Source organism: Oryctolagus cuniculus, chromosome 5 (genome assembly GCF_964237555.1).
Source record: "Oryctolagus cuniculus chromosome 5, mOryCun1.1, whole genome shotgun sequence".
Taxonomy (NCBI): domain Eukaryota; kingdom Metazoa; phylum Chordata; class Mammalia; order Lagomorpha; family Leporidae; genus Oryctolagus; species Oryctolagus cuniculus.
In genome coordinates, this window is record NC_091436.1 from 30,868,643 (window position 1) to 30,940,731 (window position 72,089).

Genomic DNA, 72,089 nt, shown 5'->3' on the forward strand with positions numbered 1-72,089 from the left:
GTTTCTCATATATTTATGTGATTACTCAGGAAAACAAATTGACAGATGCACTTCTAATCACTTTTTTTCTTGACTTACACTTGGCTTACAGAGTTGAATGATCCCAGACAAGTGAGTATGTTTCAATATAGAGTCTCAAATAACTTCAATATTTGAGAGATGAAAAATGTACAATTTCTATGGTAAGACCAAAATATCAAAGGTATTTGTGTTCTTGCACTGGCTCCTATATTATCTAACTGTCCATTCCTGAATATTTGCATTTGAGATAACATAATATTTACTGGGTATTTACTGTGAGCCCCAAGGCACGGTTCTAAGTTCTTCACATGCATGAACTCATTTATTTCTCACAACAACCCCTCGAGTTGGGCGCCTTTATTATTCCCACTGTACAGAAAGAGGAACCAAGGCTCAGAAAGATGGAATGGCTTATGCAGAAATATGTATTGTTGGCATCACCGTGATTTGCCAGGGGGACTTACAGGAGGTGATATATAGTCAAGGTCATGGCTGCTTATTACAGTGAAGGGATAGAAATCCACCCGAGGAAATGCAAAAGATGCATCAGGCAAAGTTTAGGGGAAACTAGCCACTTGATTTGCAGAGTCCTCTCCCAGTGCAGTCACATAGGATGCACTTAACTGCTCCAGGTGACTGCCAGGGAAGCTCGTTAGAGACTTGGAATGTAGAGTGTTTACTAGGGGCTGCTCAAGTAGGAGCCTCTGTCCAGCATGGATCAACATCCCAGACTCAGAAGGAAAGCATGTGTTGACCACAGATCACCTACATTCACGAATAAGGCACAGGGAGCCACTGTGATCAGTTCTGGAAGTGGAGGGAGGGAGCCCTTCTGAAACCTAAGTGCCCGGATGCCGGGTCAGACCTGATGTGTCAGCTCTTGCTTGCACATAGGTCTGTGATGCTGAGGAGCTGAGCTTTTCTCCCAGGTTGATTCTGGAGGCCGAACACAGAACAGCTGTGGTGTGTGGCCTACCTACTAGCTTTGTCCAGCAGACAACCCAAGAGTTTGGGATCCATGGCATCTGTATAATTTGGAGACATCAGTGTGGGAGTTGCTGGCCTATTGTGACATTGAAAGCCATGGGATTAGCTAAGTTCTCAGGGAAAAAGGATGTAGACTGAGAATAAAAGAGGTCAGAGACTGCAATTTGGGTCACTCCAACAAACAGGTGTTGGAAACAAGTCAAAGTCAAGTGCATAAGGACGAACCTCAATAGATAAAGAGGAGAGGGAAGCAGAGGTCATAAAGTATCACCCTTTTGAGGAATTTTACCATCAATGGAGGAAGAAAAATGAGACAGCCAGAGAGGAAAGGAGAGGTCAGAGGGTTGTGGTGCTCCTGTGTGTGTCCTCTGGGGGAGAGCACAGGACGGATGTGTGCTGATGGGACTGACCCAACAAGAGGGGAGTCAGCCGTGCCCCAGGTGAAGGGGACCCTGGTGTCCTTGAGTAGGTGGAAGGGTGCAGCACTCAGTGCCTGTGCTGGCTGCAGCTGGCTCATGGACTGTTCAAGCAGAGAAAAGGCAAATAACTTGGGCACAGCTGCAGGTGGGTGGGCGGCGCTGTGTGGAATTTCTCGTCTGGTTATTGCAGCTTTCTTAGTGAAAGGAGCAGCAGTGTGTTCAGCTGTGGGGGAAGGGGGACGAGGGGATGGAGGATTCAAGAGAGGCGAAGAGTTATCCAGAAAGGCAGGAGAGAGAGCTGAGAAGGGAACCGGGGTGGAACTGCCTGGGCTACCGTGGGCCTACAAAAACCTCAGGCTGTGGCTGCCATGAATTTAAGAGAAGACCCATGACTGGAGTTGGGGGCATTTTCTGGCTGAGTGCAGCTGCAGGGTTGCAGGGGCAGAGGGACACAGAGCTGGGTTTAACCAGGATTGGATTTTTCCTGGCAAGTGTGGGGAGGAGGAGAAAGTGGCATAGGAATTGAGGGTTGGTGCAAGGGAGTTTACCTGGAGAAAAGAGGCCAAAGCTTTTTTTTTTTTCTTGGAGGATGGTGTAGCAGACAGCTTGAAATTGGAATCTCTCAAAAATGCTTTCCCATCAATGTTTGTGTCAAAATCTGCCACACAGATGATCACATTACAGGTGGAGAGTAATCTGTGGTTTATGGCCTATTGCTTTACAAATGTATTTTTCTTTATTTGAACAGCAGAAAGATTAGGGGACACACACACACACACACACACACACACAGAGAGAGAGAGAGAGAGAGAGAATGAAGCTCTTCCGTCTCTTGGTTCACTCCCCAAATGCCAGCAGCAACAGCCAGGAGCTGAAGCCAGGAGCCTGAAACTCAGTCCCGTTCTCCCACAGGGGTGGCAGGGATCCAAGTACTTGAGCTGCCACTTCTGCCTCTCAGGGTGCGCCTTAGCAGGATGTCGGCTTGGAAGCAGCGTGGGAATCTGAACCCAGGCACTGTGATCTGGGACGCCAGCGTCGGAGTGGCATCTTAACACCTGTCCCAGACCATCACTTTGAATGCCTCTGACTGGCCTTCGTGCTGCTTGCTGCGTCGCCTTGGTTTTAGAGAGGAAGAGTGAGTGTCATTTGCTACCAATTTAGCTGATGTGTCAGACCACTGTGCATGTGGCCCTGAACAGGAATAATTATTCTCTCGTATGACCTTTGCCCTTTATCGTCAGCAAGCCATTCATATAGCAAGCCAACTAATCCTTTATGGGAAAAAAGGTTTGAAAGGTTCTTAGCTGTTCCCACCCAGGTGTGAACCCAGTTCCTCCCTCACCAGCCCTGCACCTGCCAGAGAGCTTCGAGCAGCTTTTCTGCTTCTTACTCAGCCCAGGGCCTCTTTTCAAGCACACACTTCTGGCGGCTTCGTTCTTCCTTTAGGGCGGTGGTGACTCAGCTGCCTTTCCCATCTTCACTGTCCCACGAGGTCCAGGTCCCCTGTGCCCTCCCCCAGCTTCCTCCCTTTCAAGTCATCTCTGGAGAGAAGTCCTCAGGCCCTTCTAATTTTACGGGATTTGCTGCTGATCACAAATACATAAGACAAATAACACATGGAGCACAGTTAACTCACATTGGCAGAGTACAGACCTCCTAGAATTTCAACAAAGCTTATATAACCATTGTTTCACTTATGGCTTGAGCTTCTGCCTATGACTGGGAATGGAAACCATTGCCTTTAACTAATTCCCAAGACCAAATGCACCAGAAACAACAGGATAGTTGCCCAAGTCTCCACGGTACTTAGAGCCGTGCTCTGAGTCCAGCTCTGAGGCTCAACAAACCACATCTGGGCATTGCTGCTCACTTCAATCATCCTAGCTCATTTTTTTAAACAGATTTTTTTTTTTTATTTATTCACAAAGCAGACACACACACACACACGGCCAGAGGTAGAGACTGTACACACACACACACACACACACACACACACACACGGCCAGAGGTAGAGACCATGAGAAAGATCGCCATCTGCTGGTTTTCCCCCCTGACTCACTCCCCAAACAGGCCAGGTAGAAATCAGGGGCCTGGAAATCTATCTGCATCTCCCACGTGGGTGGCAGGGACCCAGCTACTTAGGCCCTCACTCACTGTCTCCTCGGTTGCGTATTAGCAGGAAGCTGGATTGAGGAGTGGAGCTGGGACTTGAATCCCGGCACTCCTGTGTGAGATACAGATGGCCCAAGTAGAGTCTTGTTTGATCACTGTGCGAAGCACCTTCCCCCACAGTGCATTTTCTGAAAGGGCCTTTGGTCAAGTTTCTTCACTTGACTGTACCCAAATATCTTCCTATTTAGACTGGGGAGAATAGCAGATGATTTTTAGGCAAGTGGAAACTGGAAATACAAACATTAGTTTCCTTTTCCTTTCTTTTCCCCAGAGCACACAAAAAGTCACTCGGTAATGGCCATCCTAAAACCACAAGTTTCAGAGAATTTTACTGTTTCCAAACAAAGAGAGTCTGGGAACTCAGTAGAAAAAAAAAAAAAAAAGCAAAGGAGAAAGCAGATGTTTCCCACTAGTGAAAACACCATGAACCAGTCTTACACTCATGCCAGGAACTTATTTGAGGCACCATCTACACCAAAGGCAGTACCCATGCTCTCCATCTCTTCTCTTCATACCCAGGGAGTCCTTGCACTTGGTTGTTGAAACCACAGGATTCTGATTCCAACGCTGTCCTTAGACAAGCGTGGGAAATTGGGACAAGGCCCCCAGGCTTGCCTGGCCTATTTCTTATCTAGAAACAATGGTAATGGGTGGATAGCCTTCCTCATGGGAATATTCTGTCCTATCACATGTAGCTCCAAATCATGCTCAGAGATGAGTTAAATAAATGTCTCGGATCATTTAATATCTACTCAGCAAAATGTCCATAATCCCCACCCTCTTGCAATAAAAAAAGTTATGACTAATTAGCATGAGGATTGTTACCAAAGGGGAAAGGGAAACCAACCTGGAGAAAGAACACCCAAGTCCTTAAAGAACCCAACAGAGTCAGCTCTCGATGGGCTCCAAGGGGCTGGGGAGCAGACAGGACTTAGAACTGGCCTTGGAATTTTTGACTTCACTCAGAGAACAAGAGAGGCCAAGGACCACCCAGCAGACTCATAGCATGACAAAAGCCCTAAACAGCACCCTGGCCTCAGAATCAGCCCTTAAGGCACTCGAATCTGGCTAAAAAGCCCATGAAAGTATCTCAGGCAAGGAAAGCCAAGACACTGTAGCAAAAAAAGGCCTACATGAAGATCTCTGAGAGTGAGATTCCAATGGAAAGAAGGGGCCATCAAAGAAGGAGGTACCTTTCTCTGAAGAGAGGAGAGAACGTCCACTTTGATTATGGCCCTATCTAAATAATGTTGGAGTTTATGGACTCAAAAGGCTTCCATAGCCTTGGCAGCTCATGACAAGAGCCTCTGGCGATCACTGACATCATAAATAAGAGTGTTAATTGTTAAATCAACAACAGGAGTCACTGTGTACTTACTCCTCATGTTGGACCTCTGTCCTTAATGAGATGTACTACGAGAATTAATGGTAAAACTAGTCTTCAAACAGTACTCTATACTTTGTGTGTCTGTGTCTGTATGGGTGCAAACTGTTGAAATCTTTACTTAATATAGAGTTGATCTTCTGTATATAAAGATTATTAAAAATGAATCTGAATGAAGAATGGGATGGGAGAGGGAGTAGGAGGTGGGACGGGAGTGGGGGTGGGAGGGCGGGTATGGGGGGAAGAACTGCCATATTCTAAAAGCTGTACTTATGAAACTTATATTTATTAAATAAAAGCTTTTAAGAAAAAAGAGAAAGGCCAGGGAAAGAGTTTTAAGGACAGTATAGGAGCAGGCCTGAGATTCTGGCAGCAGTATGGATTCACACAGGAGCAGGAAGAAAGGAGTCTTCTTTACTTCCCTAGATCAGAGCTAGTGGTGGCTTGGACTAGGGTTTTGGCAAGAAGGGGACAGTATGGAGGAGAAAGTGGTAAGCAACACATTTCAAGGGTACCTGCTGGTGGATTGTAGGATAATGGAAGGGAGTTCTTAAGCTGAACTTTCGGAATTTTGCTTCCAACAAAACTCTGACTTTTTTGTGTTGTTTTCTGTAAGGTACTTGACTTTTGGTTAGTCATCTAGGTAGATGTCAACATCCAGATTGAGCTGGGAAATTCCCTTATGTTGATGCATTAGACTTGGATTAACTGGGGAGAGAGAAATTCTGAATCCTGGGAAGCTGATAGTGGGGCAGGTGCTTGGCAATGTTGCCTCGTGTATCATCAGAGTGCCTGGCCGAGTCCCAGCTCTTCCACTTCCAATCCAGCTTCCTGCTAACACACACCCTTCTTGTTCCTATAGTTGGAAAGAAAGAAAGGCATGAAGTATGCGAGGGAATAACAAAAGGAGAAAAAGAAAGCAGAATGGAGGACAGGAAGGAGACAATAGATGATGTTCAAGTTCTAGAGTATCCACGTACAAGACCCAGATGGAGTTCCAGCCTCCTAACTTCAGCCTGGCTCAGTCCCAGATGTTGTGGGCATTGGGATTTGGGGAAGTTGATGGGGGATATCCCTATGCTTCTCTGCCTTTCAAATATAAATGAAAATAAGTAAGTACACACATTCAATTAATTTTTGAAAACCCAAGAAATTCCTTCTAACAACCTCAAATCTGTCATAGGCCTGTATGAAAGATTTGTTTTATACTCAGATTTTTTCAATACTCAGTTTGGGAACAAAATATGCCCCCTTTTTGGAAGAAATCACAGGCGTGGCAGGAAGGAGAGATGTAGCTTTGGGGTTTGGGAATTAATCCATGAAACGGGATAACTTCGATTCTTGGTCATCTGGAGCCCCAACTGCACAGCTATGCACTTTTCAGTATCTCTCAGCAAGTCCGAGCTGACATCTGTGAGCTCACTGAGGACGTCAGTGCACCACAAGATGGCAGCATGATGTTATAAAGCAAAGCTGATCCACTTCCCCGGAGTCCAGACAGAAGCAGAAGGAGGGGAGGAAGCAACAAAAGAAGAAGGAAAAGAAAAAAAGTGGGCTGGAGATAGAAGGAAATGAAAAAAAGAAAACAAAAGAAACAAGAAAAAAAATTCACATTCAGCTAGATTCTAACTAAAGAGAAGAACCAAGCCACTGAGTAGGAAATTTCCGAGAGAGGAAACCAGTGCTGAAACCGCACGTATTCACAACCTCGAAGTGTGAGTAGAAGACAGACATTTGACCTTCTTATAAAAGCAGTTGTCTCTTTGGGAAACTCTGAGAATGAATTTACATTTGCAGCATTTTCTCGTCCTTGAAGTCAGTCTCCCATTAGCATAATGCTCACCTTGTACTCAAAACTTGTTTCACTCAATATCCTCCCAAGAGGTCCCTCACATTGTTTCCATGTCTGCTAGTGCGAGGAAGTAAAGAGAAATAATTGAAGAAGATGAGAAATGAGGCAGACACACCTTGACAGGCATGTGTTCAAGTAACGGCAATGAGCAAATTGCCTCCTGTGCCCACTCCCAGAGGTCCCAGTGCTGGGGCTTCCTCCAGGGCTGGCCTGTGATGTCCCCTGAGCACTCCCTCTTCCTTGTCTGCTCGCCCTCTGCCCTGACTGCTGAGCGTGGTGCAGCAGAGAGCTCTGATGCTGTAGAGGTGTTAGCACTGGCATTGCTTCAGGCATCCTGGGACTTCAGAGCAGAGTTTTTCAGCCTTGGCATTAATGACATTCGAGGCCAGACAACTCTTTTTGGGGAGAGCAGGAGGCTGCACATTCTATTGTGGTGTATTTAGTAACATTTAGTAGCATCCCTGGCTCTATCTGCTCCATGCCAGTCTTACTCCTCCTCCCCCTCTCTGGATGTTATGACATCCAGAAATGTCTCCAGTCATTGTCAAATACCCTCCCAGGAGCAAACTTGTATCCGCTACCCCACCTTTGAGAACCACTGCTTTAGATAAAGCTCTAATTCCAGGAACATGGGAATCCTGAAAATTTTGTTTGTCTCACTGACTTATTCATGGGCAAAATTCTTAATGAATCACCAGAGAAATGTGTGTTCTTCAAATGTCCATTAGAGGGGCCGGCGCTGTGGCGCAGTGGGTTAACACCCTGGCCTGAAGTATCGACATTCCATGTGGGCGCTGGTTCTGGTCCTGGCTGCTCCTCTTCCTATCTAGCTATCTGCTATGGCCTGGGAAAACAGTAGAGGATGGCCCAAGTCCTTGGGCCCCTGCACCTGCACAGGAGACCAGGAGGAAGCTCCTGGCTCCTGGCTCCTGGCTTTGGATTGGTGCAGCTCCGGCGGTTGTGGCCAATTGGAAAGTGAACCATCGGATGGAAGATCTCTCTCTCTCTCTCTCTCTCTCTCTCTCTCTCTGCCTCTCCTCTCTGTATGTAACTCTTTCAAATAAATAAATAAATAAATCTTTAAAAAAAATGTCCATTAGAGACTTCCAAGCATTAAATCCAGGAATAAAATGCATTTACAATAGCCAGGAAAAAGTTCTTTATATAAGATCTACAAATACTTATGTTGAATGTTCTGTTGGACAAAAACCTACACTAGGCACTGTGCAGATTATAAAGCAGCAGAAAGACTTTTATAGAAATAAAAACAATTAGCATTCACTGAGTCCTTATTGTTGGACACATTTTCTAGCCACTGAAATGTCCATTTTCTATTCATCACATTTAACTTTATAATGTCTCTATGAAGAAATATTATTTGCATTGTTTAGAAGAAGAAACAGGCTGAAAATTCAATCCCAATATTACTTATTTATTTATATTTATTTGAAAGACAGGGAGTGAGACAGAAAGAGTGAGAGAGTAAGTGAGAGAGAGGGAGAGAGAGAGAGCACACTCTGTTGGTTCACTCCAACAGCTGGGGGTGGACCAGGCCAAAGCTGGGAGCCTGGAACTCAATCCAAGTCTCCCACATAGGTGTTGGGGACCCAACTGCTGCCTGACAGCGTGCATGTTATCAGGAAACTTGAGTCAGAAGCAGGGCTCGAACACAAGCTCTCCAATATGGAATGCAGCTTTCCCGAGTGATGGTGAACTGCTGCACCAAATGCCCACCCTTCAGTGTTGGATAACAGTATGTGTCAAAGACCAGGCGCAAAGCCCATTTTTCTGACACCAAGGATTGTGTGTGCTCTAGTATTGGGCCTTTGCTCACGAGGATCTTATAATCTTGTTGGGGGAACAATGCATGTACATAGGAAGCAAGTCTGATATCATAAGGCAATGGATGATCTAGGCCAGAAGCCATAAGATTTGTAAGATGCATTGCTTTCTGTCATCTAGGGTAGTCTGAGAGATTGTTAGATCATGATGGGTCTTGATCTCCATATGTTTTTAAATAATGGAGGATTAGAGACACGGGATAGGGCAGGTTCTATTGCATAAATGAGCAATTTTCTGAGGATCAGTGGGATTGCATAGGGTACCACCGATAGTGTAGTGTGACACATTTGTGTCTCTCTAAAACTCATATTTTGAATCCATGGCCCTTATGGAATGGTACTAGGAGCTGGGGCCCTCTGGAGATGATCAGGTCATGAGAGCAGAGTCGGTATGATGGAGTCCATGTCCTTGTGACATAGAGTAGAGAGCTCCACTCCCAATCCCCCACCCTAGCCATCCTCTGCCATGGCAGGAAATGGGGAGAAAACTGCCACCCATTGGTTGTGGACTTCCCAGCTTCCAGAACTGTGAGAAATAAATGTATTTATTTTTAAAATATTTTATTTATTTAAGAGAGAGAGAAATAGAAAGTGATGACAGAGAGGGAGACAGACAGGAAAGAGTTGCCATCACCTGGTTCACTCCTCAAATACTGCAATGGCTGGGACTTGGCCATGACAAATCTAGGAACCGGAACTCAGTCTAGGTTTTCCACATGGGGGACAGGAACCCTGCTACTTGGACCATCACCACCTGCCTCCCACAGGTGCATTAGCAGAAAGCCAGATTCGAGAATGTGAGAGGAGCTGAGACTCAAATCCAGGCACTCTGATGGGAGATGCGGTTGTCACCAGTGAGCCAAACGCAGGCACCCCTATGTCTCTTCCCTCAACTGAAGGCAAGGAGGGAGCTGCTGTCATTAATGTGTTCTGTGTTCTCCAGGTGACCAAAATCCACACTGTGCCCTCTTCTTTTGCCTCCCTCTTGCTAAATTTAATTATCTTTCGGGCCTCTATAAACAGTGGTATTTGCAGTCTTCAAGTTGCAAAGGAATGTCTTTAAATTAATCTGATAATACCAATTAAAAATCTGCTAGAAACATGAGTCAAGAGTCAATCCTGGCCGGTGCCATGGCTCACTAGGCTAATCTGCCTGCTGCGCCAGCACCCTGAGTTCTAGTTCCTGTTGGGGCACCGGATTCTGTCTTGGTTGCTTCTCTTCCTGTCCAGCTCTCTGCTGTGGCCCCGGAAAGGCAGTGGAGGATGGCCCAAGTGTTTGGGCCCTGCACCCGTGTGGGAGACCAGGAGGAAGCACAGGGTTCCTGGCTTCGGATCAGCCCAGCGCCAGCCATGGTGGCCATTTTGGGATGAACCAACGGAAGGAAGAACTTTCTCTCTGTCTCTCACTGTCTAACTCTGCCTGTCCAAAAAAAAAAAAAAAAAAAAAAAAGAGAGAGAGAGAGAGAGAGAGAGAGCCAATCCTGCACTCAGTGTTTCCTCCTGTATCTGAAGATGGTTACTCGAGTGGCCTTTGTTCCTGTCTTCTCTGCTGAAATCGTCCCTGAGGTGCTGAACTTTTCCCCTCGGTGGTGATGCACTTTCAGGCTCTCATCCCTGCTGCTCGAGGCTGGAGTGGAAGTTGATTTTCACTTCTTTGTACATTGTGAGCACCCCGGCACTTAGGCCATTTCCTTTCCTCAGTGCTGGTTTGTGATGTCTCAACACAATGACCAACATTCTCCATGTCCCAGGGACTGTTCTAGTGGTGTGGGCTCTCAGGCCTCTAAATTGGTGTGGGGAAGACTGAGAATAAGCAATGGGTATAACACCTAAGTAAACGATGTGCATTGGAAAAGGATGGGTGCTAAAAGCAAACAATGGAAAGGGGAAAGGGGCTGACAATAGGGTGCTGTGAACATGGGGCATTCAATGTGGGTCTCGGGGAGCAGGTGACATTGAAGCAAAGGCTTCAAAGAAATTGTTGTGGGAAAATACCTAGATGTAATGGGAATCTCTGAGTACCTGGCAAGCTGTGCTGGTATGGAACGTGGAGGCTTGCAGACCAAGCTAAGATGCTCAAAGCATACAGGCTCTCAGATCAACCTAGAAGACATAGTGAGAAGCCAGAGTAAAGAAATGAACTAACAGAATATACTTAAGGGAAGGTACAAGTAGATAGAAGGCCCACATTATATGAATCCTGGGTTAGATATTATTTCTCTCTCTGTCTCTCTCTCTCCCTTCTCCTTTCTCCCTGATGCTCTCTACCCCAGCCTTTCCTACTGATAGTGATGTTGTAAGGACCATACTTGAACTTAACACAAGTGCTTAGCAGTTGGAAAGTACCTGGGGCCAATGCACATCTGCTCTCTTAGAGAGACTCAGGGCCAGATACTCCAGGCCACAGATTAGCTCATATATAGCCTACTAAGCAGCTCTGAGCTTTTTCTGACTCTCCTGGGTAGAACAGAAGTTTAGTCAGAGTGGAGAGCTGTGGTGGAATGAGAAGGCCATGCCAAGATGGCCCCTGGCAATAGAAACTGCCTGGCAACAGGCTGTGATTGGATGGTTTTGGAAACCACATGACAATGGAGCCTGCCTGGCAACAGGCTGTGATTGGATGGCTTTGGAAACTGCCTGGCAACAGGGTATGATTGGTTAGGGTGTAGACCGCCCCTTGCCCGGATTGGCTGCCTTGGCTATATAAGCTGCTGAAGCAACTGAAATAAATGAGTCTGCAGGCTGCTTGCCTCAGGCCTGCTTTCACCCGAATCCTGGGGTCTGTGTGGTGACTCTGCGCCTCTTGCCCCCACTACGCTCTTCCTCTCAGAAGAAATCAACCTCAACAGAGAGCAGAACACAGCTCCCCAAGGAGTGGCCAATGGGAAATGACAGCTGTCAGCCTGGAGGCAGCATAATCTATACCCAAGCACTTTCTCCTTTCTCCCGTTCTGTGTAGACAGAACACTCTTGATTATTCCAAGATCTTACAGCCATATAGATCATTCATATCATGTATGTTGTCTCTCTTTAATGTGTCTCATACGGTACTTACTATATTGAACAGGGCTTAGGGGCTTCATCCACCCTGTTAAATATTCCCCAATAACATAGCAGACAAACGTTACAGAGGTGAAGAGGTGTGTGCCATGAGGCTGTTGAGGGAGCAGCCTGTGAGACCAAGGGCTAGGACAGAGGGAAAGGCATGTGGCTAGGGAGGAGGGAGGGGACGAGTGGGGATGAGGAGGAGAAGTGGGCACATGTGACGGGCCGTGTGCCTGTCAGAACAACGAGCTGCGTGTGACAACACAAGCTTGTCCTCCACTGAGTTACACACTCTCCATATTTTTCCATCCTCTAGGACTTACCCTTGGTTCACAAGGAGGAGGAACATCACCACAGTGCAGTGTCGTGCAAGCAAGGGGAAGAGAGAAAGGTTCAGAAAGAGGTCAAGGGCACCAGCGGCCGCAGAGATGACTTTGATGAACAGCAGGCCATGGGGGCCCACGAGAAGGCCGCAGAGGCAAAGGCCATTTGAGTTAGCAATGAGGGGGTCACGGGTGACCTTCAGGGGAGACGTTTCGATGAAGCTCTCAGGACGAAGACTGAGTGCTGCTGGGGGCAGAGGCAGTGTGTGGGGAGGAAGTGGATGCACTGCGTCCTTTGGCCCCAGTGAGTTTTCACAGTGCACAATGCCTCCTGGGAGCTGATAGGAGAAAGCCCCTCCCTGGGGAGCAGGGGCTCTGGCAAGGTGGCACTTCCCAGCACAGCCCCACAGGCACAGTTTCCATGCCTCAGGCTGCCGGGGAGCGAGGTTCCAGCAAAGTCTACCAGATTATTTGAAAGCCCTTCGAGGTTGCTCATTTGAGTGAATCCTTTAACTCATGATTTTTTTTTTTTTGTATGAGTAGAAGGAAAAATGAGACTCATAACTCTAATTGCTAATCAATAATTTCTGGGCTTTAAAAACTGTCACTCTGGTTTCAAAGGTTATCTGTATATCCATCCTCCTACCCACCCACCCATTCATTCTCCACCCTGCAGCCCTTCCTCTATTTTTCTTTTTGAGATGTAGTTATTTATTTAAAGTCAGAGTTACAGAGAGACAAAAGGAGAGACAGAGATCTTCCAACCACTGATTCATTTCCTAGATGGCTGCAATGGCTAGAGCTGGGCCAGGCTGAGCCAGGAGCTTCTTCCAGGTCTCCCAGGGGGGTGCAGAAGACCAAGCATTTGGGACACCTCCCACTGCTCTCCCAGGTGCATTAGCAGGGAGTTGGATGGACAGAGGAGCAGCTGGGGCTCAGACCGGCACCCACATGAGATGCCCAGGATTGTTGGCTGTGGCTTCAACTTCTCTGCCACAGCACCGGCCCCAAGATGTAATTTTTAAAGATGGAAATAATTGGGCTTATTTGAGAAAAGGAGAAACTGGAGATCAGAGATTAATGGGGTGGAGAATGTTATACTTGGTTCCAGTTCACCAGGGAGGGTGAAGAGGGGTATACAGGGGAGAGAGATGGGAGGTGCAGTCCAGGAGACACGTGGGCAAAGTCACCTTGGAGAGAAGGGAAAGTTGCCTGGCACTGAGATAGTGATCAAGAGACTAACTCTCTGCAACTCGGACTTTCAAATATGTGTGTGTGTGTGTGTGTGTGTGTGTGTAGGAGTTCTCTTCCCACTCCATGCTCATCTCTAGTTTCCTCACTGCTCTGGGTCTCTTGTTCACTCAGCACCAAGTTTTCCTCAAAGGCGACATCTGTACCAGCTTGCACCTGCCCTGTCACCCCACGGACACTGCTGTCCCCAAGCCTAGCCACTCCCAGTCAGCTCATAATGCCCTCACTTGCTTCTTCCATTTTTATATTCTAGTTGCCTATGTTCTTTCTTGGCTTCCTCAACAGACTAAGTTCATTGGGAGCAAGGTGGTTTCACGGTTGGCTTCTTCCCCAGCAGCTGGTACATTCTCAGCACCTGTCAGATGCCGCATGTGGACTGAACGACAGGATCAGTGCCCTGGTGAATGAACGCTTCCCATCAGTGACCTCTTTTACGTTTGACTCAGTTAACCATGTCCTCCTTTTGAAAAACCATTCTTCCATTAGTTACTCAGACATAGGCTTACTGGTTTTCATTCGAACCTTCTGCTAGTTCTTTTGTGGTTTCTTATCTTTCAGTGGTGCAGTTTCCTAGGGGTGTGTCTGTTCTTTTCTCAACACCAGCTGCTCTACCTGGGGGAGCTCTTGCCCAGCTTCACTCACAGCCTGCCCTTCTTCCCCAGCCCTGGCCTCTCTCTTGCTCTTCAGGCCAAATAAGCATCTCCACTGAACCATCACAGAGGGATTTGGAGTATGAAAACCCCTGAACTCGCAACTCCCGTCTCAGTGAATGCTATAGCTACCCATTGCGTTGTCCAAGGCTCAAACTATGGGAGTTTTCCTAGCTCTCTCCTTTCCCTTCGTCTGCCGCATTGAAACAGACACTCAATTCTGTAATCAGACTCCTGAGGTGGATCTGACAAATGACACAAAGGATCTGACAAATCCCTCTAGTTTTGTTGCTGTCTGGGTGTCATGAGCCAGATGTTAAGTTTGTTGGGGGCTGGACCATGAGTTCTGCTTTTCTTCTTCCTTCCACTCCCCGCCCCCAACACACACACACACATACACTCACACCTGTGTCTGAGCACTTTCATGGACTTGCCATCAGAATCAGGGTATAACAAAGACCAGGCTACAGGCTTTCTAACCGAATGTGAGACACAGCCATCAGCTGCCACCCTGAAGGAGAGAGAGAAGAGATTGAGGAGGCAGGCTCTTCTTCCAAACCTTCCTGCCTCCACCTGAGAAACTTCCCCTTTAAACTGTATCAGAGAGGCCAGCACTGTGGCGTAGTGGGTAAGGCCGCCACCTGCTATGCCGGCATCCATTTGGGCACTGGTTTGAGTCCCGGCTGCTCCACTTCCGATCCAGCTCTCTGTTATGGCCTGGGAAAGCAGTTGAAGATGGCTCAAGTCCTTGGGTGCCTGCACTCCTGTGGGAGACCTGGAGGAGGCTCCTGGCTCCTGGCTTCAGATCGGTACAGCTCCAGACATTGGGGCCAATTTGGGAGTGAACCAGGGGATGGAAGACCAATCTCTCTCTCTCTCTCTCTCTCTCTCTCTTTCTCTCTCTCTGCCTCTCCTTCTTTCTGTGTAACTCTGACTTTCAAGTAAATAAATAAATCTTAAAAAAAGATAAACTGCATCAGAAAATAAAATGGTAAAAATGAGCACTAAAAAAGCATTAAGAGATATTTTGATAGAGGCAAATACAACCACACATTTCACAATCACTTGCTAACTTCCCTGTCGCTGTTTCACTGTACTGTCTGGCAGATGTGACACCTTAGAACTGGTGCATGTTGTCTCTTTGCTAAATCATTTCAAACTGAATTCAGCAAGTTTTGAGCAAAATGAAGCACACACTGCCATGCAGGGCCTGGGAAAGCAGAGAGATGGTGGAGCTGGGACTTGCCCTGCGCAGCAGAATGATCATGGGCACAGGGATGATCTGATTTCTTTCTGTCATTCTTTGAAGAATTATTTTATTATTTATTTGAAAGAGAGAGAGAGAGAGAGAGAGAGAGAGAGAAAGTCTTCCATCTGCTGGTTTACTCCCCTAATGGCTGTAATGACCAGGGCAAAGCCAGGAACCAGGAGCTTCAACCGAGCCTCCCACACAAGTACAGGAGCCCATACACTTTGGCCATCTTCCACTGCCTTCCCAGGTGCATTAGCAGAGAGCTGGATCGCAAGTGGAGCAGCCGGGTTGCAAACTGGTGCCCCTAAGGGATGCCGGCACTGCAGGCGGTGGCTTAACCTGCTGCACCACAGTGCCGGTCCTGGTTCCTGGTTTCTTTTCATCCAGGTGGCTCGTGGGCCTTTAGTAGAGCATTGTCAGTGACAGCGTGATTTGCTCACGGTGATTTTGCTTTATGATGTCTGTCTTTTTCATCTGGGGCGTGAGCTGGGTGCATGTTTCCTTGACGTCACCGGCCTGGGGATGGCTTCTGATACCATTACCTAGTTTGGATTTTTATACTGAAAAGCAAAAGGGAACCATTCAAGGATTTTAACCAGTGGGATGACATCAGATTTAAGTATTAAAAATAATGATTAGCATTTATTAGTTCTTACTATGCTAGGAACATGTGAAATCCTTTATGCTGGTTGTAAACAATTTTGTTGAGTTTTTTCTCAAGCCAAACAAGCAGATTTACTTAGTTTACCACTTTCCCCAACCTCTTTAAGAGACGGATGCTGGAAGGAAGTGCAGGATGGACACATAAGCACCCGCCCCTGACCCCAGATGACCCGAAAGAAAGAAGAAGGGCAAAGTTGTGTTCACGAGGGAGGGAGAAAGCTTTGTTTTCAGAGCATGTTTGCAGGCTCTGAGCCTGGTGCCCATCCTCTTTCTCTCGCAGCTGCCTGGGCCTTTGGAACAGCCACCTTCCCTGGCTGGCCCCCGAGCCTTGGCTCTTATGTTTTCTGGCTCTGTAATTCTGGTGAATTTCTTCAGCATGTCAAACCAAATCAGAGAGAAGATTTTGCACCGCAGACGTATACCTGCTCCAGTTCTGCCATACGGCCCCCTCTGCTGGTTCTCAGGCACATTAAGCTGAGGAAAGAGGGGGCTGGCGTTGTGGTGCAGCAGGTTAAGATACCGCTTGCCATGTTCAAGTCCCTGCTGCTCCACTTCCGATCCAGCTTCTTCTAATGCTCTTGGGAAGGCAGCAGATGATGACCAGGTGCTTGGGTTCCTGCCACCCATGTGGGAGATCACCATGGGAGTTCCTGGCTCCTGGCTCTGGCCTGGCCCAGCCCTGGCTTTTGTGGCTATTGAGGAGTGACCAGTAGATGGAAGATCTCTCTCTCTCTCTCTCTCTCGGTCTCTCCCTCTCTTTTTCCTATGACTTTCCAACAAACAAATAAATATTTTTCAAAAATGTAGGAAGGAGTAAATATTGAGGTTGAGGATCTAGAAATTTTTTCTAACATCCTGGGCATGCATACAGTGACTCAAAGACAGCTGCTTCATTCTGTGACATTTCTGCTTTCCAAGAACATTTTGTCTTGATAATCCATAATTACCATTTTACCTGTCTTCATAACCCCTGAACAACTTTGCCAGGGGACAAAGTCATGTTCCTCCCTCTATCTGCAGCCCAGTGCCCTCATTTCCCAAAGGTTTGCTGGTCCCTTGAACTTAACCAACATTGTACTCTGTTCTTTTATTCCATGTTGTAAAGTTCTCCTTTCTGAGAAGGTTATTCTGAACACCCCAGGTCAGGTCCACCCACAGGGAAATGTAAGGGGAATTTGTAGCAGGTGAATATAAAGCATTAACTTCATCACCTGTAGAGGAGAAGGAAGGAAAATCCATCCCAGGCCACGTCCTCAGAGCCTGTGAGCAACAGGTGCATAGGAAATGATCTTTGCTCCAAAGAAACTAACCATCCGCATAAGTGCACAGGGTGGAAAGGCAAGCCAATAAAATGTTCCTAGGCACGTGGGGGTGGAGCAGACAGCCTGACTTGTGTTCTTGAGTACAGCATGCTTCAGAGACAGGCAATGTCATCATGAAGTGTTGCATCCATCAGACAAACTGCCATGCTTTGGTCCCTGGTCACAGACATTTATACGTGTTCAGATATTATTAAATTCAGGTTTTATGTGTGTGTGGTGGGGAAGAGCCAACTGCCTCTCTGTTTTGGTTAAAGCTCACTAATTGCAAGAGACAGCATTATGTAGCAGATAGAACAAGGGTTCTGGAATGTGACAGATCTGAGTTTGAATTCCAGATGTACTACTTACTAATGATGGCAACTGGAACAGGTACCTAATCTCCTTGAGCTTTGATTTCCTCTTCTAGACACTGAGAATAATGATGTACATCTCAGTGTGTTGAGTAAATACCTAAATGAGATTATATGGGCAAAATTCCTGAACTTTGGCAAACATCCAATCAATACTAGTTCTGTTCTCTTCCTCCTTTTTGTGTGGCTCCTAAAACTGTGCATGTGCTCCACTGTATTCTTTATCACTATTTTTGTAAATTTGTGTTTCTCTCCCTTGCTAGAGTCTTTATTTTTAAGGTTTATTTGTTTATCTGAAAGAGAGGAGAGAGAGAGAGAGGGTTAGAGAGAGGAGGGAAGGAAGGAAGGAAGGAAGGAAGGAAGGAAGGAAGGAAGGAAGGAAGGAAGGACAAAGAAGGAAAGAAAGCAAGCAAGCTTGCTTCCATCTGCTGGTTCATTCCCCAAATAGCCATAATGGCCAGAGCTGATCCAGGTTGAAGACAGGGGTCCAGATCTCTATCCAGGTCTCCCTTGTGCATGGCAGGGACACAAGTCCTTGGGCCATCTTCCATTGCTTTCCCAGGCAAGTTTCCCTATCTAGAGTCTCACAAAATTCATTTTAATTCATCTGTAATCTCAGACAAGTAAGAGAGCCACCCCTAGGGGAGGTGATCATGAATGTTAAATCTCTCAAGTGGATGAAGCTACTGTGGACCATGTGCAGTAGACAGTAAAGGAGCATCTCCTGCCAGCCCAGTGTCTTGCTCTCAGCTCGGGAATCTCTTTTACTTAACACTCTTTGAGTAAAGCAATGGCAACCAACTCTGGTTGACTTAAGCTATCAGGGACTTATGGGAAGGGCGCATTCATGATCTTACAGGAGACCTGTAGCTCCAACCCTGGGCAGCTCAAGCAAATGCAGCCACAGACGCCCCACCCTAGGCACCATCTTGAGACCCACAGCTCCAAATTTGTCCATGTTTGGCTTCATTATTCAAATTTCAGAATCATTGAGAAACCCCATCTTATATTAGGTTTTTTTTTAATGGGAAAAGCACCAAGGACAGACTACAGAGGGAAGCAGTTGGCTGGGACCCTTACAGGGCATGTATCCCCACCAGCTTCTGGCCAGGCATGAGAAGTTTACTGAAATTAAGCTATAAAGTCTGTGTCAGATATCATCTTTTATGGAATACCCTCCTACCTAGCCATGGGATGAAACTGGATCAAGGGAAGCCTCCATGGGGAGTGAGTCCTGAAGCTAGCAAAAATCAGTCCCTTCCTCCCTCTCTCTCGTTCTCTGCCTTCCACAGTTGTCTCTGTGTTGCCCATGGTGTGGCAACCATGGTGGAGATGCTAAGATAGATGGAACAGGATTCTTGCTGTAAAAGAGGTAACTGTTGAACAGAGGTACACAGACATGGAATAACAGCTGGTGAAAATGTTAAGCCATGGAAGTGAGAGGATACAGCATCCAGCAGAAGGGAACGGGATATGATGCGAGGCTGGAGGAAAAAGGCGTGGGTTGGAAGGGGAAGCCAGTGGTCCCTTTCAGAAAAGCTTAAAGAATCATCACCATCTGTGTAGGGGTGGACACTGTCCAGGTCTCTGCTTTACCTGCCCTAACCAGAATAAATGTCCACATATTCCGCCAGCACTTTTCCTAGGCTGGTGTTACTTACACAGAGATAGATGTACACTGTGAACTGGAAGAGCGCCAAGTGGTGTCTTACCCTAACATCTTTTTAGTTGACTAATCTGATGCCTGAGGTTCCCAGATTGATAAGAATGATTGCGTTACGTGACCAGGGAGCTCCATTAGAATGCTAAGGGGTAGGTAGCACCCACAGACACTAACATGTTAGCAAGGACTCATTCCTCTGTCACATTGGCTGCCTTTCAATGAGCTGTGATTTGGATGCAGGGGGAATGAGTCTCAAGTCAAGTGCAATTTGTAGGAAATGAGGATTGAGGAGGCACTGAGGCTTGAAACACTGAGTACTTCACAGGAAGAGGTACCCTGCAGAAGGAAAAAGAGTGAGGGAGCAAGGGATGGAAGGGCGGTGCAGAGAGACAGGGACCAGGAGGGAGGCTAACTCTTCCTAGTTGTGATTAAGGAAGGCAGTGTATTTGGATTGTCTTCAAGGAGTACTGCTAAGGTGTTTTTTAGGTCATATAAGATGCGGGAAAATGCAGGTTAAACAAAGCAAAACTTTCCATTCCTAAAGTTCTGCTCAAACTTAAAGCTGGCATGCCTATAAATTATAATGAAAGTTTGTTTTACATGTTGTGGTTCAGCAAATCCTCACAGTTCTACAAGTAAATGCTATCATTGCAGATAATGTTTTGTAGACTTGAGAAGCAGAGGTTTAGAAGAGGTTAAGAAACTGTGCTAGGAGCATGGCCGAGAAAGCTATGTCACTGCATTCTATTGGGAATTCTTGCTCTGACTCCAGCATGAAACTCTTAACCACTAGAGCTGGGTCATGTCTTGCAGTGGGTAAAGCTGGCAAAGCTCTTTGGTAAAGGGCCAGAGAGTGAATATTTTTGGCTTTGTGGGCAGTATGGTGTGAGTCCTGACGACTCAACTCTGTTGCTGTGGTTGACCCCAGCCATAAGTGACGTGTAAACAGATGGGTGTGGCTAGGTTCCAATAAAGCTTTCTACAGAAACAGGAGGAAGGCCTGTACTAAAGAGCCCAAAAAAGGCAAAAAAAAAAAAAAATACTATGCAGTCAAAATGACCCTTCAAATAACAGTGGTTTCTTGCATGAACTGCCTGTAGCAATATAAGGAACTATCCTAACAATACATGCGGCCCATGGAAACTCAGCAGCAAGGAAATGAATGTTTTTGGGTCTCTTTGCATTTCAGGGGTGGCCTCTTGGTCCTTTGCTGTTGCAGAAAAGTCTCATTTGAAGCAGAAGAAGAGAAATAGAGGACACAGGATTTCTTCACCATCTCCTCTTCCCCACAGGTAAGTGTGGTTGCATTCCAGGAGAAGCAAATGCACACAGGGTGCCATCCCACTATGTGCATGGGGTTGGGGAAGGGAGTGGGGTTACTATTATGTAACCTTTAGCTCCCTTCTGGAAGAGGAGGGTTGATCATTTGTATCAGCCCCTGCCCTCCATTGTCCCCTATGTACCCCTGAGAAACTGTCTCACAAATGTTTAAGGGGAGGTGTTGGAGGATATTCATCGAAGAGATAGACATGCAACAAGTATCCTTCCCTAGGGGCATGGATAAGTAAAATGCGGTGCATGTATGAGGGTGCTTCAAAATATTCGTGCAAAATGATATTAAAAGAGAAGTTTATTTTGGGGCCAGCGTGGTGGTGCTGCAAGTTACGTTTCCACTTGTGATGCAGGCCTCTCCGGTCAGAGTGCAGTTTGAGTCCCAGCTGCTCTACTTCCAATCCAGCTCCCTGCTAGTGTACCTGGGAAAGCAGTGGGTGTTGGCCCAAGTACTTGGTCCCTGCCAGCCTTTTAGGAGACCATGATGGAGTTCCTAGTTCCTGGCTTCAGCCTGGCCCAGACCTACCCCTTGCAGCCATTTGAGGAGTGAACTAGCAGATAGGAAATCTCTCTTCTACCACCAGTGTTACCCTGCTTTTAAAATAAATGAATGCATATCTTTGTTGTTGTTGTTAAAAGAAACTTATGATAGTACAAAATTTTTTGAAATCCATGCATAGTTTTTCATAGTATGCATTTTTCACGAACTTTTTAATGGAATATTACACAGCTGCTAGTAGTTATGGACTGGATGAGCATCTTTGCAGCCCAAGTGGTAGTCCTCCATATGGGCTGTAGTCTAATGCCTATAATCTGTGCAGCTGTGATTGAGTCTTGAGATGGGGAAGAGTAGCCTGGATTTTCCAGGTGGACCCAGTGTCATAACAGCATTCCTATCAAGAGAGGGGCAGTAGGATCAACAATCAGTGCTATTGGGTGTGAGAACAGAGCAAGAGACTGGAGTGAAGCAAGGAAGGAATTGTGACCCAAGGAATTCAAGCGGCCTCAGAACCTCCAGAAAGAACCCATCCTGCCAGTACTTTAACTTGACCTTGGCCTGAGTCCAATGAGGCTGATTTTGAACTTCTGACCTCCATAACTGTAAGACAATACTTTGTTTTATTGCTTGAACCCAAATTTTATGTGCACATTTGTTACAGCAGTAATAAGAAGCTTATCAAAACCTTCAAAGTAGACAGATTTTAAAATCACAGATTTCAGTGAAATACAGATACTTTTCATACACACAGATCCAAGAGCTGGGAGAAGTCTATTCAGGGGAAGAGAATAGAAGTGGGGATTGTAGTAAAGTGAAAAAATAAAATAATTAGAGGGTTTTGTACATGGCAATTAGAATAGTAAGTGTGTTGTATTAAAGACAGAGTAGGATTAACTCCACATCTGAAGTCCCCCATTGCATTCCCCAGATCAAATTAAAAGAGAGATAAAACCTGCATGAAAAGCCTGAGATGGTTCTAGGAAAAGAATGCTAAATATGTAAATCCCTGGCATTTGTGACCACAAAAAGAAAAGGCAGGAAGCACAGTAACATATCATTGGCTGTGAGGAATGGTTTTTGAGTACAGATACAGAGGATACTTGGAAATAAGCACTACTGATGAATTAGATATGCAGATTGAATATTTACATGAAAATCTTTTTTGGGGGGGAGAAGATTAAAAATGACCCAAATTGACTCAAGGACTAGCTTTTAAAAAATCCAATTTAGGGGGCTGGTGTTGTGGTGTAGCAGGTAAAGCTACCGCCTGCAACACCTGCATGGCATAAAGGCATCATTTGGAGTCACGGCTCTCTCCTTCCTATCCAGCTCCATGCTGATGTGCTTGGGAAAACGGCTGAAGATGACCCAAGTCATTGGGCCCCTGCTACTCATGAGTGAGACCCAGAAGAAGCTCCTGGCTCCTGGCTTCGGCCTTGCCCAGCTCCTGCTGGTGTGGCCATTTGGGGAGTGACCCAGCAGGTGGAAGACCTCTCTATCTCCGTCTCTCTTTCTCTCTGTGTAACTCTGAATTTCAAATAAATAAATAAATAATCTTTTTGTTAAAAAAATCCAATTTAGGTGGAAAAACCAAAGAGGAATTTAAAATGTTCTCCACAGCTAATCCTTGTAAAGCTAGATCCAGACTAAGTCCATCAATATTTTCAAAACAGAGATGGTTTCTTTCCTGTTTCATCTATTGCAGAACATGGGAAATGATGGAAACCTTCGATCCTAGCCCTCATGGCAAGTCCAGATAAGATTAGCAGTGTGACAGAGAGGAGTCCCTATTTAGGATTAGGTGGCCTGTTTTCCAAGCACATATGTTCCACTTGTAAAGTGATACACTTGGACGACCCAGCTCGGATCCCTAGCCCTTTGCTTTACAGCTGCATCTGTCAATCAGCTGCTTAATGAGCCTTGCTGTCAGCTCCGCCCTTCACTTTCCCAGCCTTTCTCCACCTTGACTATCGGGTTAGCTCCTGCCTCTCCTCTGCCTGCAGACTCCAGCCCACAGTCTACAGATTCTACAGTTCTACAGATCACAGCTTTGGTCCCCTTCCCCTCACCCTCTCAATCCAAGGCTGACTCACTCTTTGTAACTTTCATGGATTGTGGACCAAGAGGAGGCCAAGGTGACCCCTGAACACAAACGCTGCTCCCTCACTCTCCAAGCTGCCCACCCTGCACTTTTTTTTTTTTACAGGCAAAGTGGACAGTGAGAGAGAGAGACAGAGAGAAAGGTCTTCCTTTTGCCGTTGGTTCACCCTCAATGGCCACCGTGGCCGGCACACTGCGCTGATCCAAAGGCAGGAGCCAGGTGCTTCTCCTGGTCTCCCATGGGGTGCAGGGCCCAACCACTTGGGCCATCCTCCACTGCATTCCCGCGCTATAGCAAAGAGCTGGCCTGGAAGAGGGGCAACCAGGACAGAATCCGGCGCCCCGACCGGGACTAGAACCCGGTGTGCCGGCGCCGCTAGGTGGAGGATTAGCCTATTGAACTGCAGCGCTGGCCTCCACCCTGCACTCTTTACCTCATCCCCTGAACAGCTCTATTTCCATATCAAGGATTCTGTTTCTGCCCATCTGTCCAGCAGTAGCCCAGAGTATCCTCATTTGGTGACTATCAACACCTGCAAGGTTGCAGGCAGCAGTCACAGGGGATTTGAGAATCCTTTTATAAACCAAATCTTGTCTGTAAATTGAAGGTCTCATATGCATATGTGCTGCTATCTTTCAAAATGAACTGTCAGTCTGGGTTCAGTCAAGAGGTAGAAACCACATGTTGTCAAACAGGAGAAATTTAATATAAAGAATCATCGGCCTGCGCCGCGGCTCACTTGGCTAATCCTCTTTTCGCCTGCGGCGCCGGCACCCGGGTTCTAGTTCTGGTTGGGGCGCCCGATTCTGCCCCTGTTGCTCCTCTTCCAGTCCAGCTCTCTGCTGTGGTCTGGGAAGGCAGTGGAGGATGGCCCAGGTCCTTGGGCCCTGCACCTGCATGGGAGACCAGGAGGAAGCACTTGGCTCTTGGCTTTGGATCAGCGCAGCGTGCTGGCCATAGAGGCCATTTGGGGGGTGAACCAGCAGAAGGAAAACCTTTCTCTCTGTCTCTCTTTCTCTCATTGTCTAACTCTGGTTGTTAAAAAAAAAGAATCACCAAACAGTGATAGGAGGATAATGATAAAAATGCGAAGAGAATTTTTAAGGGTATGCCGAGATGAAAGGAGAGTTCCCAGAGAAGAACAACTCAGAAGGAGGGCTTCCTCCCCATGGCTGGGATTCAGGACGTGCTGGAGAAGGTGTGCGTATGGTCCACTAGATGTCACAGAAGGTTGTTCTTTGCAGAAGTAGAACTTGTTCAAGTTGAGAACAAGAGAACTGAAGTTGGTGAGCATAGAGAAAGTTAGGCCACCGCTGGGGATGGGAGGCCTGGAGCACAGGGACAGTACCCGCATTGCAGGGCTATAAGATGGTGGTCACAAGTGCAGGGTTGTGCTGCACAGTCACCAAGGGACCATGGATTGGGTATATGGCAGGAGCAGGGCCATTGGATGACCTTGTACACAGTACTGTGGACCAACTGTGCGGCAGGAGCAAGCAAAAGGAAAATAGAGCCCAGAAGATTCAGAGGAGAATCGCCCTTATTCCTGTAATGTCCTTCTAACAAAGTTTACTGTCATGCTCTTCATAGAGGTAAAACATTTATAGGGTCCAGAATGCTTGTAGAACAGCTACTGAAGGAATTAGAAACAGATTGGCAATAAATTGAAAACTGGGTTAGTACTGTTGGAATTAGAGAAACATAAACTTACTCCAAAGCTCTACTGGTTTCTAGTTTATTTGTCTCTTCAAATATTTCTTAATATATTTTTATTATATTTCCAAATCAACAGAGAGGAGATGACAATCAGCATGAGAGGAGTCTACAAGACATTTTGTTGTTCAACGTGGGTTCTTCTTCTTGGCAAAGTGGGAATTTGCTGCTCCAGAGAGCTTCCCGTCAGAAGCCCCAGGTCATGCTTGCCTGTTGGCCTTGAATAAATTGCCTTCCCCTATCCAGCTGCTGAATGTCTATAACTCTTTTTTCCCCATTCACTTGAGTTTGAGACCTTTGCAAAAATGATGATGGTCACTCTCAACCCCCTCGTGCATCACTTCTTGACCTTTGACCCTCAGGGTGCAATCCACGTTTGCACACTACCTGTCCACTGGTCCAGAAAGCAGCCTGGATTTTTGTTGGTTCAGTTTAGCTTGCTAAATGAGTAAATGAGTCAAAGGCCAGCCACCTCTGCACTGCACATTCATAAAGCATGTGTGGCATAAATTTGCTTTTGCTAATAATAACAGAACTTTTAGATAAGGTTTTCTTTGCATTCCAGTAGCTCTCATTCGCACATGAGTGTTTCTAAAAATAAGTGGTTTCTATTTTTATAACCAAGATCAGTGGTATCTAAGTAACTTAACAATTCTGTGGCATCTGCATGATGGGAAGATTCTGTCATTAGGTTCTACTCACTTTAAAAATCCACGTGTAAACTCTGCATCCGGTTCCAAAGGCTGTAGCACTTGGTCTGGAGGCAAAAACCAAGTCCCATTGCCTCTGAGACCTGAATGACATTTGTCCAGGAAGCAGATGAGAGTTGGGAGCAAGTGAAGGGCGGGGGGCGGGGGGGATAAAGAGCAAAATTGAGTTTCATTTAAAATGAAACAACTAGGTCAGCTGACAGGATGCTAAATGAGCCAGCTCACTTTGCAGGTTAAAATTTCAACTTAAACTCAACTTTTCGGCAGAAGGCAACTCTGGGATACAAATTGTGAAACCTGCAATGATGATGTGATACTTTAATTTGGTTAGCATGCAAGACAATATAAGTCAGTACAACTTTTGGCTGACACAAATAAGGAGTTAGACCCCAGTGCACAGATGCTTTCCCATGAGCCACTTGTTTTTGGTTTTAATAAGGCTTCATCTCTTCAAGCCAATTACCGGTAAATTCTTCTACTAGTTTAATGCTAGAAAGCAAATGGGAAGCTTGAGGTTTTTCCCCCACGCGATGGCCGTTTCTAATATCAGGATTGCTGTAGCCGTGGGGGATAGGAGTGTAGAGGTGAGAGAGACATCAAAACGTGTAGGGAGGGGATGAAACCCAGGGAGCCCCGCACATAGGGAACATTTGTATAGGCTGATGAGGTATGCAGCTAAGCAACCAACACAGCCCATGTAGTAACTGGAGTACAAAAGTCCTCAGAAAGGATGCATTCGAGAGCCTCTTACAGATCCCAGAGGGACCCCACAGGTCACAGAGGGACTTGCCAGAAAAGCCCATCACTGGCTATTTGCAGAGCTGTCTGGTGCCAGTGCCAAGAAGCTGTGTCTCCTACACATTTCACCAGACTCCACTGAGTCTTAGAGGTGACAGGGCCCTCCTAGTTTTAATAGTTTCTGGTTTTATAGGACATAGAAGTTCTAGGTCCCAGGGGATTATTTCTCCTTTGGGATCTTGATGTGAATGTGCTTTTCTCTGACCACAACCTCCTTACAGATCGTCGCTCCCATTCCCCCCAGTCCACTCAGCTTGTTTGCTCACCCACTGTGGCACAGCACGGTTTCGTGATGTTGCACAAATGACTTCACCACTCTGTGACTCCATTTCCACTATGAAATAGAGCAAGTAGTAGTACCTGCCTCTTAGGGTTCTTATAAAGGACACAAGACTCAAGGACTAGAAAGTATTTAGAATATACATGCATGTGAACTGTAGCTCTTTTTAGAGACATCCAAATGAGAAAGATTTTTTGTAGTAGTATTCTGACAAATTCACACCAGCTGAGCCTGATCTCACATCAGCTGGTAGAGAGCCACTTCCAGGTCCTGAAGTGACTGACATTCTAAGGGGCGTCACAGCGAGCCTCCAAAGCCGATATGGAAGTGGTAGGGAGGGATCAAGGAAGAGGGAAGACTGAAGGGGATGGCAGTCTCTAGAGGGCTAGGGAGGTGTGAGGGTGGGTGCATTCGAGAGAGGGGAAGGCCCATGGGAAGAACCTGTAGCATCTGTCAGTTGAGAGAGAGACAGGGACGGGGAAGGGGGAGGGGACGCTTTGCAGGCATCCAGGCCTGGTATTAGGACCACAGCTCAGGGGCTCTGTTTCTTCATGCTGAACTCTCCAAATCCTGCCCTCAAGCCTCCAGCTTCTGAGATCTCATCTGAGTGAAAGGTCTGTATCTCCAGTCATTCCACAAGGCATCTTTACATCGGATATTTAGCAACCCACTCTTAGAGCTGCCTCTCTCCAAAAGTCTTATCTATGTCATTGGTAATACCCTTCTTGTAATCATCCAAGGTTGAAATCTTTATCGATTTGCAACTCTTTGCTCCTAAAATTCAAGCTCGGCATGTATTAGCTAAGTGATCTTGAGCAGGCCTTGGACTTCTGATTTTTGTCTCCTTACCTACAAGTTGTAGTTAGTTTACCTGCCTCATAAAGGCTGTTGACAAGAATAATTGTATTACTACTGTAATAGTAGTAATATTGTGTTAGAATGGCACTAGTATTACTAAGTGTACCATGTTAGTAGTGATATATTAATGGAGTAATAATAAAGCTAACATTTACTGAGCTCTTAGCATTTTCTCATTTAATCCTTTTGACAACTCTATGAAGTAGGCCGTATTTTTATCTTTGAGTCATAAAACAATGAGGCTTCAGAGGCTCATCCATCCATTCCACAAGTGTTGTCCATGTGCCTAGTCTGTACCAGAGGGCTTTTCTAGAAGCTTGGGATTCACCAGTACCTGGTCCCCCACCTTGTAGGACTTGCCTCCTAGTATAGAAAATCAACCCAACAAAGAAAACCACCACAGACTAAGAGGAGTTCTGGGCAGTAAACAAGAGCAACTTGGCAGGGAGGTCATGGGTGGGGAGAAGGGTAACCTGGGAAGTCATCTCATGCAGGGCAGCCTTTAGGCTGGGAAGGGCTGGGTAGGAAGGCCTCCAAACAGGAAGGAGCTGACATGCTCAAGAAAGGTGAAGATAGGCAGGGGCTGGAACAGAGTGGGAGATGGGAGATTTGGGAGAGTCCCTGAACACAGAGACCCTCAGTCGCCATGACAAGGCCTTGGCAGTTTATTGTCATTCAATGGAAAGGTTAAATAGAGAAAGCTAAGTCTGGGGCTGGCATTGTTGTGCAGTGGGTTAAACCATGTCTTGCAACACCAGCATCCCATATAGGAGTGCTGTATCAAGTTCCAGCTGCTCTGCTTCCTGCTAATGTGCCTGGGAAGGCAGAGGAAGATGGCTGGAGGGCTTGGGCCCCTGCCCCCTATGTGAGAGACCTGGATGGAGTTCCTGGCTCCTGGCTTCTGCTTGACTGAGTCCTGGTTGTAGCAGCCATTTAGGGAGTGAACCAGAAGACAGATTTCTCTCTGTCTCTGTTGCTCTGCCTTTAAATAAATAAATCTTTAGTAAAGCAAACTGAGCAGTGAAATGACTCATCCAAGTTAAAAATTTTGAATGTGTTTTGGCTTCAGTATGGTGAAAGACTGAAAGTGTGAGACAGAAAGAGAGGAGGCGAGATGGGCAGTGACCACAGAGGTCAAGGCAGGAGATGTTGGGGCTTGGGCTACAGGAGCCAGGGCCAATGGATGTGGGTGACTAGAGGAGGGCTTACCTTGCTGGAGGCGAAAAGATGGGACTGACTGCCTCTATGTGGTCTTTAGAATGGACACCAACTTGGCTCACTTGCAATGGAGATTAATAAGCAGTCAGCATTCAACCCACATAAGTTTCCCTGGGGGTTTAATCTTAGGTAAGGCGGGAAGAGGTTCTGCTGACTGGCTCTCCATTGGAAGCGAAACATTAGGTTTTGTTGGGTTGGGGAGGTGAGGCCATGCCCTCTAGATCTCTGGCTCCTCCCCCTCAGCGCACAGCACCTGGTTTGCACCTATTATGGTGTTCCATGCTGGTGTAGTTGCTTCTTTTGAGCATGATACTCTGAAAATGGTGGTGTTGCTTGCTACCAGCACCCCCTGAGGGTCATATATGGTGGTACTGAGCTACTCTGGGCATATGCCTGGGTTGGAAAAGTTCCTACTTAGGCAGTAGGGGGTCTTTCACCATTAGAGTCTGGATGCTGCTTGTTCCTGGTTGGTTTGGCACTGGGTGGTGTGACCTGTGGTCAGAGATGGATGTGTTCAGGTCGGGAGTTCTGTTTCCATCTTGTGTCTTCATCAGTGGCCTGTAGGAGAAACAATACACAAAGGAGAGAAACCATCTCAAGTCTGAGCCCTGTGAAATTCTACCATTAGTAGACAAGCAGAGATGAATCCAGAGATGCGAGAAGAGAAATTTGTCCCAGGTCACCCAGTAAATAAAGAGCTGGGCTGTGATTGGCCATGCTGCACTTGTGAGGAATCTTCCAGGCCTGCCACTGCAGCCCGAGTTACTGCAACCATCTCTTCTACCTCCAATTCCTCCGTTTGACATTCAAGGCCTCCTTTAATTGGTTCTTCCTTATTTCTGGCACCACCCATGTTCATAAATACTCTACAGCTTAGGAAGTTCTAGATACTGGTAGGGAACTACTGTATGTAATAGTAACCACCACAATAACAACATTCATTCATTCACCGAATATTGAGTGCTTGCTGAGTGTCAGGCCCCTGAGGAAAATGCAGAGGACAAAGTAGAAGGCCCTGCTCCTGTGGCACTGACACTGGGGAAGTGGACTTGTCCAGCCCAGTTTTCTCATAGGATATCCCACGGATCACATTCATTTCCACCTCTACAAACATTTATTCTGCTTTCCTCACTACTCTCCCCTCCACTCCATTTACTCAAATCCTTCCTTCCCAGAGAAGTTGGCTTGTCTAAACATAGCACCTGCTGGGGCCAGTGCTGTGGCAAAGCAGGTTAACGCCCTGGCCTGAAGCGCCAGCAGCCCATATGGGTGCTAGTTCATATCCTGGCTGCTCCACTTCCGATCCAGCTCTCTGCTATGGCCTGGGAAAGCAGTAGAAGATGGCTCAAGTGCTTGGGCCCCTGCATCCACGTGGGAGACCCGGAGGACGCTTCTGGCTGCTGGCTTTGGATTGGCACAGCTCTGGCCATTGCGGCCAGTTGGGGAGTAAACCATCAGATGGAAGACCTCTCTCCCTGTCTCTCTCTCTCTGCCTCTCCTCTCTCTGTGTAACTCTGACTTTCGAATAAATAAATAAATCTTTAAAAAACACATAGCACCTGCTGTGTTCCCACTTGTGAGTATCACTTTCTCACGTCTACTCACTGCCACAAAGATCCTAGAGTGTTCCAGAGACATCAACAGAGACCATTGCAGAGATAACCAGATCCCCATATGCAAACCCATGAGAGAGTCAAACCTGGAGAAATAGATGCCCACAAGAAGAAGAGAGAACATGGGCTTTGGTGAGTAAAACAAAAGGGTACATTTGGCTACAAAGGGAGAGTGGGAGGGGATGAATGCTGTAGAGAAGATGAATAGGGCTGGGGAGATGGTGGAGAGGGGAAATGAATTAGTAGCAAAAAAAAAAAAAATTAGGATACTCAGGTAGAATGCTCCACCCAGAGGGTTAAGGAGAGAACTTGGAGTGCTATTTGGAGCACCCGTGTCTTGTTACCTATTGCCAAGAGCAGAAGACAGTAACAGCTACATTTGGAGCTTTTCCTGGGAGCCGAGGCTCAGAGGCAGGCTCTGACAAGGAAGGTCAGCTCTTTGTCTTCAGCAAGCACAAGCTATATTAGGGAAATTTCTCTGGGTGTTAACCTATTTAACACTAAAGCCTTCTCAACCACGTAGATTAGTCTAATGCACTCTGACGAGGTTACGTAGATAATGCTCTCATATGCTTACCTACAGTTAACAGCTAACTCCATTAGCACAACTGACTTGGTTGAATAGTGAATTACTGTTTAGTATGCACAGAGGATCACCTCTAGCCCAGAACGGTGGGACACTGCTGAGTTTCCTTATATTCCAGCAGATGGAGCCATAGTCTGGAAGGGCTCAAGACACCTCTGGGACTGATGCCCACCCCTCAAAGAAAAAAAAAAAAATCAATAACAAGAAGAGGGTGGGGAGAAAGAAGGAAAACTAATTTAAAAAGTTAAAAAATATGTTAAAAATTATATCACTTTCTTTTTTTTTTAATAGAACCAGTCTTTGGTTGTACCGTACCTGTGCCAGTGTTTGGCCCATAGGCTGTATCTGATAACTAGTGAATGCATACATGAGATATAATCTGATGACCAGGCTGTGGCTTGACTTTAGTGTGTGATTCTCTCTTCCTCATTCTCTCCCATCCCTTTGATTATTTACATATTCATAACCTTTGAACACCTACCTCTCATTAAAATGTCACGGAAACATTCAGTGACACTTGAATGCAGGGTCACACTGATGTCAAAGGGAAGTGTTGGGAGCAACATGTGATAAAAATAGCCCTGTAGAGGTTCCCACTGTCTTCCAAGCTCTAACACTGCACTCAGGCACTATTTTGTGAAGTGTGTCCCCAGGCACTGCGTCAATATCATCTGGGTTGTTTGTCAGAAGTTCCAGTTCCCAGGCCATTCCCAAGTGGATCTGAGTCAGTGCTTCTGGGCTGCGACACTCCAAGTGATTCTCCTGGAAGAAGAAACAAATCAAAACAAAACAAACTGGAACAAGCTGGAAAACCTTGGCTTGTTAGTGGCATGCAAGCTGACAACCCCTTACCCTCAATCCTGAAATCCAGAGGATTGAAATCTTTGATAATTGGAAGTTTTTCATTACTCATTTTGGAGGCCAGCTCTGACCCATGAAATGGTGTGAAGCTACAAGTGATCTGATTCATTGCCTTTAATACGAACCTTTATTTCCTGTGCTGTAGAAATATTAATCTGTTTGATTAGAACTCCTGACCCTACTGGGGGTGTTACGGATGGGTGTGTGGTACCCACAATGAATTGTCTTTCTGAAACCCAACAGAATTTTGACTTAGAAACACACATAGTCTCAGGAGTTTTTGATCGGGGGCACCTATATTGTGTTCTCTTGTCTCATCTGTCCACGGCATTTGAAGCCATTACATTTGGCTCTGATGATTACAAAGGTAGATAAGAGCATATGGGGTTGGGACCAAGAGACCTCATCTTTCTGGGCTTCAGCTGTCTTCCCTGAACTTGAGGGGACATGCATAAAATTTGGATTTTGATGCTTCTTACTCTCTTAAGAAACGTTCAGGCATTATTGCCCCAAATATTAGATTGTGCTGTCTTATTATTCTTCTTTTAAAAGTTTATGAAACAGAAAATCTTTCTGTGCCTTTAGGCATTAGACAGAGTCAATGCAGATCTTTCAGTGGTGTGACAGGACATTTGCCTAGATGCTTCTCTTATTTGGATAATTTATTGTACTCAGCAAAAACTACCATGAGTAGAGCCAGCGCCACAGCTCACTTGGCTAATCCTCCACCTGCAGCACTGGCACCCGGGTTCTAGTCCCGGTCGGGGCGCCGGATTCTGTCCTGGTTGCTCCACTTCCAGTCCAGCTCTCTGCTGTGGCCAAGGAAGGCAGTGGAGGATGGCCCAAGTGCTTGGGCCCTGCACCCCATGGGAGACCAGGAGGAAGCACCTGGCTCCTGCCTTCGGATTGGCACAGCACTCCAGCCGTGGTGGCCATTTTGGGGGGTAAACCAACGGAAAAGGAAGACCTTTCTCTCTGTCTCTCTCTCTCACTGTCTAGCTCTGCCTGTCAAAAAAAAAAAAAAAAAAAAAAAAAAAAAAAAAAAAAAACCACCAACTACCATGAAATTAATAGAATACAGACTTAATCATGAACTGCACAGAGTGCTATGGAACATTGTGGAAGGAAATATTACTTAGGTTAATGAGAGGACAAACGAGATACAGGGTATGGGAGTTGAAACAGCCACTACTACCAGTAGCTCTTGCAGCTTAAGAGTCCAAAGGTCAGCAAGTTGCCTTTTAGCAGAATCCTGACCCCAAGCCCAGGGGGCTGGAGTGTCTCTCTACATCCTATAGCCCTGCTTTGAAGATTTTTTTAATTTTCAAAAATTTTCATAGAACAAAATAATGAGCTCTCAGTTTGCTCTATGGGAAGCAATGGGTTGAATTATGCCCTCTCCTCCAATATGTACCTTGAAGTCCTCACCTCATTACCTTAGAGTGAGGTCTTTAAGACAATCCTCTTCTGTATGACTGGTTTCCTTCTAAGAAAGGGAAATTTGGAGGCAGACACCTTTAGGGGAGATCACCATGTCAACATGAAGGGTTCATCTTTGGGCCAGGGGAGACAACTGGAACAGATCCTTCCCTCTGTAGGAACCAACCCTGACTCTGACAATATCTAGATATTGGACTTCTCACATGCAGAACTAGGAGACACTGAATTTCATCGTTTTAGCTACCCAGCTGGTGGACTTTGTTACAGCAACGCGAGCAAAGCCATACATGGTGTCCAGTCCAATGGGTGAATGAAACATGTACAATATCTGATGTGTGCATCTGGATACTCCTTTCACTACTGGATTCATTTGTGCCCTATTACGTGTTTGCCATTTGTCTCATTCTTCTGTCTAGTTAAAAACAATTATGGTACTAGATGCATCTTCATAAGCTCTTTCAAATTTTTTTGAGTTTAGAAATGATATAAATTAGTAAGTATTTTTTCCTTTGAGTACATTTAGCTCAAACATGGTTACACATGAAATTATTAAATAGTCAACTATTCACCTAAAATTATAGGGCAAAATCCAATTCTGTACCATTGGGTGGAGTGGATTATGAAGGGTGTTAAGTTTAGTTTCATGGCAAATGATTTCTCCATTGTGGGGCTGAATTCTTCAGGTAGTGTGCATTTTTTTTTTTTTTTATTTGAGAGAGAGAGAGAGACAAAGTCAGACAGAGCTCATCTATGCTGATTCACTCCCCAAATGCCCACATCAGGCTGGGTCAGGGCCAGGCTGAAGCTGGGAGCAGAGAACTCAATCTAGGTCTCCCACATGGGTGATAGGGACACCTCTACTTGAGCCATCATCAGCTGCTGCCTCCCAGGGCACACATTAGCAAGAAGCTGGACTCAGGAGTGGAGCTGGTACTCAAACCTGGGCCCTCCCATGTGGGATGCAGACATCCACCTGGTAGCTTATGTTCTTGGTGAAATGCCTACCATGAGTATGCCATTTTAAAGTGGAGCTTGTGCCACTAAGAAGTCATAACTGTCTTCAACTCCTCATGACACAGAGCTGAGAAAAAGAAAATCATCTTGAGTAAAAGGCTATGGCAGGAAGTTTATGAAGTGTGCAAAGAAGTCAAGTTCTAAGAAGTACTGTTTATTGTGCATCTGCTATGTGCAGGCACTCTGCTGGATATCTGATACACTACAAACCTCTTAATCCTTTTAATAACCTTGCAAAGATGTGTCCCTAATCTCCCAATTCAAACCCAAAAATACATAGCTCAGAGGAGTAAACCAACTTGTCTAAGAGCAATTAGTAGAAAGGTGAACTGAGATTTGAAATACATAAACCTGCTTTTAACTTCTACAATATTTACATTCCTCCAACTTCCCTCCTTTAAAGCTCACATGTTTTTGTGTTTTAAATACAAATCAGGCTCCACATCTATAGAAGTGTAGTTAATGAAGAATCTTATTTTAAGTTTGAACACTTTTAAGTTTTTGGCCCAGAGACAAAAATCTCTGCATTTAGTAGAAAGTATATAAATAATATATGAAAAAATGACCCTATCTTTATAGCCCAATGAGACATGTTACCACCAATTCCTTTATGAGAATAGTGTGGAAGTTCATTTCCAAACTACTCTCTACATTAGTTATGGATATTTTGTTCTAATCCCTAGAAAGTAGGCTATGGAAGAACTAATAATTGCATTCCAAGATTCATGCTCTCTTTCCTACAAGAGCACTTTGTTAAAATTTTAATTTTAAGCCTTCCTTCCAGATAGTTGGAGCTCCGTGCTTGGTTCTGGTCCCTGTACTGTGAGTGGAGGTGCTGATCAAGCTTCTTTGACTGGAACGCTGGTGGTGGTTGGAGCTGACCAAGCCATTGTATACTTTCAGCTGGAAGCCAGTTATTTAGGAAAGAAGAGTTCAAAAAGAAGAGCTGCAAGACTGTGAAGTTATTTCATCAGCTGGAATCACCAGTCTAGATTAGCCTGGTTCACAATACACCTTTGTATTGCAGGGTAATAAAATGTATGTTTTGAAAGCCACTGTTATTATGAGATCATTGGTACTGCAGCCAAACCAGAATTTTGACTAGTAAACCATTTCGAATAATTAAGCAGAACACTCCAAATCTTCTGAATCTGAATATGTGCAAAAAAGTTCCTACATAGAATTGTGTACCTTATTTTAGTATTCATTCAATAACTCAAAATATTTAATTACTGGGGACACTTCATTTCCTCTGTCTCTGTATTCTCTTTATTGAATGTCTACCAGAGGATTCTGGCTTCTCAAGTTGCCTTAGGAGCATCTGAACTGGGTCTGAAAACCCAGGCCCCCATTTTTTAATTTTTAAGTTCAGGGTAGGAGCAATTTGGAAAGTGAAGGCACCACGAGGCTGATCTGTTACTCATTAGTGATTTTGTTTAAGCCCAAACAGCCCAGAAAGTGACTGGAAATTTTTGCCATAACCTCACCTAAGAGCACACTTTGAAACCTGAGCAGGGTGTTGGGATAGGGGTTTCTCAGACTTGTCTGAGGTTTCTAGAGATAACACATTGGCAACTTCCAGAAGAGGGGTGTGTGTGTGGGAGGTATTATAACCAGAATTCCCCCATAGTCCCCTTCTCTAAAATAGGATATAGAGAAGATGTGGGAGGAGTGCCCCCAAACCACTTAGAAGTCTCAGTTGTAAAACCAGTGACTTATTGGCGAGCACATGGGGTCACCACCTTCAAGTTCTAGAATTCATTTCAACGAAGAGAAGAAAAGTGAAAGGTATTTATCTCATTACTATGAATGCTTTAACAAGCCATTGCACTCAGGAAATTTATCACAGAGTTTAAAAAGTTAGTTTCAGGTAGGATCAGGGCTTGATAAAAGCCCTCTGGATTCTTTACCTTCACTTCACATATGCCATCAAAGATGATAAGGGGTCAGCCTGATACAGACACTGGAGTTAATGTTACAGGGGAGGAAGAAAGACACTTGGTGGCATTTTAGCTAATACCAGAAAGACAGGTGTTGTTATTGATAAAATTCTTCCTGGAAATAGAAATACTACGGTAATAGGGAAGAAAGGAGTGAGCAAAAGAGGAAAATCCTGGTGCTCATTGAATTTAAAAAAAGCAAGGTCAATAAAGAATATTAGGGTAAATCTGACAACATCCCCCAAACAAAAATAAAGCATTACTAACTGACCCCAAAGAAATGGAGATCTATGAACTAGCTGACAGAGAATTCAAAATGCTTATCTTAAAGAAGCCTTGTGATCAACGAGAGAATAGACAATTAAATAAAATATTAGGAAAACAATATATGAACAAAATGACAAGTTCCACAGAGAGATATAAACCACCAAGAAGAATCAAATGCACATTTTTGGAGCTAAAGAATGCAATGTATGAACTGAGAAATTCAACTCAAATTTTCAAAAGAAGACTTAATCAAGTGTTAGAAAGAGTTAGTGAATTTGAAGACAGGTCATCCAAAATTACCCACTGAGAAGGGAAATAAAAAAGAACAAAAGGGTGAAGAAAGCCTTTGGGACATGATCAAGTGAACTGATACGTGCATAATGGGAGACTCAAAAGGAGCAGAGGAAGAAGGGACTGCAAATACATTTAAAGAAATAGTGAAAGATGAAAATATTAAAATAGATTAAATATGAAGATATTCACTTAAATACATTGTGATCAAAATCTCAAAAGCTAAAGACAGAATCTTGAAAGTAGCAAGAGAAAAGCAATTCATTTTATATATAACAGAACTTCCATTAGACTTTCAATAGATTTCTGAACAGAGACCATATAGTCCAGGAAAGGATGGGATAACATATGAGTATTCAAAGTACTGAAAAGCAAAAATAGTCAATCAATAATAGTAAAACTCTATAAGGGCGTTCTTCAGAAATGAAAGAGTGATAAAGACTCTCCCAGATAAATAAAAGCCCTGGGCATTAATTACCACCAGACCTGCCTTACAAGAAATGCTAAAGAGAGTTCTTTAAATTGAAATCAAGGGACCCTAACTAACAACATAAAAATGTATGGAAGTATTAAACTCACTGTAAAGATGAGTATATTGTCAAATTCAGACTTCTAAAACATTGTAATGGTGGCATATAAATAACATTTTACTCTAGTACAAATGTTAAAGGATAAAAGTATTAATATAGCTACTTCTATAATTTGTTAATTTATGCATAATACACAAAAGAGGAAAATTGTGACATAAAATGTATGGGGAAGAGAAGTTAAAGTATACAATTTTTATATGCAGTAGGTTAAGTTGTTGTTAGCTCGAAATTTATAATAGATTTTTATGTAAGTTTCATTGTAACCATAACAAACAGAAACCTATAATAGATACATAAAAGAAAGGGAGAAGAAAAGCTATAACTACCACTACTAGAAAAAAATTAAATACAGAAGAAGAAGATAAAGAGAAGAATAATAGAACAACAGAACTTTAAAAAAACCTTCAGAAACAACGAACAAAATGGCAGTAGTAAGTCATTGCCTATTGAAAATTGGTTTAAATCTAAGTGGATTAAGTTCTCCAATCTAAAGACATAAAGTGGCTGAATGGATTTCTTTTTTAAAAAAAAGACCAAACTATATGCTGCTTCAAAAAGACTCACTTTAGTATTAAGGGCACACACAAGCTTAAAGTGAGGGGCTAGAATGATATATCATGTGCAAATGTAACCAAAGCAGAGCAGGAGTGGCTAAACTGACATGAGATAAAGCAGACTTTTAGTAAGTCACAAGACAAGAGCACGGGAGACAAAGGAGGTTACTCTATAATGATGAAGGGATATTCATCAGGAGGATATAATAACGAAATATAAAGACACCAACATTGGAACATGTAAATATATCAAGCAAACATGAACAGAGCTCAAGGGAGAAATAGATAACATTAGAATAGTAGGGGACTTCAATACTCCACTTTCAACAGTGTATAGATTGTCCAGACAGAAAATTAGAAAGGACACAGTAGATTTTATAAACACAACAGACCAAATTAATCTAATAACACTCATTTCACCTGACAGCAGCAGAACTCCCATTCCTTTCAAGTGCACATGGAACATTCTCCAGGAAAATCATATGTTATGCCAGAAAAAAATGCTAAAAATGTTTAAGATTGAAATCATATCAGGTATTTCTCTTTTTTCTTAAGATTTATCCATTTATTTGAAAGGCAGAGTTACACAGAGAGAGAAGCAGAGGCAGAGAGAGAGAGAGGCAGAAGCATAGAGAGAGAAAAAGAGAGAGGTCACTCATCTGCTGGTTCACTTCCCAAATGGCTGCAATGGTTGGAGCTGAGCCAATCTGAAGCCAGGAGCCAGGAGCTTCTTCTGGGACCCCCACGCAGGTGCAGGGGCCCAAGGACTTGGGCCATCCTCTACTGCTTTCCCAGGCCATAGCAGAGAGCTGGATCAGAAGTGGAGCAGCTGGGACTTGAACTGGCGCCCATATGGGAAGCCAGCACAGCAGACCGGAGCTTTAACATTCTGAGCCACAGTGCCGGCCCATTCAAGTGTCTTTTTCAACCACAATGGTATGAAACTAGAAGTCAATAACAGGAAAATTTACAAATATGTAGACATTAAAGAATATAGTCCTGAAAAACAAACAAATCCAAGAAAAAAGGAATTGAGATAAATTAAAAGGAAAAAACAGCATATCAAAACATAGGATTCAACAAAATCTATTAGAAGAGGTCAGTTTATAGCAACAAACAGCTACATAAAGAATGATTTTGTATAAACAGCCTAACTTGACACAGCTAGCAAAAGAAAAACATCTTAAGCCCAAAGTCAGCAGAAGGAAGGAAATACTAGAAAGAGCAGAGTAGGAACAACTGAAATAGAGGCTGTAAAACAAGGAAAAAATTCAGTGGAACTAAGAGTTTTTTTGTCAAGAGATAAAATTACAAGCCTTTCCCTAGACTAACTTAGAAAAAAGACTAAGACTCAACTAAATACAATTATGAATGAAAGAGGAGCTACCACAGAACTGATGCCTCAGAAATACAAAGGGTCATAAGAAACCATATAAACAGTCATAACCAACACCCTAGTAGAAATGGAGATTTCCTAGAAACACAGCCTACCAATACTGAATCATGAAGAAATAGCAAATACGAACTATCAATAATGAATGAAGTCATTGAATCAATTATCAAATCATGTCCAACAGAGAAAAACTTATGACCTGAGAACTTCACTGGTGAATTTTAACAAACATTTGAAGAAGAATTAATGCCAATACTTCTTAAACTCTTCCAAACACCATCCTTATAGCAAAACCAAAGACATTACAGGAAAGGAAAATTATAAGCCAATATCTCAAATAACCTAGATACAAAAATCTCCATACAAAACTGGCAAGCTGAGATCAGAGGAACATTGAAAAAAATCACACACAATGATCAGGTGTGATTTATCACTTGGATACAATGATGATCCATCATGTGCAAATCAATATATGTGATGTACCATTTTAATAGAAAGAAGGTAAAAGATGTAAGTGAAGCATTTGACCAAATTCAATATTGTTTCATGATAAAAATAGTTAGCTGTATAGAGAATATACCTCAACATAATAAAGACCATACATGACAAGTACAAAGCTAACATATTTATTGATGAAAAGTTTAGTTTTTCCTCTAAAGGTCAGGAACAAGCTAAGGACACTCACTCTTACTGTTCTATTCAATGTAGTACTGAAAGTTCTAGTCAGGGCTATTAGGTACCAAAAAATAAATCACATACATCCAGATTGAAAAGTAAAGGTTTCTCTTTTTGCAGATGGCATAATCGTACATAGAGAAAACCTTAAAGACTCCACCAAAAAGCTGTTAAAATAAACAAATTTGATAAAGTTGTAGAATACAAAATTAACATATAGGGGATGGAATGGTGATGTAATAGGTTAAGCCTCTTCCTGTTATGCTGGCATCTCATCATGAGCACTGGTTTGAGTCCTGGCTGCTTCATTTCTGATCCAGATCCCTGCTAATGACCTGGGAAAGCAGTGGAAGATGGCCCAAGTGCTTGGGGCCCCTGTACCCTTGTAGGAGACCTGGAAGAAGCTCTTGGCTCCTGGATTCAGATTGTCCCAGCTCTGGTCATTGCGACCATTTGGGGAGTGAACCAGTGGATGAAAGATCTCTCCCTCTCCCTCTGTGTGTGTGTGTGTGTGTGTGTGTGTGTGTGTGTCTATAACTTTGCCTCTCAAATAAATAAGTAAATCTTGAATAAAATCAACATAAAAAATCAGTTGTGTTTCTATACACTAGCAAGTAACTATCAAAAAAAAACCACAAGAAAAAAATCCCCATTTACAATGCATTAAAAATTCTTAGGAATAAATTTAACAAAGGTGGTGAATGATCTCTACACTGAAAACTGAGAGAAACTGAAGAAGATTTAAACAAGTGAAAATATAACCCATGATAACCCATGTCCTATTGATTGATAGATAATGTTTAAGTGTCCATACTACTCAAAGTGATTTACAGACTCATGAATACCTATCACATTTCTAGTAGCATTTTTAACAGAAATACAAAAAAACACTAAAAATCATATTAATCACAAAAGATCTGAAATAGTCAAAGCATCCTTGAACAAAAGAACAAAGAAAAAACAGGGGAAAAGCCTCTTGACATTGGTCTGGGCACTGATTTTTCGATATGATCCCCAAAATACAGATAACAAAAGCAAAAACAGATGAATCAGATTATAGCCAACTAAAAAGTTCCTGCACAGCAAAGAAAACCATTAAGAGAGAGAAGAGACAGCCTTCAGAATGGGAGAACATGTTTCCAAACCATGTATCTGATAGGAAGTTAATATCCAAAATATATAAGGGGCTCAACAATTCAATAGCAATAAAAAATTAAAAACTCAGACAAAAGATCTCAGTAGAAATTTTTTTAAAAAAGCCATACAGATGGCAACCCTTATATGAAAAAAATGCCCAGCATCATTAATCACCTGGGGAATGCCCGAGAGAAGCCACCACAACCTCTCAGCTCTGTTTTGCTCCTAGTTCAAGGTAGAAGCACTTGATTGCTCTTGTGTGCCCTCCATCCATTGCTGTCTGCACCATGAGATGGAGCAACCAAGGAGTGGCAGTCATCACAGGGCCTGTGCTAAGCTACTGAGACTCTAACTGAGCTAAATAAGCCTCTTTTTCTTCTCAAGCAGCCTGTAACAGCTATTTCATTATGGTTATGAGAAGCTGACTAACACACTCACGTTGACATTTAATCCCCATTGTGAGCTACCAAGAGGGTGGGAACTTAATACACTATGGTGTTGAGAGGTGGGGCTTGGGAGAAATTACTAAGATTACCTAAGGTCACCAGGGAGGGGGTCCCCATGGTAGGATACTGGTAGCTTGATAGGAAGAGGGAGAGAGACCAGGATCAACACATGTATATACACACACACGTGAGTGTGTGCACACACACACGTGTACTCCCTGTCTCTGGTGCCCTGAGTTCCTTGGGACTCTGTCAGCAAGGAGACAATCACCAGATGAGCCCCTTGATTTTGACCAGAGCCTGTGCCATAATAAACCTCTTTTTTCTATAACTTACCCAATTTGTGATATTGTGTTACTAGCAACAGAAAACAGGAAGTGAAATCAGCATGTTGGAGAGAGATTTGCATTCCCACATTCAGAGCAGTAATATTCCTTATAGCTAAGACATGGAATCTATGTAAATGTCCACATAAAGAAAATGTTGTTGTGGGAAAACTGGTGAGATGAGGTCACGTTGGTGTCCTGGTGTCGATGACAATTTATGAGACCAAACACAATGGTGAGAAGAGAAGAAGCTAAGTTTTATTTGAGTAGGAGACAGAGAAGCCCCCAGCAAATGGAGGGACTGATAGAGGGAGACCAAGTCACTGAAGTCTCACAGGCTACGGGTATTTGTATATCTTTAACACATCATCTCCAAAGAGCAAATGTACTGGTTCTATATTAGCTATTGTGAAGGCAGGGGCAGTCCTAATGGGACCTTTTCTAACTTGCTTTTGTCAAAACCTAAATCTCGCTGTTCATTGGCAAATAATTGTTGCCATGGGCTTCCATTCTGTTTTGTTTAGTGTGTACATGCTGGCAAGGAGCCATGGGATGGAGTTGGGCAGGTTAAGTAAGTTCCGGAGATCAGACATTCAGCCTTGTCTTGACTAATACTGTCATGTGTATTGGAAATTTGCTGGGAGAGTAGATCTCCTAGTTCTCACCACACACAGAAAAGGAAAAAATATGTGAGGTGATGAATATGTGAATTAGCTTGATTGTGGCAATCACTTCACAATGTATACATGTGTCAAAACATCCTGTCGCATATCACCAATATATCCCACATATACTTGTCAATTATATTTTAATAAAGCTGAATATTGAGAAGGAGCTAGATCGGAAGGAGAGATCAAAGAATGAATTTCATCATTTTTGGCCTAATACAGGACATCTCTTTCTTCAATTGTTAAAGCCCAATGGCTGAATATCCAAATGAAATGATCACATGAACGCTTTAAATCCTGGGCAGAATTAGGTGGAGAAACTTAAACAGATAGAGTCACTGCCTTTGACTATAAATTCTAAGCAGATGACGGTGACCTAATTTTTGGAAACATATAACAAATTTGGTGTGCAGACTAGACTATTTTATATATATATATATATATATATATATATATATATATATATATATTTGAAAGGCAGAGTTACAGAGAGAGAGGTCTTCCAACTGCTGTTTCACTCCCCAGATGGCAAGGGCCAGAGCTATGCTGGTCCAAAGCCAGGAGCCTAGAGCTTCTTCCAGGTCTCCCACATGGGTGCAGGGGCCCAAGGGCTTGGGCCATCTTCTACTGCTTTCCCAGGCCTTAGCAGAGAGCTGGATCAGAAGTGGAGCAGCTGGGACTTGAACTGATGCCCATATGGGATGCTGGCAGTGCAGGTGGTGGCTTTACCCAGTAAGTTATGGTGCCGGCCCCAGTATTAATTTTCAAAATTTTTGCCATGCTACCACTCCAGAGAAATTTTCTGCTGTCCTAGGATTGTACTGTGTTAAATTACAATTCATAAATACATCAGTTAACCAGGTTTTTTTTGAGAGTGAAGCAAGAAGCAGCATGTTTTAATAGACAGTGACTACAAGCACTCTAAGAAAACCTCTACATATTTATATTTAGTTGACAGGGTGTTACCAGTAGAAAAGTAGATATTCTGGAACAAATCTATGAGCAAGTCCCATATGTGGTTTCAACCCAAAAGTCCCATCGTCTTATATGGCACAGGAAAAACACCACAATTCTCCAGACCTTTCCCCCAGACTGCCTGAGGACCTTAGGTTACTGGCAGGAAGCAATGCTGATGATACAAGTGGGTCTCTAGGCTGAGGCTGATACACAACTTTGCTGGCCAACTCTTATTTGGCAGAACAAGGTCTTCTCATATCACAGGCTAAGGAAGTGGCCAAAGCCAGAATTATTTAAAATAAGGGGAAAGTTTGAGTTGCTGTCCAGTTTATGACTCAATGAAACCAAACTCTGAAATATACAAGTAAAAAAATGGGAAGTGAACTAGGGAGGGTAGAACGGAATGCTCACCTAGCTGGGCCTTGATAAAGAGTATTTGGAAACAGGTGGCCTAAAAGATTAAAAATACCAGGCACAAATGGGATTAGTTAAGAATGGCAGGGGCCAGCTGAGTCAGGAACACGGGGGTGGATATGGACTTAAGCTTGGTTTATAAAGCTAAAGAAGCCCAGTTGTTTGAAATTATATAAATGGGCCCTACCTTAGTAATATGTACTGTAGCCTACTTGTGGGTTGTAGTGGAGGTTGAAAGAATAGAGTACAACTTTCTAGAAGCCTTTTCTTTTGACACTGTAGGCTTGCATTCTTGAAAGTGTAGACACTGGTCTGGGACAAGAGTAGGCTGCGGGTAGATGTCTGTGTTTTGGTAAGATAGCAGATGGACAAGAACTTACAATTTTATTAGGACAAAAAGGAGAAGTCATCTTCAGGCCCAACCTGTTCAATTTGATAGGCTAATACCATGTTCTGACTTTAACACAGTAAACTATTGAAATCTGAAAGAATTTAAGAGCTGTGGGGGCGGGCTCTGTCACAGAAACTACAGGAGATCCTGGTTGCCATAGTTAGCGTCCATGAACTTCTGTTTTACTTTAACAAAAAAGTTACTTTTGTTTTTAAGGATCAAATCTGATGACATTGATAAAATAAGTTTGAACACTATAAATCGTTATACAAATGGAATACACTGTTTTATGAAATTGTCACTCTTTGCTCACAGAACCATGGCTTGGTTACCCTGGAGATTAATTGGGTTGTCTCTTTTACTAAAAACAAAGAAAAAGAAAAAGTTGTCATTTATCACTGACTTATGAAGAGTTCTGCTATAGGCCCAATTATGTAAACCTAGCCTAGCAATTATCTTTCCTTTCCCCAGTTCCCAAGAGACAAGACTGTGCATAAAGTCACATGTTGACAGTTTCCTGTCCTTGCTACTAAGTACAATAGCAATTTGATTAAAAGCCTTGACCGAAGATAATCCTTTACTGAAAAAAGGCCTCATAAAGTTTGTCTAGAAAACAAACATCTTTTTTCCATCTACTTAATAAAAAAGAACAATCACATTCTTACATTTCCTGAACAGAAATGTACTGAAATGCTTCAAGTTGAATGTTCTGAAGACAAAGTGGGAACTAGAATAAAGAATTCAGATTATATTTTGTAGAGAGGGGATTGAGTCACTTTGTAAAATTTAAAAAAAGACAACCCTCCCAAACAGGCAGTTCCTAGAAGTGAAAACACAATGATTAATAAACATAGGACATTAAAAACCAATGAAGTATATTTATACCTAGCAAATAACCCACAACTAAAAAGACTGAAAACATACAATGTTATGATAGGGGAAAATAAGTATGCTCTTACTAGTTGGGAATGCAAATTATTGCAATCTTCTTGGAAAGAATCTATGGGCCAGAGTGATTCTAAATACTAATGTTGAAAGAATGGTTGACTGCCACCTACATTCACTTACTCACGAAGCAAATAATTATTGTGTACCTACCTCATGCCAGAGATGGAGAAGTAAACAAGGCCAAAATGAATCTCTGCTCCCGTGGAGTTCAGTTTACTGGGGGAAGAGGCAGACAATAGGCACCATAGATAAGTGCATAGTGTAGAAGGAAGGGCCATGCACTGTAGAAAAAATGCATCAGCCTAAGGGAATCTATAATACTGAGATGAGAGTGTTTGTAGGTCTGCACTGAGACAGTGAGATTTGAGCAAAGACTTGAAGGAAATGAAGGAATGCTTACACGACGTGCAGGGGACTGAAGTTCCAGGCACAGGAAGCAGTCAGTGTAAATATAAACACAGTCCGTCCTCCTTATCCATGGATTCAACCAACTGCAGACTGGAAACATTAAAGCAGGGATGGCTGTCTGCACTGTGCGTATGCAGACTTTTTCTTATCATGATTCCCTGAATGTGATTGTGTGACATCCACGTACATAGCATTAGGTAAGTACGTTAGGTACATTGCATTAGGTATGGTCAGTTAGCTACGTACTAGTACAGCCTGTGAGCATGTGGAGGGCGTGCTTGGCTATGTGCAAATATGACACCATTTTGTACAAGGGACTTGAGCACCTGTGGATTCTGGTTTTCTTAGAGAGCTCTTGGACCCAAGGCCCTGCAAATATCAAGGGATGACTGTACATAGAAATGGCTAAAAAGAATGAAGCGTTTGAATATAAAGAAGTCATTGAGAGAATTGATCATAAAGCTTCTCCAGTATAAACTTTCTCTTACTGCATTTATATGGTTACATTAATTTTGCTAATAAAAATCTTATCACCTTATTCTGTCCAATTGGAGACTTCTATAGTAACATCACAGTAACCATCACATCTGAAAAAAAGTTAGGTAGATTTTTCCTGTAGTGTTTTTATCAGCTCTTTTTACTATTTTTTACTCTTTGCAAGTTTCCTTTCAATCTTTTTTTCAGGTTTAACATATTTTTAAGTGTGGTATTTAATGACTTTAAAAATACAGATGCACCGCACCGTTTGACTACTACTCAGATTAAGATATAAACATTACTGGCATCCTAGAAGACTCTTTTATCTCTTTTTGCAGTCAACAAACACCCCTGAGGTAGCTAACACTTACCATGGATTAAATTTGACTGTTCTAGGACTTCATATAAATGGAACCATTTAGAGGTACTCTCTTGTGCCTATCTTAGTTAATCCAACATTGTGTTTGTGAAATACATCCTTCTTGTTGTAGGTAGCAATAGTTGGTTGCTTTTCATCCTTGTATAGTATTCTATTGTATAAATATACCAATATTCATTTGTTATACTGTTAGCAGGTATTTGGGTGGGTTTCATTTTTCTATGATTGTGTATAAAAGTATTGTAAACATTTTCAAGCATGCCCTTTCGTGATGCACCCATTTCTTCTCTCAGGCACAGGGTGGCACCTTTTCTGCAAAGGGTCACACAGTAAATAGGATTTCATATGCTCAGCCACAGTTACACAGGAAAATCACCTTTAATAATACACAAATGGGTATGTCTGGGCTTCAGTAAAATTCTACTTACAGAGATTAGACTTGATCCACATAACATCCCGTGTTGAACTTTGCTCTGCTCTTAGGAGATACTGGGTGTTAGAATAGTTGTATGTTCATTATATTTTACCAGTTTTCCAAAGGAATTATACTAATTTATACTATAATAGATGAGAATTCAATATCTTCAAAGAATTTCCCCATGTTTATAAATTCCCGAAAAATTGTGTTTTCTCTCATTGGTAAATTCTTGGTCTCATTGCCATCATTGTAACTTGTTATCCAACTCTTTCTGCTCTGAGGAGTGGTGATAGCAACAGCCTCTGGTTGGAGCTGCTAAGCCCTGCAGAGGACGGTTGTTGACCCCGGCTTGTGCTCCACGGCCTCTTTTCCTGATGCAGAGGAGTAGCATGGCCCTGGCATCTGGGAGACCGAAGCTGAGCTGCTCTGTGACCTCAGTCGTGTCATTTCTGTGTCTCAGTTTCCTAATCTGTAAAGTGGAGCTGATTGCATCTACCTTGGCTATCTTTTTGGGCTTTTGGAGAGGCAAATAAAACAAAGATGAATAAGGTTAAACGTTGGGAAGATGATAGCAATATCATAAATTTCAGATGTCTTGTTACAAAACAGTATGCCTAGCATGGTCCCAACTACCTACAGGGGTAGGAACAGCAAGGGATGTTTAAAGGCATAGAAAATGATTCTAGAGGCCGGCGCCGCGGCTCACTAGGCTAATCCTAGTAAGGGCCGGTACCCCGAGTTCTAGTCCCATTTGGGGCACTGGTTCTGTCCCAGTTGCTCCTCTTCCAGTCCAGCTCTCTGCTGTGGCCCGGGAAGGCAGTGGAGGATGGCCCAAGTGCCTGGGCCCTGCACCCGCATGGGAGACCAGGAGGAAGCACCTGGCTCCTGGCTTCAGATCGGTGCAGTGCACTGGGCCTAGCAGCCATTTGGGGGATGAACCGATGGAAGGAAGACCTTTCTCTCTGTCTCTTTCTCTCACTGTCTAACTCAGCCTGTCCAAAAAAAAAAAAAAAAAAGATTCTAGAAACGTATTTCCCAAAATGTTTTACAGTGCCAGTTGGGAGATGGGTGATCTGCATCAATAATTTTATTTCCTTCCTGAGACTTTTTAGAATTTCTGAAGTAAAGGTCAATTACCTACGTAATCAGAAAAGGAGCTAATTTTTGAAAGCACCAGACACAGTGTGGACAGAGGGCTGCTTGTTCTTGCCCTCACTGGGCCACCAGGCTCATGGCTGTACTACTTGAACTTTTATTGAATAAATCAGGAATGAACCTAATAATGGCAGAAGCACAGATATATTACAGAGTAATTATAATGCTACACATCATTATTATTTATTTATTTCAAAGGCAGAGACAGACGGACAAAGAGAGATACCCCATGTGCTGTTTCACTTCCCCAAATGTCCACAACAGGCAGGACAAGAGCTGGAGCAGGAAGCCAGGACCTCCATGTGGGTCTTCGCATGAAGAGGCAGGGACCCAACCTACGTGAGCCTCCCAAGAGGAGAATTAGCAGGCAGCAGGAAACAGGAGTGAAGCCAAGAGTTGAACATGGGCACTCCTCCTGATATGGGACTCAGGCATCTCAGCCCGTGTCTTAATCTCTAGGCCAAATACTCGCCCCTGCAGATAAACACTAATCAGCAGCGGGAGCTCTCTATCTTGGGCTTTGTCAAATGTGATTTTTCGCCATTCTCTCTTAACACTGAGAGGCTTATGAGAGACAGATGCCCCTCAGTACCATGGAGGCTCAGATGGGTTCCAGGACCCCCAAGGATACCCAAATCCACAGACACGCAAGTCCTGTATGTGAAATGGCATAGTACTTGCATCTAACCTGTGCACATCATCCGACACACCTTAAAGCATTTCCACATTACTTACAATACCTAACAATGTGTAAATACTTGTCAACTGCATTGCTTAGTGAATAATGACAAGCAAAAGAACCTGTACATATTCACTTTTTTCTCTGCATTTTTTTAAAGATTTATTTTATTTATTTGAAAGACAGAGTTACAGAGAGAGGTAGAGTCAGAGAGAGGTCTTCCATATGCTGGTTCACTCCCCAATTGGCCACAACAGCCAGAGCTGCTCCAATCAGAAGACTTATTCCAAGTCTCCTACGTAGGTGCAGGGACCCAAGGACTTGGGCCATCTTCTACTGCTTTCGCAGGCCATAGCAGAAAGAGGGATTGGAAGAGGAGCAGCCGGGACTAGAACCAGCGCCCACATGGCTTTAACTCAGCCAGGGCTTTAACTTGCTGAGCCACAGTACTGGCCCTCTGCATGTTTTAAGAATAAAGTGTTTAAATTTATTTGAGAGGTAGAGTTATAGACAGAGAGAGGCAGAGGCAAAAAGAGATCTTCCATCCACTGGTTCACTCTCAAATGGCTTCAATGGCTGGAGCTGGGCCAATCTGAAGCCAGGAACCAGGAGCTTCTTCCAGTTCTCCCACATGAGTGCAGGAGCCCAAGCACTTACACCATCTTCCACTGCTTTCCCAGGCCATTAACAGGGGGCTGGACTGGAAGAGGAACAAATGGGACACAAAGTGTTGGCGCTGGCCCCTCTCTGCTTGTTTTTAGGTGGTAGCTGGTTAAGTTCACAAAGTGGAAGCTGCACACTTGGAGGGTCGACTATTACATGTATCAGAGTTCAGCAGTGGAAATAATGAGGAAACTGTGGTCCAAATTTTTCTGAAAAGAGGTGACAGCAGTTTGCTTTGCTGGGGATCCTGTGCCTGTCCACCGTCACCCCAAGGCTATCCAGTAGTGGAAGCTTGAGGAGCTTTGCTGGGGACGGCGGGGCGGGGCCAGTTTTTGCAGCGGCTATTGCTGCCAACGGTACACATGCAGAAGTGGCCCCAGGCAGGCTCCTAGGCAGCCTAAATATAGCCCAACTCAAACTGAATGTGGAAATGCACTTTGCGGGAGAGTGCAAGGACATGGCCCAGCTGGGCCTTCTTTATAAAGTTACTTTCCTTTGTTTAAAATGCACAAAAGGAACCTGCCACATTTCTCCTTCAAGCATGGTGAAGGTCAGAGTCATGTCTGAAAGGACTTCAGTAAGTTCATGAAAAATGAATTAAACGAATTAAAATGTAAGTTTACTCTGGAGCAGAAAAAATTTTGAAAACCCATCCTATGAGGGATCTCCAAAAAGTTCATGAAAAATGTGTATTATGAAAAAGACTATGCATGGGTGTCATCATTTTTTGCACCAAAAGAAGCTTATTTTTAAATTCCATTTTACCATGAACTTTTTGAGGTCCTCGCCAATGAAGTGTATTTTCCAAAAACAAGCCTCATTTTTTTTTAATCAAATACAAGTTGTTTCATGGTGAAGTGTTGGCACCAGTCCAGATACTAGTAAAGAACCGAAATGAAGACTGCAAGGAAATTCTTTAAAGAAAAACACCCAGGTGAGTGAGAACCACAGCAGCACATGGGGTTCAGCTCCCAGGATCACAGGCACCAGGGCTCACATCTAACTGGTGGTGCTTGCTACCCTGTGGGTGACAGGAAGGAAGAGGAGTGACCAAGGCATTCAGCAAAGGATGAGCTTTCTTTTCTTGCAGGCACAGACGTTAATTCTTAGATGGCTCCACCACAGGGCTGTGTGGCAAAAACGGGGATTTCCACTTTCAAAAATAGTAGAGCTTCAGTTAGATTTGAGATTGTCTTTTTTTGGGAAGTTTATTATATTTAGAAGTTCTCTCGCCCCTCCTCTCATGGCTTTCAAAGTCCATTTGCAGCATGGCACATGGCCCCAACGTTTTAAATGACCTCCAGCGTTCCATGTGGAATCAATATTTTCTAAAAAATGTATGAAGCAACTGTTGCACCAGAAGAATTGCATTTAATCCCAATGTGAAAGTAACAAAACGGTAAGGGGCTTCTCTCTTTCTCAGGCTTCTCTACTTTTCAAGTTGTCTGTATTGTGGTTCTCTAAAGGAGACACCCCAGATCTGAGCAGCGGGCTGTGCTGGCTCAGTTCTGGGGGATGTGAAGGCTCAGCCTGGAACCAGCTAGCCACAGGAATCTCCATGTGCCCTACAATATCACGGACACAGATTGTGAAGACAGAACCAAGGGAAAAAATGAATTCTATAATAAGCATTTTTGTTTGGAAAGTAAAAATCAGCTGCCAAGTGCTTGCCTAGTGGTTAAAACATCCTAGTGGTTAAGATATTCCAGGCTCTGGGGCCTGACTCAAACTTCCAGCCAAAGCAGAGCCTAGGAGGCAGCGGTGATGGTTCCAGTCTCTGGGTTCCTGTCTCCCAAGTGGCAGACCTGGATGGCCTTCCTGGCTTCTGGCTCTGGCCCCAGACCAGCCCTGGTCATTGTAGGCATTTTGGGGAGTGGACCTGTGGGTGGGAGCTCTGTCTGTCTCTCTTGCTATATCTCTCCCTCTGTTTCTCTGCCCCTCAAACACATTTTTAAAAAAATTAAAGAAGTAAAAAAAAAAAACTAATGTAGGGTTTGTTTTTTTTTTTTAAACAAAGAAAATGATCCCTTTAAAATACAGTTGTTTCCTGCAGTCAAGCCAGTTTTCAAGGATGGGCTTTGCCTGGAAACTCTGATGCTGGCTCAGGCACAGTTCAGCAGGAGTTACTTGGATTGTTTGGCCACCCAGTGAAGTTCAAGGTGAGGAGCAGTGAGATCATGTGTTGCTGGGATCTAATTTTGGATATGGGAGGTGCACGTTCTGCCCAATCCAGTTTCGGTTTTCCCCTTAGCCTCCCTGAAAACGACTTTCTGGTCTACTTTAATGAGTGGTGCCTCCCGGCAGCCCAGCCTGCTACTGATGGGCTGAGATCACAATGAAGTGAGGAGCTCTTTCTCTCTAGGAACTGCTAAAGGATTTCACGGAAGCTCATTCTTTGCTTCTGTTTAAAAAGTGGAAGGAAGAGGAACAAGTTCCAGCCACCTCTCACTTCATCTGTTGGATCAGTGCTGTTCCTTCCACTGGATGGTGGTTGTCGTGTTGCATCAGATATTTTAAATAGCTCCTTCTCTGAGCACTGTTAGCAAGACATGACCAGTGACTTCGGTACTGGTCACACTCTCTGTCCCCATGGGTCGATCCTGGGAACCACCAGGAGCGAGGCAACCACGGAGCCTGCCAGTCTCTAATGCGAGCTGGGGCAGTTCAGGCTACTCTTGGGCCCTAAATCCCTCTCCCCTCATGGAAACTTTCCTTTTATCTTTCCTATCCCTTTTCCAGGGCACATTCCAAGATGTTGACCCACGAATCTATTAAGGAGCTTCTGGGAGTGAGTGAGAGAGAAACGAGGTGCGCTTTAATGAAGCCTTGTAAAGACAGCTCCTGTGTTGATTCTAGGGCCTGTAATTGCAGCTCTCAGAGAGGAAAGGTTGGGCTCTGGCAGGCCAGAGTGGAGAGCGTTTTTGGCTATCTGCCTTCCCCCTTCTCAACAAGCCCTACGCAAACAGAGCCGAGTTTACTTTGGGGATGGCGTTTGGCACCCAAAGCTGTGCACGTGGAAGCCGACTAGAACTAGAAAGTGATGTTTTCTCTGAAGCTGGACCCTGGCCCGTCTTGTTTCCAGCTCAACTTCAATCTGAGCCAGGAATGGTTTTGATTTTGTTTTTCCAGGACCACCAATAGTATCGGCAAACCCCCTTGTGCACAGGAAGTGGTCAACGACTGCGTCTCAGGAGCAGGGAGAAAGTGGGTTCAAAGGGGTGGCAACTGGGGCAGTTTGGGGAAAGAAGCACAGCACATGGGGACAGAGGGCAAAAATCCCAGCAGACAAGACAGTCCCAGAGGTCTCAGTGCCATGGGTAAAGTGCAGTCACGTGCTCCTTCCAGAGCTGCCACTCGGTGAAGCTGGTAAACCACATCCTCTTCCTCCAAGCCCAGCTCCCTGCTCCGCAAGTGAGGAATGATGAAGGTCTCTGGGTCGGATGCTTTCTCTCTGAGGCCCTTTCCAGCCTTCCATTTCAGCGAGATGAGTTTCAGTGAGGCTCCCCACTCAACATCAGGCTCCTACAGAGAAACAGCAGGAGGCCCAGGAAGGGGGACACGGATGGGACCAGGGAGAGGCAAGAAGACAAGACGGTGGATGTAGTCTATGAGGAGTGGTCCAGCGGGCTGGCTGAGAGCGGCTGTCATGTGTGTGGGCTACGTCACCTGCAGCTGTTATCAGGACCTCTCTCAAGCTTTCCCAGCTGTGAAACACAAAATTGGGGGAATGCCTGGAGTTGCTTTCTTGGTACATGTGGAAATTTTGAGGATAATCTGATGTAATGAACACAAAGGTCCCAGGCTCAGTCCCAGGCTTGTGGGTGAGAAATGTTGGCTGCTGTTGCTAAACCAATGAGAATGGAGTCCCAGGGGAAGGCAGGAGCTGAAGAGCATGCTGAGGACTTTTGAGGATACTGTGGCTGAGGGAAATCCCCACAGTGAGGGGGGGGTGTGCTCCACCCAGACAGTGGAGCAGTCTGTGCTAATTGAAGGAGGCTCCAACAAGGAAATGTCTCAGAACTAGATACCCGGGGTCAATGCCATGCCAGGCTACATTGGAGCCTACAGTAAACAGCAAACTTGATAGTACTGACCTCAGTTTTATTCATTTTGCTTATCATGGATTCTTTTGCATTAGTATTTAATTTTTTTTTGACAGGCAGAGTGGACAGTGAGAGAGAGAGACAGAGAGAAAGGTCTTCCTTTGCCATTGGTTCACCCTTCATTGGCCGCCGCGGCTGGCATGCTGCGGCCGGCGCACCGTGCCGATCTGATGGCAGGAGCCAGGTACTTATCCTGGTCTCCCATGGGGTGCAGGGCCCAAGTACTTGGACCATCCTCCACTGCACTCCCTGGCCACAGCAGAGAGCTGGCCTGGAAGAGGGGCAACTGGGACAGAATCCGGCGCCCCGACCAGGACTAGAACCCGGTGTGCCAGCGCCGCAAGGTGGAGGATTAGCCTAGTGAGCCACGGCGCCAGCACATTAGTATTTAATTTTAAAATATACATAGAAATCCTTTTTATTTTTCCTACTGAGTTTTTGGCCACCTTCTTAGATTTTGTGCCTGCAATAACTACCTCACTGCCCCTCACACTAGTCCCAGCTCTGCCCACAGCGAGATTGAAGATTTATTTAGTCTTCAAAATCAATGCTATAACAGAGATTATCATAATCTAGTATAGAAGGCTCTGGCCCATCTAAAACCATTAAAACAAGAAGAGAAGGAACTATGTCTTTTCTCCCCCCACTAACTATGAAAGTCAAAAAAAATGAGAAATCCCAGTTTCTTTCCTGTCCCAGCACCCTACTTTCCAAAAAGACAGAATCTGGGTCTCTTAATCAATGGAGGAAAATTAACCATTCCCCTTATCCGTAGTCTTCATTCTAGAAGGCCAGGCATTGAGGGACCCTGAAGCAGCCTTGGAGATTGAGAAGGAAATGGCAGACTTTATGGGGGCTCATGCAGGAAAGGCACACAGAGGTTCAGCAAGCTTCAGGGCCACTTGGTCCAAGACAGCTTTCTGGAGAAGGTAGGTACAACTGTTCTCACCAGAGTGGCAGTTGTGGGGCAATTTAGATTTTTATCAGGAGGGGTAGAAATGAGCAGTTAGGGGCTCCAGTCTTGTATAAAAGAGCATGTTGGGAAATAGCCACAAAGGATAGGGACAACTGAAGGTCTCTGATGACATCCAGCCCTTCTCTGACCCTCGCAGGTCTTTCCAGGCAGGAGATCTAGTCCACCTGCTGCAGGTAAGCCAACATTTTCAAAGGAGTTTTGATTATCCTTACAGCTCGTAAACTCAGGTAATGGAGGACAAGGATGGCTTTAAGTATCTTCCTCTCGCTTCCCTTGGACTCTTCTGTCTTCAGTAAAGGCAGGAGCGCCAGCCACAGCTGTAACAACAGGCAATGTAGACAGCAGGTCCACTCACTAATATTCACTTCCAAGTTCCATGCTAGACCTGGGGCTGCGCACAAGGGCCCTGACCAAGGAGCCCAGGCAGCGCAGTGACTGTAACCCAATGGGAGCAGTGCTTTGTTGCCTCTGTCATGCATTGCTAAGAGCCTGCAAAGACCTTCATGGTAAACAGGTTTTCCACGTATGCCCTAGACTCATTTTGATGGCGACACTGTGGGTAGGCAAGCAATTTTTAGCCATTTCTTTGATAGATGAGAACACCCATGGAGTGGGTAAGTGGCTCGCCCAACATCATTGAGCTCGTTAATGAGAGGACTGGAGACTAATTTCCATTCTCCAGCTATTTCTACAAGGCCACGTAGTGGAAAAGTTGAAAGACCCAGATACCTTTGACTCTGTAAGCGCTTTTCTTCTTCCCAGCTTCACAGTGGTGCTTTTGTTGCACCGACTTCCCCGAGGCAGGCTAGGGAAAGGCCGGAGTCTGCTAAGCTTTCTTTCCCCTTCCTTATCTTTATCCCAGCAAAGCAGCCACATCTAAGTTACCTCATCACTAGCCACCAAGTGAATTTCTGCTTGGTCTCCGTGGTCTAATCCTGGTTCTTTCTCTGTTGTTGGGGAAATACAGTGGAGGAAAATCCCCAGTATGTCTCAGACAGTTGTCAGATTTATTCATTAGATGATAAAATACTGTTTCAGAGCCAAGCACTTCATCATCATTATCAGCGTCGTACCAATAGGTGCGGGAATTACAAGGAAAATACAAGCCTTTCTGTGTTCAGGGAACTTCCTGTTAAGGGGGAGGCAGATTTGTACATAGACGGTGTCTATGCTGTGACTGCTAAAGGAAGAAACAAGTTCAAGGTGCAGCAGGAGTGGAGAGAGAAAGATGTCTCCTTCTCCCTGATTGTGGGATGAAAATAAATTCCCTGGATATAGCCCCTCATGAGATTGAGCCCACATGTAGTGGGAGATGTGTTTGCAATGATGTGGTGTACCTAGGTGGCTAGTTTAGGTCTGAGAGAGCTGGAAGTCTCTGCAAGCCCCCAGTGTAATGGTATCCCTCTACCCGTCCATCAAAATGCCCTCTTTCCTCAGATGCACCTGTCTCATCTAGGACCTAGAAGAGCGGACACCATGAAAACTCTGTATGGAATTTATGGAGGTGTCAAAAGTCCCAGGTGGTTTCATGAATGTAACAGAGGCATGACCCCTCTACCCCATAAAAGAAGCCAACTCTCTCTCTCTCTCTCTCTCTCTCTGTGGACCATGCCTGGAGGTGCTCTCTCTCTCTCCTCCTTCCCTCCTTTTCCCTTTGGGCAATCCTCTGGCCAACTCACTGATGGATCTTTCTGTGTGTAAATGTATGTTTTCTCTCTTAAATAAATCCTGTTCCTGCTTGAGCACTTATATAAATGTCAGCACTTAGACAAGCACCTGGACAAAGATTTGAATATATTTATGCACACAACAGGGAGAGTGGTGTTCTGAAGATGGTTCATTGTATAGAAACAAATTCTGAATATTTTGAAATGATGCTTGAGGCTACCAGCCACCAATAATTTTTATTTTTTTTATTTTTATTTTTTTGACAGGCAGAGTGGACAGTGAGAGAGAGAGAGACAGAGAGAAAGGTCTTCCTTTTGCCATTGGTTCACCCTCCAATGGCCGCCGCGGCTGGCGTGCTGCCCCCGGCGCACCGTGCTGATCCGAAGGCAGGAGCTAGGTGCTTCTCCTGGTCTCCCATGGGGTGCAGGGCCCAAGCACTTGGGCCATCCTCCACTGCACTCCCTGGCCACAGCAGAGAGCTGGCCTGGAAGAGGGGCAACCGGGACAGAATCCGGCGCCCCGACTGGGACTAGAACCCTGTGTACTGGCGCCGCAAGGTGGAGGATTAGCCTAGTGAGCCGTGGCGCCGGCAGCCACCAATAATTTTATAACCAGGATTGACCACAGTGATCTTTAAGTAATTGAATAAGTTCAGTGAGAGTTTGGACATACTTTATGTCCCTGGGGCAGTGCATTTGTCAGATTTATAATCGCAGTTCTACTCAAAGGTAATTGGATGCCTGCTATATGCCAAGAATTCCGGGCACTGGGGTAATTTTGGTGAACAAAACAGAAAAACGGGGCTTATGTTCTAGCGGTGTGTGTTGAATATGCTTCTCAAATGACACGTGTTTCTCTTCAGCAAGTGATTCCCAAACTACCCATTAGAATCACTGGGGAACCTTTCAAAAACTTCCGAAGCCTGGCCCAACTCAGACCAAAGCAGCATCTCTATTGGGTGTCTTACAATATTTTCTTTAAATTCCCCTGGTGATTCTCCCATGCAAGGAGCCTTGAAGGTCATTGCCCTAGAAATTCTGCTGCACTTCTTTAGGGAGAGTGACCATCCTCTCCCCACCCCCTTCCAACCCGCTCAGAGTCATTTATGACTTTCCACAGATGACGAGGGGTTCAGAGTGACATGTCCCAGGTAAGGGGCTCTGTTGGAGAGCTCCTGAGGCCAAAATCTAAACCTGGGTCTTGGGATTCTAAGGCTAATGTTGTTTTTACTATGATGAAAGAGTTCAGAGAATGGAATGTTACCGCTTCTGGAAAAATCTCTGGGGGCTCCAAGGAAGTCAAGAAATTATCTGCAAACCTCCTAGCCACTCCCCTTCACTCACCGAGGACTTCAGCACCTTTCTAACAGATGTGGACATCCAGAAGCCCGTTCAATGTAGACTTCAGTCATTGGGCTCTCTCCTGCACCCTCCTTGTGGCCAGTGCATTCGTCCCACATGCCACATCAGCCATTGGTTCCCATTCTCACCCCCTGGTCACCACCACTACTCCCAGGCAAGCAGTACTTTCCCAGTGAGAAAATCTTGGCTTTTCAGGGTATGAATTTGAGACCCCACACCACGACAGAGCTCTAATCACATTAGCCTTGGGCAGACCACCAGCAGGCCTCGTTTCTCCACTCTCAACCAGCCTTCACGCCTGCCACCCAGCCTTGTGTCTCTCTAACTCCTAATCATCCTGTAGGTCTCAGTTTAGTGACTTTGAGAGGTCTTTTTGACCCCTCCTTCTAAAAGGGACTTCCTTATTATCCCTTTCCAATCCCTACCCCAAGTTGTGTTTTACATGCATTTGAATGATGCTTTGTTTAACGTCTCCTTTCTCTCCAAGTGTAGGCATGGGGCTCTCTGTTTTGGTTATTCCCCTATCCTCATCTGCTCTCACACCTTCTGGCATATATCTGGCACTCATTCATGAGTATATGGATGAATACATGGGTGAGTTTATTAATTCCCCTAAAGTCACTCGGAGTTACTCAATGAGAACCACAACCTACTCATTTGATTATGATTTGACTTTTGTGATAACTTTCCACTACAATTAAAATTCGTAGCTGAACCCTCAGAGGTGTCTGCTTAGAGGGGCCCTGCTGCACATGGCTCCACATGTGGTAGCGTTTGCCCAGGAGTGAATCCTACAGCTCCATCAATGGGGGACAATCTTACCTTCCACAATGCACCCTCTACAAGCTGTCTGTGGGGATGGGCCATGAACTCCAGACACCACCATGCATCAGGGCAGGGAGTGAGTGAGTGGTGGGCAGGGCTAAGGTTACAGTTTTAGGTACTGAGCTTTCCTGCTGTACTGTCAGCCCAGAGACATCACCTCCACTTCTTTCCAGACAAGACCAAAGGCATCTTGCTTCCTATGCCATTTATCTCATCCCATTTTAAATGGATCTTCCTCAATGTCATTTTAAAAATCCTCCCATAAAGTCAGTTTAGAGAAGGATCTTTAAAATTCTGAATGTGCTCAAGTTCTTCCTAAAACATCACTTTCTGGCAAGGCTCCCAGTTTTCATTCATACAAGATATTGTAAAAACTATTATATCCTCTAGCCCCCACCACCTTGGCTGGAAGCCAGGTGACCCCATGGCTCAACCAGTGATGTCAGCTCCAACCCCTTCCTAATGCTCCAACTTCCCTGCTCCAACTTCCCTGCCTGCCCCCCAGGAAAGTTTTAAGAGGATCTGTTCCTGAACATGTGTGTGTCTCTCTCTATCTCTTGATCTCTCTCTCTCTCTCCCTCACTCTCTTTTTCTCACTTTCCTCTCTCTTTTCTTTCTTTGCCCCTTCCCTCTGGTCTGTCAGGTTTTCCCCCACCAATAAACCCTTTAAACCCTTTCCCTTAAAACCAAAGAACTATTTTATCTTGTGGGAGATTATTTTAGATCCTTCAGAAATCTCAAGCTTCTGTTACTTTTTTTTTTTTTTTGACAGGCAGAGTGGACAGTGAGAGAGAGAGAGACAGAGAGAAAGGTCTTCCTTTGCCATTGGTTCACCCTCCAATGGTCTCCGTGGCCGGTGTGCTGCAGCCGGCGCACCGCGCTGATCCAATGGCAGGAGCCAGGTACTTATCCTGGTCTCCCATGGGGTGCAGGGCCCAAGGATTTGGGCCATCCTCCACTGCACTCCCAGGCCACAGCAGAGAGCTGGCCTGGAAGAGGGGCAACCAGGACAGAATCCAGCACCCCGACCGGGACTAGAACCCGGTGTGCCAGCGCCGCAAGGCGGAGGATTAGCCTAGTGAGCCACAGCGCCGGCTCCGTTACTTCTTTTAATAATTATTTAGGTTCTGACCGAGGAGACTTTGAAAATGGGATAAGATATCCAGTGCCTTAATTGGTTAATGTATTAAGCACCAATGGAAGGCTAACTGCTACTGTAGTTCTAAAGAGAGTGAGAAGATTGATGACTCGGGGAGTTCGGGGTGATGGACCATCCAAGGTGAACTAGAGAAGAAAGGTCCTTTGTTCTCCACTTCTTATTCAACCAAGGTCTGGGCATGACATGCACTTCTGTTACTTATGAGTCGTCCCAATGGAACACATGGTTGGGTGACCTTCCGTAGCTCCTGTTTTCACATAGCCTATGTCTTGGCTTCCAACCTCAAACTAAAGTTGATGCACCTACCTGGTCCTTTGAGATCTGATGAAGAAGAACTAGAGTAGAAGCTGGGCATCTACAGAATCAAAAACAACTCCGCAGTGATTCTGATGCTTGGCCAGACTTGCCGGCTGGCCACCTTCCTGGAAATCTCAGAGCAGGAGACCTGTGGAGATTTACGTGACTCATGGTGTATGTTTATTCAGGGTTCAGAACCATGCAAGCTCTGCACTCTGGAGCCCCTAGCGTTTTACAAACACATAGAAGTTAATCTATTGAAGAACACAGGGGTACCTCTGTTGTTTGAGCTCTGTTGCCCAATGCTGACCTAGTACATGACCCATAAACAAACACCACTTTTAATGAGTAACACTAGTCAACCCCTCTGGAAACTCAGCGAGCCTAGGGGTGGGCCTTTAGGCAGCGTAGCGACCAAGGTCTTCTCTGAGGATAGATCCAGCTGAGCACCACTCACACAAACTCTTGTTTCTCCTGGGCCCTGCCAGCTAGACTATCTTTTTGCTATGCTAAGAAGTTTGGATGAAAAAAGAATGATTCATTTGAAGTTCGTACTTAGAAGGTCTGCTTTCCTTTGATAAGGAAACCGGGAAGAAACCAACTGGGAGAAGCTCTAGTGCTGATTGGGCTGTTGGTCTTTATTAAGCTGCGAATTCCCCTGGACCGAGGCCTAGGCTGAAATCCTGCATTCTTTCCATAAATAAACAAATAAATAAAATCTTTTGGCTGGTACCTGATCAAAACACACACAGGCAAATCAAGTTTCGCACATTTCCTGGAAACTCCCAGACTTCAGACTTCAATAAGACAGTCATACGGAATCCAACCCAATTAAGGTGCACACACAAATACAAAATCCCCTTATAGCGCAACAAAAAACAAATAACAGGGTCTTTACTTTTTAATAGACACTTTGATTGTAGTTTAGTGGCTGAGACTGAGATTAGTGAAGAAAACTTTTACTAATCTGAAAACTTCTTTCTTGGAAGGAAAAATGCCATAAAGTATCTAAATGGCCTAAGCACTTATTTGAACCAACAAAACTAAGCTAAAAAAAATACCTTTTGGCAACAGGATTCGCCACTCTTGGCTCCTTGCTTGTTTTTCAAAAGGAATGAGTAGGAGAAGGTGGGTATCATCCCCTAGTCCGACCATATGGTTTTCATTTTGTTTGGGTCAGTTTGGATGCAAATTCCTAAAAGCAGAGATTGATTTACTCCCCAGCTTTCAAATAACGCCAAACCAGGAAACAGTTCCAGCCCATTTTGGCCCCATAGCCAACATGAAATGAAGAATCCCTGTGGATAGAACAATTTCCAGTGGCACATATTTCACTGAGCTTGGAAATGCTGGTCTCATGTGGCAGAGGCTCGGATGAAGGTCTTGGGGGCCTGGTACTTTCCTTCCACACATTGTGCCGTGGTTCTCACTTGGGAGTGTTTTTTTTTTTTTTTTTTTTTTTTTTTTTTTTTTCACCTTGGGCACTATTTTTGCTGTCCCAGAGTGAGGATGGGATAGAAAGTTGCTCCTGGCCTCTAATTGGGAGAGATTGGATATTCTGCTAACCATCTTACAATGCTCAGGACAGCCCCCACAACAACAGCTTATTTGGCCCCAAGTGTCAATAGTGCATGGGGAGAAAAATCTTGACACAACAATGGGCATCCTTAGCCAGCTACAGAAGTTTCCATGTGATGGACTTACTTACCAAGGAGATAGTAAATAAAGGGAGCTATTGTCTATTGGGTGGTTCTTGTGTTCCAAACACTCCATGGACATGAATTTTCACATTCATAGGCTTTAATTTTTTGAGTGGTTTCAAGCTTACGTAAAACTTGAGTAAAAAGTAGAAGGTCCCCATTTGTCCCTTCACCCACCTCCCAGTTTTTACTATTATTAACATCTTACATTAGTGTGGTATATTTGTGTCAACTGATGGACCAGTATTGATATATTATTATTACCTAAAGTTTAGAGTTTACATTAGAGTTCACTGTTGTAGGTCCATTTTGAAAAATATATAATGACATATATCTATCATTATGATAACATAAAAAAGTTTCATGCCCCCCAAATACTCTGATCTTCATCCATTCTTCCCTTCCTTCCTCCTCCTAAATCCCTGACATCTACTAATATTTTCACTCAGGCTCCAGGCTTACCTTTCTCAGACTATAACTGTTGGACTCATACGGCACATAGTCTTTCCAAATTCCCTACTTTCCCTCAGCAATATGCATTTAAGTCACCTCCATGTCTTTGCAACTTGATAGTTTCTTTATTTTTAGCACTGAATGGTATCCATTGTATATGGCTATACTCTGGCTTATTTATCCATTCACCTATTGAAGGACATTTTGGTTGCTTTCAAGTTTTGGCAACAATGAATCAAAATTTTATAAGCATTTCTGTGCAGATTTTTGTGTGGATGTGAGGTTTTAACTTCTTTGGGTAAATAAATACCAAGGAGTGTAATTTATTGGAGTTTTGGTAAGAGTATGAGTAGTTTTATAAAAAACTGCCCGACTCTCTTCCAAAGTGCCTGTATCATTTTACACTCTCATTGGCATTGAATGAGAGTTTTAGTTGTGCCCATTCTCACCAGCACTGGGTGCTCTCACTGTTCTGGGTTTTTACCACTCTAACACATGTGGATTTGTATCTCTACGATTTTTTTTCTTCTCAGATAAAATATTTTTAAGAACTTTTTATTTCAGGATAGTTTTAAATATACAAAACAACTTGTGAAATAGTACCCACAGTTCCCATATGCCCCACACCCAGCTTCCCCTGTGATTAACATCTTACAGTAAAGTGATATATTTGTCACAATCAATAAATCACATCCAGCTTCCCCTATTATTAGCATCTCATATTAGAATAACATATTTGTCACAATGAATGAACCACATCCAGCATCCCCTTTTTTTTGAAATAAAAAATAGATGGAACAGGAGAATATAATGTTAGATCAGACACAGAAAGACAAACTCTGCATGTTCTCCCTCATATGTGGGAGCTAAAAAATAAAAAACTCAATCTGAACACAGGCTAGAAGAAGTGGGAGGGATAAAAAAAGAGTTTGAACTACAAAATGGATATTTATTTTATTAGAAATTATTTGTCAGAGAGAGAGAGAGAGGATGCTCACTTGCTCCCTTCCATTTGTTCACACCCCAGATTCCTACACTGGCCAGGATTGGGTCCAGGTCTCCCACATGGGTGGCAGGAACTCTATTACTTGAGCCGTCACTGCTGCTTCACAGGGTGTACACTGGCAGGAGGTTGAAGTCAGAAGCTGGAGCCAGGAATTGAAGCCAACTCTGACAAGAAAGTAAGAGTTCTAACCACCACTGGGCCAAACACCAGTCCCCTGCCCCCCTTAATATTGTTTTAATTTGTAATTCCTAGATGATACAAGATGTTGAGCATCTTTGCATGTTCTTATTTATCATTTAGATATATTACATGGTGAGGTGTCTTGAACTTTTGCCCATTTTAAAAAATGGAGTGCTTATTTCCTTGTTGTAATTTTAAACATTCTTTCTATATTCTGGATAACAGTCCTTTGTCAGATATGTATTTTGGACAATTTTGTCACAATCTGTGGATTTTATTTTCATTTTCTTAACACTATCTTTCACAAAGAAGAGATTTTTGATTTCAATATGGTCTAATTTATCAATGTTTTCTTTTAAGGATCATCCTACTGGTATTGTATCTGAAAAGAGGACTCTTAGCTTTTCTTCTAAGAGTTTTACAGTTTGTATTTCACATTTAAGCTTTTGATCCATTTTGAGTTAATTTTTGTAAAAAGCATAAGATCTATGTTTACATTTCATTTCAATGTGTCTGGTACATTCCTTGGGTATCAGATGAAGACTTAGAAAGTTTAACTATCATGCCAACTTTAATTATGTGCTAAGTGACAGAGACGAGAGTTGGGTTTCAGTGTATCTGACTCCAAAAACTATAATCTTTATACAATATTATGCTGTTTTTCAACTTGAAACCAAGAAGCTCTTGGAGAAGGGTTAGAAAGTCTGTTTTTCACTCTAAAAATCACGTCCATTTCTGGGATTTACTTTGAAATAAAGTAGCTATCTTAAGGGTGAGTAGAGCATTGAGACAGGGCTGTACAGTAGAAATGCAGAGCTTGAGTTGTACAGTAGCTTACTATATCTGCAATTCAATAAGTGAAGAGGAGACCATAAAAGACCACCTCTATTCCAGAAAAAGTTGTGAATGGAAAGAACTGCTTCATTACCAAACATGCATTAAATTATGGGACATAACCAGAACCTGCAGACAGAGAATCTAGTCCAGTAATATCAATCAAAGACATTCGTCCTCTCTAATTTTGAGTTCTGCAATTCTTGGTGGGCTGCTCTTTTGTCCCCATGCTTGTTGGCTCATAAAGGAAAGGTAGCCAAACCAGTTATCATATCTTCTCTTTAGGCACTAAGAAGGAGAAGAGAATGGTATCACCACACCTATTCCTTTTGTTAGGAAAGAGGGGCCTCCTCACAGACTTCCCCTTTACACCTGCTTGACAAGGGTTATGCTATTTGGCTTCTGTTAGGTATTCCTACAGTGGAGGGCTGGCCAGAAAGTAGGGCACTGAGAAAAGACATGAAATGCATCCGTTCAAAAATTTGCATTAGGAACCTATCTTTTCATAAAAATGCCTTTGTTCTTTGTCCTGTCTCTTGCCCTACCTCTTCCAGTGGGAAAATCCTTCCACACAGTGATTACTTGTGCTATCTGAGGATGCTTCAACAAGTTCATGAGAAGGTGGAATTAAAAGATAATTATTTTTGCATCTTGATGTGAATGGGATGGGAGAGGGAGCAGGAGATGGGAGGGTTGTGGGTGGGAGGGAAGTTATGGGGGGGGGGGGAGAAAGGCACTGTAATCCAAAAGTTGTACTTTGGAAATTTATATTTATTAAATAAAAGTTAAAAAAGATAATTATTTTGGTGCAAAAAATTTAGAAATCCATGCATACTTTTTCATAATATGCATTTCCATGAACTTTCGGAAGCACCTCCTTGCATTTTTCTCAGGACCGTATATATGCTTTTCTTAGAGGACCACTGGAATTGTTCATGGGAGCCAAGTAAAGGAGCTAGATTGGTAGAATAGGCTACTTTGGGGGGAAGAGGCCTTCCTTATTGGTTTTCTCAAATTCTGGCATATTTAGTTAGTAGGTACTCAGCTCACCAAATTCAAAAGGAAACACATCAAGCCCAAGGAAGAGAAAATTACTAAGGGAGAAGAGACTCGAATAATACATAAACTCTCCAATATGGCTTTCAAGTGTTTTGTGGTCACCCTCGGTACCCAATAGAGTATGCACTCAAGAAATGCCCCTACAGTCATCGGACCTGAAGCACACACAGATCTGCATAGAATCTCACTGGCAGTGAGCAGCGCTCAGTATTTATGACATGGGTACTACGCAGTATTGATAAGTCCAGTGTTGGTAATACAAGAAAGCTTGTACTGAACCGAGATTGTCTTCAAGGTCAGGATCGGTCTGCAGTAGGGCTATGTAAATCTAGTGGAAGTCCACAGCTTGCATACACCAGTGGAAGATGAGTCTGTTGGGGAACACAATGAGGAATAGAAGAATATTTTAAAATGACAGAACACAGCACAGTCTTTTCCTCAAAAGCCTACTTTTTTACTAAGGGGGTTGCTCACTCACACTAAAGAACTTGCAAGGAGATATAGGGAATACAAATGTTGAGGAGACACGCAGGGGAGAGATGATAAAGTTGCTTGAGATTAATCAAAGAAGTCTTTCAGCAATAAGCGAAATGTCCCATTATACTAATAAATGCAAGACTGCTTTCGGATAGAGTCCAATTTGATTTCAAAGAATTTGACTGAGAGAGTTAAAAATGACAGAGGGTGGGGTAGACTGACAAAAAGGGAAGCAATTGTGCATGCTGGACAAATTCGTGAGCACACCCTAGGGGCCTTCCCACAGAGATTCTCCAAACAGGAAATGAATTAAAATGAAAAGAATGGCCACCCCAGAAGAAGAGCTTAAGGGGCAGGATGGAGACAACTTGGCTCCAGGATTTGTTGTTTCCCTAACATCTTCCCTGCCTGTCCTCCTGCCAGTGGCCCCGTTCTGTGGCATGAAGGTGTTTCCCCAACACAAAGGGGAAAGGATGCCAAAAGGAACACAGCTTGGCTGTCCGTCCTCACTCTCATTCATTTCCTAAATCTGCATATTGTTCTGCTTGATTTGAGGGCTGGGAAGCTTTTTTTTTTTTCCTTTCTAAAGAATGTTCTGTGAGAGACCATGGCCAACTGAAGCTAGAGAGGAACTCGCTCCTCATCAGCCTGCACCTGGGCTGGGTGTTTGGGTTGCAACTTCAGATCCTGTCACTTCATTGCAAAGCCATTGGCACTGGTCCAGTGTCTTTACAGGGTCCCACTCCAATTCAGAGGCTGTTCTGGGCTCAGGGGATCCTGAGGCTGATGCAGCATCCTTGCACTGTGTGGGTCCCGCTGGAATCCAGGATACAAAGGATCAAACAATGGAGATGAGGAAACTGTGGGGTCGGAGTGAGGTGCTGGCTGACCAGCATGGGGTTCACAGAAGACTTCTCAGCGGCTGCTAAATACTGAGTGCTTACAAAGGGCATGCCAGAAGAATAAAAGCAACTGAGCTTTTGTTTATTTATAGGAAAATAAATGGGCATAGAAAGTACCCTCTTGCTAAAAAGAGTAAGATGATTTTGTTGGAGAGACTTTGAAGAAGCTGTAGAATCTGTGGATTTAACTGATGAATCAATAAGTAATCTTAGCTGGCGCCTCGGCTCACTAGGCTAATCCTCCACCTTGCGGCGCTGGCACACGGGGTTCTAGTCCTGGTCGGGGCACCGGATTCAGTCCCGATTGTCCCTCTTCCAGGCCAGCTCTCTGCTGTGGTCAGGGAGTGCAGTGGAGGATGGCCCAAGTGGTTGGGCCCTGCCCCCCATGGGATACCAGGAGAAGCACCTGGCTCCTGCCTTCGGATAGGCGCAGTGCGCCGGCTGCGGCGGCCATTGGAGGGTGAACCAATGGCAAAGGAAGACCTTTCTCTCTGTCTCTCTCTCTCACTGTCCACTCTGCCCGTCAAAAAAAAAAAAAAAAAAAAAAAGTAATCTTCAGATGATTTGTCCATAGCCGCAGCAAGAAAAGGCATTGCTATGTTAGGCTTGAAGCTGGAAGGCTTTTTTTTTTTTTTTGTTATTGTAGTTTAAAAAATTCATTTGAGGGGCCAGCGCTGTGGCTTAGAGGGTAAAGCCACTGCCTGCTGTGTTGGCATCCCATATGGGCGCTGGTTCGTATCCTGGCTGCTCCACTTCTGATCCAGCTCTCTGCTATGGCCTGGGAAAGAAGTAGAATATGGCCCAAGTCCTTGGGCCCCTGCACCCACGTGGGAGAAGTCTTTAAAAATAAAAAAAAAATCATTTGAGAGACAAAGAGGCAGAGAGATAGAGAAAAACAGCCAGACAGAGCTCCCATCTGATGGTTTACCCTGCACCTGCCTGCAAAGACCTGGATTGGGCTTGGCCAAAGCCGGGAGCCAGGGACCCAATTTATGTTTCCCACAGAGGTGGTGGGGACCCAATTACTTGTGCCATCACCTGGTGCCTCTCAGTGTCTGCATTATCAGGAAACTGGAGTCAGGAGCCAGAGCCATGACTCAGAGGTGCTCCGATAGCGGGTGCAGGCATCTTAATTGCTAGGGTAAACACCTGCTCCTGAAGCTAGCAGTTGTCAAGGTGACATGTCAAGAAAAAAGGACAGAGAAACCTCTGGAAAAACATAGTGTGTAGCTCAGTAAAATATAATATGAATGTTTTAAGAGGAAGCATTTTAAATAGATGGCTATGTGGGTCTTACTTCAGTTGAGGGAAATTCTACAGGCTTGAGTTTCTACAAAAGGAATATACTTTGGAAATTGTGCTTGAAGGCAAGAAGAGGGAGGGGAGAACAAAGCAAATGTCAGCCAAGACGATGTGGAAGTCGGTGTGTGGTTTGGCTCTCGAAGCCATCTTCAGCACCTTCTCTCTGTCCTCTTCCCATTCGGCAAACTAAATAGCCACAGAGTTTCTTTCCCACACTCCCTCCAAGCCCAGGGTGGTTATTTGACCTGTTTCTGGAGAACAGAACATTGAGTAGATTTGCAAGGGGACTTTGGGGAAAGTTATGTTACTTTCTGATTAAAAAGACAGAAACTTTCCCTTGCCCATAATTCCTGGTTCAGATGCTGCATTGAGGACAAGGGACTTGTAACCAGGAAGCAAAACCACAAGGACAGCGTGATGTTGGCTGAGCAGGAAAATGGTGATGGCTGGAGAGGATCCTTGTTATTAAGTCACCTAGTGAACCTGGAGTGCTGATACCAAGACTTCCTGTAAATAGTACCATGAAAGCGTGGGTTTTCTGTGCATGCCAATAAAAGCAGTCTTACTTCCCAGAGGGGTTAAAGAAGGTGCCAGCTGCTAGAAACAAGACTTCCTGATGTCGACCCCACCCTTAAATACACCTCTTCTCTTTCATCACCTGAATTAAGCTGTATGCAAATTATCATCATGAAAGATACATAAGATATATGCTAACGTTGTATAAAAGGAGATGAGTGACTGATGTTTATTTTTAATTTCTGAATGAAGAATGGAGGAAAAATCTGAATTATAACTAGATGAATGGCTGGGGAAAGTTGTAGCATCTCCACCTTTGATGTCATCAGTAATCTCAGACTTGCTTGAGGGTTGGGGTTGAATTGCTTGATCTTTTGAGACCCACTTGTCCACAAGAATAAAAGCATTTTCCAACAGGAAGGTTGTATTCCCTCTCTGTACCTTCCTAGTAACTTGTGGAAGTGCACCTTCAGAAGATACTCATCATTTATTATGTAGATTATTGAGCACAAGTGGAAGTGTCAAGTGCAGTAATGAAATGAAATTCTCACATCACCTAATTTTCATAAACCAACACGATTTAACCTTCGACTTTGAATCTTGTGTTACCATGAAAGGGAGAGACTTTCACTGCTGCTCCATGAGTCTCCTCTCCACCCCTCAGTTCCCTTCCCTTTCCTCTCATTTTCCTCCCAAGAGGCTGCTCTGATCATCTGGAAGCATGATCAACATAATCCATCACAGAACCCCATGCCGCACGTGACACCACCAACCAATCAGAGCTGAAGCTCCGGGAGAGAGCTCAGAGACGGATATTTTTAAAAACTCCGTAAGTGAGTAAATTTGTAGCCAGAGGTGAGCACCACTCTTCTAAAAGACGCAGTCTTGGTACAGTACCGCCTATTAAAATGGGTAAGTTAAGCTTGGGCAGGGATACAAGGAAACCCCCCAGTTGACTTGAAAATGGTAAAATAAAGCAGAAAAAAAAAAAAGCTCCCTTTGAGGGTATCAGGACTTCCCAAAAGGGTAAGAGTGGGGTAAGATGACAATGTGTGGGTGCTGCCCACGTTCAGGGGTATGCCCGGAGTTAAAACTGTTTCCAAAAACCCCTTTGTGACCACAGAGAGCACTGAGCTTGTCATACTTATATTTAGAAGCAAAGCAACATATACACGAAGGAATTCCATCAGACATAATGCAATTAAGACAAATATCATGTCTCTACCCTATAAAGAGAAATAAAGTTTTATGTACTAGTCATCTTGTTCAAAAGTGCATAGAAATCTCAAAAACGTACACATACACACTCTTAAAAAATTCAGTGGCAGTGAACACAACAATTTCTATAGTGGGTAATTTTGCAAAGTTTTCCTGGGTAGTTTTAATACAACTTTCAGGAAGTTTTTGGTTCCATTTAAAGATTCAAGCTTAGAGTCCTCGTGTGTGTGCACACACACAGCTAATGTTGTAGAAGAATTTTCAGTAATGTGAAAACAATGATTACATGTATTATTCTGATTTAATTTGTTATAAAATATATATTATTACTAGGAAAAAAGCTGGAATGAGTAGAACATGGAAAATTTTACAGCAGTTGTTAACCAGGAAACAAAATTTTTGAAAAAAAAAAAAAAAGAAAAATAAATAGTGCATTTGGATCACACATATGTTGTTGAACTTTACCAAATTGTGTGATAGAATTATGGTTATTTCTATTTTTCTTGTTATACCTATTTTCTTAATTCTCTGCATCCAATGGATAGTAATTTAAAAATTAAAAAACTGTATATGGACAAAAATTAAGTATGTAAAACTGAAATTTACTATTAAGTGGTAAAAAAACAGAATAATGTTCTTTTATATATTTATGTACGCACATGCACACTACATTTGAAAATCCCACACATCCCAAACTTGAAAATCATGCTTCAGATGTTATCACTGTGTTTATGGAGAACCCAAAAAAATTTTAGATGATTTATTAAAACAAAATCTTTACATTAAAGTCTATTGTGCTTTTATATAACAAGACAAATAGAAAAATGTAATTTAAAAAGGTAGTTACAGAACCAATAAAATTTAGAAAAATAACATTTTAATTACAAAAGCAATTAAAAGCATAGAAAAACCTCTTTCAAGAGAGGAGCAAGAAGATTATGGAGAATGCTTTAACATTGTAATTATCTAACCCAAGTGGTCTGGTTTTAGACTGTATGGCTCCTCTGAATTCACAGGAAAATAAAATTCCTCCTAATTCTCTACCATATCTCAAAATCGGTTTCAGAGACGTCAAGGATTGAAATATAAAAAGCATCACATTTTAAATGACAATGTAGGATAATACCCTCATGACCTCTTAGGGGGAAAAGGTTTCCTAAGTAAGAATTCTGCTCATACAGGGGAAAAATTAAATTTTGACAGTATTAAAGACTTTGTGAAAATCCAGCTAGAAATCTGGAGAAGGTATTTGCAGCACATATGTCTAATAAAAAGATAGTAATAAAAATACTTAAGGACAGCCAGAAATTAATAGGAAAATGAATGACAAACAGAAATATAGGAAGATAGTGGGAAAAAATTTTAAATACATTTTGAAAAAATAATTGATATCATTGTAAAATTGAAAATTCACACACCCTTCAATTTTCCAAATTTACTCCTGACTATATCCCCAAGGGAAAATTTTGTACATATGTATCAGGAGACTAGGACAAGAATGTTCCTTACTTTATAACAGCCAAAATCGGAAATAACACAAATGAAGAAAAAATGGGAGAATGGGTAAATAAGTGTGCTCTGTCCAGAGAGCTGAATACTACATAACAGTTAAAATAATAAATTATACACTACACTCTTCCATATAGAAAGTGTTAAAGGAACACAGCAAGTCACAAAAGTTAAAGTTCAAAGCCAAGCAAAACCAAACACTACTTTGTTTACGCATAAACAGATATGTGATAAAACTAAGAAGCCAAACAAAAAGTGATCAAGAACTTCCTTTCTAGCTGAGGGGATGGGTCCCTCACATGCACTCCAAGGCCAGACTCTGGAATGGTGATGATGGACAGAATGGGGGGCGGGTTCAGGGGGCAGCAAAGGTGCTGACAACCTCTTATTTCTTAGGTACAGTTTTGGGTCTATGAGCATCATTTTTGTTATTATTCTTTACACCATGTACATATGTCATAAATATACTTGTTTTGTATTAAATATTTATAGTTTTATTTTGTTGAAGCATAAAAACATTAAAAATGAGAGAAAACTTCATTAGAATCAGTTTGAATAGTCTACAATAATTCTCCCCAGGACGGCAAAGCATAGGCTTTGAGATAGATGGCATGGGGCTTGTAAACTTGACTGTATAATCATGTCAAATCATTTGGCAAATGGAGGCAATACTTAACTCATAGTGTAGCGTTAGGACAAAATTAGGTCATACCTCTTCAAATACCCTAGCTCTTAGAAAGAGGTAAAATAAATGGTCTATTACTAATATCATTATTGAAATCCTATGCAATAATAGCAAATTCTTTAAAAAAATAAATGAAAGTAGAAATGACAACCAGTCTTCCGAAACAAACTATACAGAGCTTCTAGTAACTTAGTGCTGTATTATGTACAATATCGCTCCCAAATCTGAGGCTTGTGCTTTATCCAAAGGACACAGAGCTTCCTTATAGCACCTAAATTTTTTCACAGCTCACTTTTCATGGGACATTCACACATGACTTGTCATTTTCCCATCCCAACAGTCTTGATTACGAAGATTTATGATGGGTATTCTACGAAAGTACTGATTAACATCTCTAGGATAGCTTGCCTCCCAACAAAAGAAGAGAAGGGAAAATTCTAAGAGGAGATCTGAGACAAGTCCGAG

At 43.7% G+C, this 72,089-nt stretch overlaps 2 long non-coding RNA genes across 2 annotated transcripts; one reads left to right on the forward strand and one right to left on the reverse strand.

Annotated features, from left to right (window-relative positions):
• Positions 1 to 20,068: 20,068 nt before the first annotated feature.
• On the forward strand, positions 20,069 to 25,085 carry LOC138849579 (uncharacterized). The gene is made up of 2 exons (XR_011388493.1): positions 20,069 to 20,487; positions 24,920 to 25,085. It is a non-coding gene; the product is annotated as an uncharacterized lncRNA (long non-coding RNA).
• Positions 25,086 to 27,641: 2,556 nt separating this feature from the next.
• On the reverse strand, positions 27,642 to 41,467 carry LOC127492957 (uncharacterized). The gene is made up of 3 exons (XR_007922805.2): positions 41,240 to 41,467; positions 31,385 to 31,665; positions 27,642 to 29,262 (listed from the first exon to the last, which is right to left on the reverse strand). It is a non-coding gene; the product is annotated as an uncharacterized lncRNA (long non-coding RNA).
• Positions 41,468 to 72,089: the final 30,622 nt, after the last annotated feature.